The sequence below is a fragment of the Liolophura sinensis genome, chromosome 7, assembly GCF_032854445.1.
Source record: "Liolophura sinensis isolate JHLJ2023 chromosome 7, CUHK_Ljap_v2, whole genome shotgun sequence".
Lineage (NCBI taxonomy): Eukaryota > Metazoa > Mollusca > Polyplacophora > Chitonida > Chitonidae > Liolophura > Liolophura sinensis.
In genome coordinates, this window is record NC_088301.1 from 5,266,122 (window position 1) to 5,338,210 (window position 72,089).

At 39.2% G+C, this 72,089-nt stretch overlaps 3 protein-coding genes across 3 annotated transcripts; all 3 read right to left on the reverse strand.

Annotated features, from left to right (window-relative positions):
• Positions 1 to 3,857: 3,857 nt before the first annotated feature.
• LOC135469878 (short-chain collagen C4-like) lies at positions 3,858 to 22,689 on the reverse strand. Its single transcript, XM_064748506.1, has 8 exons — positions 22,645 to 22,689; positions 22,237 to 22,306; positions 21,682 to 21,791; positions 19,373 to 19,526; positions 10,941 to 11,059; positions 8,776 to 8,929; positions 8,096 to 8,161; positions 3,858 to 4,351 (listed from the first exon to the last, which is right to left on the reverse strand). Exons 1-8 carry the CDS (start codon positions 22,687 to 22,689, stop codon positions 3,858 to 3,860), a joined length of 1,212 nt encoding a protein of 403 aa, XP_064604576.1.
• A 3,554-nt stretch (positions 22,690 to 26,243) lies between these two features.
• LOC135469879 (short-chain collagen C4-like) lies at positions 26,244 to 33,631 on the reverse strand. The gene is made up of 6 exons (XM_064748507.1): positions 33,587 to 33,631; positions 33,249 to 33,318; positions 32,720 to 32,829; positions 30,236 to 30,389; positions 29,556 to 29,621; positions 26,244 to 26,737 (listed from the first exon to the last, which is right to left on the reverse strand). The coding sequence occupies exons 1-6, from the start codon at positions 33,629 to 33,631 to the stop codon at positions 26,244 to 26,246; spliced, it is 939 nt and encodes a 312-aa protein (XP_064604577.1).
• A 3,473-nt stretch (positions 33,632 to 37,104) lies between these two features.
• Positions 37,105 to 44,423, reverse strand: LOC135469880 (short-chain collagen C4-like). Its single transcript, XM_064748508.1, has 6 exons — positions 44,379 to 44,423; positions 43,971 to 44,040; positions 43,416 to 43,525; positions 41,110 to 41,263; positions 38,126 to 38,176; positions 37,105 to 37,580 (listed from the first exon to the last, which is right to left on the reverse strand). The coding sequence occupies exons 1-6, from the start codon at positions 44,421 to 44,423 to the stop codon at positions 37,105 to 37,107; spliced, it is 906 nt and encodes a 301-aa protein (XP_064604578.1).
• Positions 44,424 to 72,089: the final 27,666 nt, after the last annotated feature.

A 72,089-nucleotide genomic window follows, 5' to 3' on the forward strand; every position in this document is an offset into this window, starting at 1 on the left:
CCCAGATTCAGACAATGTCACTGATTTGCAACTATTTTAGGTGAATTCTTATTCGGAATATTTGATTTGAAGATAAACTGTTCACAGCTTCTGTAGGTCATGGTGGAAGCAATTGTATGTGTCAATTGTCGATGAACGCAACTATGAATGACTTTTTCCACCGTTCTATAAAAGCTTGATTTCGCCCCTGACTATTAATCAGGATTGGTGTAATCCTTTTGCATGACTGGTGGACAAATCTCAGTGCGGTGATATCAAACACTCACCTGACCATTGAGAAAGGTACACACCAACAAGACAATGATAATCATCTTGCACACACTTGTAAAGCTGCAGTGTATTGGCTGTATCTACAGAACGGTAGCAAGTTTTAGTCTGACTGGACTTTGCTGAAATCAACAGTGTGTATAAGCCAGACTGACACCAGATATCCACAAAACCAGTCCCCATGGGCGGCCTGTTCATATATCTCACTTGCAAGTCAGAAGTTGTTGATGTAAACTCATCTCATAATACTGAACATTTGTATATCTAATCGTTTGGTTGTTTATACCAAAAAATACTTCTTTCATAGTAAATTAACCTATCTTATATGGGATGTGAGACCCTTTCCACATTTACATTTGGCTATCGTGGGAATGTTCCTGATGTTGCTTGGGTTTTCTGTAACTCACTTTAAATATACATGTAGTCACACAGTTAACAGAAAGAATTTCATGCCATCCGTCAGTGGATGCTGGCACCAGAGTGTTTATCCAGGTGCAATTCATATAGGGTTCTGAGGTGAACCATATCCTGGAATATTGGACTTCCGAAAACGGAAAAAAGAGCTTGTAGATAATATTTAAACATTTACATTTAAATATTTAAACATTCTGGCAGCTACATGAAATATAAACCTATACTATTTGCTCAAGGCGAAATGATATTTATATGAGAATCTGAACTTCCAATGTCTATTGAAAGGGCCATGCTAGACTTAACTACCTGAGGACATTCGTAGATTTTGTGGTATTCTGAGCGGCTAGCCTCTCACCATTGCGTACTCAACCCAAGTCATGCTGGCCTCCTCTCCACTTGCATAGGTGGGAAGCTTTTACTGCAACCTGCAGATTGTCGTAGCTTTTTTCCATGCTTTGTCTCATTTTACTCACCATTGTTCTGGTGGCCGTCATAGAAGTGAAACATCCCCCGTACGGAGTAAAAAAACCTATCAAATGAATATTTAAATGATCAGAATGATGATGGATTAATATGGATTATCCACCACTGTTCGCTATTAGCGGCAGAATTTATAAGCAGTATTTACTTTAACAGTATTATGTGTTATTACGTGTTTTATTTTATTACTTTTCTGATGTTTGACTGATTGGTGTTTACCGCAAGAACTTTTTAACCTATATGATAGCAATCAGGTTTATAGATAGAATCGTTCATATTGTATAAGAGTTCGTCTGACAATTACAGTTTATGGTTAAACGAGATCGATCCTGTACTTCTTCTTGACATATGAGGATATTATATATCAAGGATATTTTATCTGATCATAACTGAATGAGAATGTGCCAGAATGTAGAACAACTTTTCTTTAAATATAACCTACAGGAATAGTGTTAAGACATTCATATTTTACAGATCCGAATTTTGACTGCAAATCCTGTCATATCAAAATACTCTAACATGATAGGTGTGCTCTACATGGGCTTACATCTGGATGTGAGTATAGGGCCTACTGAGAGTTAAGGAAGAGTCGAGGAGAACGATTGTGTCAGTGTAACATGACTCAGTAAGGTAACGCGTTCTGTTTGTCTTATTTGTGTAACTTCAGGTAAGTAAAACGCAAAATGCATCCTGGTAATCATTACATGTATACATATAGTTTAAAGTTACATCTCGGGGATGAGTGAAGCGGATATGTTCATGGTTACCATATTTTACACCTGGTTTAGTTTTGGTAGGATTATAAACAACAATGAGAAAGTGTTTTGCAGAGATCCATTGCTAAGGTCTATTTTATATATTCATTTGTCTGTAAAATCAGTCATACTCGCTACCAAAATTGCCTTTATTAAGCGACATGTAACAATACATGCTCTTCATATTATTGCAAAGGAAATGGAGTTAAAATAATTTATTTAATTTATAATGTTAAACTCCACAAGCTCAGTTTTGGCACCAAGAACTTGTTGCCTCAGGTGACGTCATCATTATTCAAAAGCATGTTACATGCTGGGCAATGCTGGAGAGTATTTTGTTTTACAATGGCTGCACCAATAAGCGGTTTGAGTAAACTCTGTGCAGTGGGACAACCAACGCTAGTGTCTCTACGAACTGATTACATCGCTTTAATTTCCTAACATCCATCACTAAATCTATACTGCCGTGAGATCATATACTACAAGAGATAAAATAAATTTGATTTTGTATTGTTATATTACACTAAAACGTGTCAACAATTTCAAAGATATCAGTGTCAGTAAGAGGGTTTACAGTTATGTTGATAGCAGGTACCTGATGTCGCCCTCCGTCAAACATGTTGAACTCCGCCCAGTATCCAGCATGCCAGTGATTTTTGAATAATTCTGATGTCACCGCGGACAATGGGTACTTGCCATGGAAACCGAGCTGATGGGCTTAAACATTATGAATTAGAAAAAGTGCAAGAATATGAACTTCCAACATATTTACGTGTAGAGTTTCTTTTGTTACGTGTCACTGACCAGCGCCAATTTGATAGCCAGTATGACTGATTTTACAGATAACTAAATATAGACAACTCGCTCATAGAAATAGAAAGATCCATAATGGATTCTCTCCCTGGTTGCGATGTTGGGATATGGAGCAAACACAAGGAAGAAATGTTCATTGGCAGTTCTTCCAATCTGATTGTGCCTAATCCAGTGGCACACACGATGTCATATGACATAAGTAATCCTCCTTGTTTCATGTATGTCCTCTAACGTCAACCTGCTTTGGTTATGCTGTCTGTCACCATTCCTGACCAAGTAAATGTCCACCAACCGGAAGAAGAAAGCTGGATTCGAACATTTGGATGCGATTAGTATTTCTTAACGAGTTTTTGAGTGTTGTAAAATCACCAGTCTTACCCGTCGACCAGAAGAAGATTCTCTGTGTTGCTGGTGATTCACATGTGACCAAGTAAGAAGATAAGCAGATTCATGGGTATGGAAGTTGAGTAGATTATTGCTACCCTCCTATTCACCATATCGGGAGTGGTAGATCAATCCTGTGTCGAGTCACACCTAATACCTTTAAAGTTGTAACTTCCTCGCTTGGAATTCAGCATGAAGGAGATAGTGCAACAACTAGTTGACCTGTATCAGTATAATGGCTGGGGCAGGGCAGCTTACTTGCCTTCGGTAAGGCGTCTCAGTGAAGCTGCACTAGATAAAAGAGCGATGAAAATCCGACCTGCAACAAGGAGGCACATTACATGCGTTCTAACAATTCTTTCGTCGTCATTTGACTGAAATATTGTTAAGTACGACGTTAAACCAAAAGCACCCACCCACCCAGCCTATTCAAAATAGTCACAAACATCAGGTAACTTTGTATTGTCAGCAGAAGCATTCACAAATAAACCGAAGACCGTCAAAAGGATAACAAAAGTCGATTAGCTTATAATGTGAAAACAAGGTGTATAAACGTTTATTTATTTTCACCAGAGCAATTAGGTAGAAGTATTATTCGAATTTTTCTTCTGGTCTTTTATTGTACTCATGCTTCTTCCCTACAACATCTCACTATAATGCATTTAATCGCATCAGTGTGAAAGCAAAATATTCTATAATTCAGAGACAGTGCCAGCAATTGTATTACCAAATCAACTGAAAAGATTATTTTGTGCAAACGACACAGGTAATCTCATAACCGTCCACATATGGTGGACAAGGTAGTGAGCCACACGCCGCCTCCACCACGTATAGGAGATTTCCTTCTAGGTTAGCAGCGGTGGCGGGATGAGTATCTGGATCCTGGTCCACGCACACGTACTCAGACTTGTGGAACGTGTGGGGTTGGGACACAAGAAATCCCAGGTACTCCACGGTCCATCCCGATGGACACTCGAGTCGGGCTGGGATCATCAGGTGACTCAACCTACCCGGAGTATAGCACACAGCACATTGAGCCTCTCTGTTATGTGGGACGACACCCCCCGAGTTTGTTGTGCGGAAGACATCATTGCCATAATTTAACTGAAACTCAGTTCCATACAGATACGATTTGGATTGATGTCCAGGGTAGGTTTTGTTGAACTGGGGATCCAGTGGGAGACACAACTGGTTAGGTCCGCTTCCTTTATGCTTGTAGTGAGAGCCAGCCATTATACCTAAAGATAAAGCACATTTGCAAATAATAAAAAAGACACAGCTATTTCCTGCAGTACTGAGCCCACAAAGGATGTGCATTAAAGATATGTTCATAAGAATATCCAGTGGTGGCACACAGATAAAAGCATGACGCCTCATCACTTGGTGTGTGAGGTACTACAAGGAGCTCAGTAGTACCACTGCTAAACTATTTCACAACAAAGCCGTTTATGTGTAGTACTAGTGTTCTGTTACACTGCAGCAGTTTATGTGTACAACCACCGGTGTGCTTACCACACCTAATGTGTAGTACCACAATTCTATCAATTTCCACAGTTCTGCTGCTACCGGTGTACTTAACCCCATTTAATGTGTAGTACAATAATTCTATTACACTTCATCAGTTTATGTGTACGACCACCGGTGTACTTAACCCCACTTAATGTGTAGTACAACAATTCTATTGCACTTCAGATGTTCATTTGTACATTCTCCGGTGTACTTAACCCCATTTAATGTGTGGTACAATAATATTGTACTTCAGCAGTTCGTATGTATTACCAGTAGTCTATAACATCTAAGCAGGTAAAAATCATACTTCTTACTGATTCGCTTGGCGCTCAGCACTGAAAGGTCAGAACAAGGAAACAGGACACGTTGGCCCGGTGTCAAAAGAAGACACACTATCTGTACAATGGCATAATGACTTCTCGCCGTGGTATGACTTAAAAATTTTTAAGTACAACGTTATACACTGGGCAAACCTACATACCTACATACGTACATATATACGTACAGGTATACATGCGTACATTCCTACATACCTACATACCTACATACATACGTACATACGTACATACGTACCAACGTACATACGTACCAACATACATACCAACATACATACCTACATACATACCTACATTTCTACCTACCTACCTACCTACCTACCAACCTACCTACATACCTACTTACCTACCTACCTACCCACCCACCCACCCACCCACCCACCCACCCACCTACCTACCTACCTACCTACCTACCTACCTCCCTACCTCCCTACCTCCCTACCTACCTACCTCCCTACCTACCTACCTACCTTCTTACCTACCTACCTACATACATACCTACCTACCTACATGCATGCATACATGCATACATACATACATACATACATACATACATACATACATACATACATACATACATACATACATACATACATACATACATACATACATACATACGTACGTACGTACGTACATACATACATACATAGATACATGCATACATACATGCATACATACATACGTAGAATGAGTGAGTGAGTGAAAGTTTTAACGTCGCTTTCAACAATATTTCAGTTTTATCGCGACAATAAAACGTCAAATAGTCGATCTAATACGGATAATTCATTTACTATTCAGTCAAAAAGGACACCAGAAGTCACATAACAAACACAGACGGTAGTTTAAAATTACAGCTTTCCTGCCATACCAATGGCAGAGAGAAAGTCAAAAATAGTATCACTTTCTACAGAATTGAAAAGTTCTGAAAGAGAGCTCACGTGATATCTCGTACAGGAGCAAAGTCGCCACAGTCAAGCAATATGTGCTTGACTGTGAACCGTTGATCACAAGCAAAGCAATGAGGAGCATCTTCTCCTTTTAACAAATACCCATGCGTAGCACGTGTGTGACCGATACGACACCTCCTCAAAATGCAAGAGCGGAGACGATGCCGTGAAAGGGAAGGCGCTGGACCAACAAACTGACGAATATCATGCAGTTTGTTGGTTGTCTGGCCACCCCATTGAGCCTGAAACAAGTGCTTGATATAGGAGCAAATAAGTGAACGCAAGTCCGAATATGGAACGTCAGTTTGGGTAGTAACGGAATGCAAAGCCGCCTTCGCGGCTTCATCTGCAGCAGTATTCCCAGGGATACCCATATGCCCGGGCATCCAACAAAAGACAATGATAAAATCTTCATTAAGTCGTTTAAACATCTCCCTGAAAGACAGAATGTCTGGATGTACAGGCGAACTAGCCCGAATTGCCTGGAGGCAGGAAAGGGAGTCAGAGCAGATGAGAAATCTGCTACCTCCTAGCTCTGGGATGGACCGAAGTGCGCACAAAATTGCCTTGGCTTCCGCAGTAAATACAGAACAGGAATTTGGAAACCGAGTTGAAACGGTTCTGGGCCCAAGGACAGCGGCAGAAGCCACGCCATCATCATTCTTGGAACCGTCAGTGAATATGCGGTGATAAAATGGATACTTTGAACACATATTACTAAACTCCTGCTGGTATACTAAAGGGTTGGTGAAACTTTCCTTGAGGGAGGAGAGCGAGGTATCAACCTGAGGCTCAGGACATAACCACGGTGGATCTTCCTGGATGCATACATACGTAAATACATTCATACATACATACATACATACATACATACGTACGTACGTACGTGCAAGCGTGCGTAATTTAAAATTACATAATTACATAATTACATGTCTACATACGTACAAACGTACAAACATACATATGCACAGACATAGATTAATACATCCATATATATCTACATACATACTAACGTACAAATATACCTACAAAAATACATACGTATATACCTATCTACATACATACATACATACCTATACACCTACATACCTACCTACATATATACGTACATAAGTAAATACATGTATACAAACGGGGCCTCCGTGGCTCAGATTTTTAGCGCGCTAGCGCAACGTAATGACCCAGGAGTCTCTCACCAATGCGGTCAGTGTGAGTTCAAGTCTCACCAATACGGTCACTGTGAGTTCCAGTCTAGCTCATACTGGCTTCCTCTTCGGCCGTACGTGGAAACGTCTGACAGCAACCTGCGGATGGTCGTGTGTTTCCACCCACCATAATGCTGGCCACCGTCGTATAAGTGAAATACCCTTGGGTACGGCGTAAAACACCAATCAAATAAATAAAGAAACATATATACATACATACGTACATACATTCATACGTACATATCTACATACATACATACCTACATGTGTTAAACATACATGCGTGCATACCCATATACCCAGCTACATATATACGCGCATACGTAAATACATAAATGCGTACTTACCTACATAACACACACACACACACACACACGCACACACACACACACATACACACATACATACATACACATGGAGCCTCCGTGGCTCAGTTGGTTAGCGCGCTAGCGCAGTGTAATGACCCAGGAATCTCTCACCAATTGCCTAAAGTTGTCGTATGTTTGTTTTGGGAGACAGCCACAATTTTGTGTACGCGTGTTATACGCTGACGTAAACACTCGAAAAACGCACTTGTTTGTGTACTTGTAATACCTCAAAGAGAGCGACCACACTTGTGTATGGACGTGTTAAGTGGTGAAGTCAACAGGAGAAGAAAAAACAATTTTAAAGTGATTTGAAATTTTGACTTCAGTCTATGATCGCTTTGCGATCTCATGGCCAGCTGATATATGGTGACATCAACAGGAGAGCACACCAGTAGTGTGTGCAGCAGTTATTTAGGGTCTATGCTGACGTCAGTACAGGGACGACCATCAGCAAGAGTGAATGCGGAATGAGAAAGATGCTAGTCTGTCAATCCTTAGGTAAAGTAAGCTGTTAGTTCAGTTCTAACCTCAGGTATAAATGAAACATCTAAAGGCTCTTACTAATCGTAACTCTTGAAAATTTTTGTGCAACTTAGCCGCAGCATGCTTATTTTTTACCTGAGTATAGTGTTTCCGAATGATCCGGACAGATATTTCTTCCCCAGCGGGTGTAGACAGCTCCTCCTGAAAATCGGTAAAACACACTAGAATGATTAGCTAATACTTAAATCGACAGGTAAATTTAAGCACGGTGGCTATGTCTTGGCGAAGTGAACCGTCACTTCTGATATCTTCAGTATGATGTTACAGTGAGGTATAACTATACATATGTCGACACTGTCCAGATCTACTACCAGTAGTTCTCAGACGTGATATATAATATAAGGATATAAACGACGCACAACACAAAGTCAGGAAAAAAAATACGGAGGATTTTTACTTATTCGCTAGGTACAACCGATCGCTTATTAATATCATATACTTGGTCATTTGGTTTAGAAATCCCTATTTTACTGCAAGCATATTTAAATTTTATTTAACTTCATAACCCGGCTTAATCTTCAAGATCAGTATATAGCTATTAAATAAAAGATAGAGAAAAATTAAACTGAACACGACAACGACAAATTGGTGATTAGTGATAAAATGTATCTGTTTTTATATTACAACAGAAAAACCAACTAGTGTTTTATTGCCCGTTGACTACAAATGTCAAAATCCCGTTTCAAAATAATGATATGAACACTATATTCATGTCTTCCCGTTTTCTCATATTTTTATATACATTGATTTCTTACCATGACTTATGGAGTTTGTGTCTTCCTCTGATCCCGTTGTACCGTCTCCGGTTCTCACACCTGAACGGCCGAAGTTGGCACCAGTCAATCGTTCTACGAGAGTCTGGAACATCTTGTCCAATTGATTGTCCAGATTTATCACACTCTGAGGTCCCTAGGAGGGACAAACGATAGCAAGTACATGTAAATTATTGTGATTTAAATGCTTGCATGAGTTACAAATTTCTTTTATGTTAATGTTATGGATAAAAAGATTTTTTTTTTTTTTGATTGGTGTTTTACGCCGTACTCAAGAATATTTCACTTATACGACGGCGGCCAGCATTATGGTGGGTGGAAACCGGGCACAGCCCGGGGGAAACCCACGACCATCCGCAGGTTGCTGGCAGACCTTCCCACTTACGGCCGGAGAGTGGATAAAAAGAGGCCGTGAAAAAAGCAAATTTCTATTTGGTATTCGTACTTTTAATATACTATCGATTATTGCATCAAACGCCTTCACTGTAAGTGTTTAGGTATTAGAATGATTATATATTTCAATTCTTTTGTAAGTAAATATGCATAGAATGTTCAAAATAAGTGACACTCTGCTCCATAATTGTGTCTTGTTCCTCTTATCCCGGGGCTGAGGACTGTATATTTATGGTCATGAATTCTATGGCCACGCTGGACAGGTACAATTGCGCAATTAAAGCGTACATGGGACACATATTTTCAAATATTATTAAAAATTTATGCAATAGAGTCCATTTCTTTTAGCCCTCGGCCTATATATAGCTGTTTGTAAAATCAGCCATGCTCGCTACTAAAGTGGATTTTAGTCAGTGACACGTTGCAACCTAAGCTGTACACATGGATGTTGGAAATTGATATTCTTGCACAGAAAATGAAGCTAGAATGCTTTTTACTAATTCAGGACACTAACTGGATAAGCTTGATTTTGACAGCAAGAACGCATTGTCGCGATCGGGTAAAGTCATAATTATTCAAAATCCAGTGACATGCTGGATAATGGAAGGAATTGAATATGTGTTGACGAGAGGCAGTTTTGGAAAACGAATAAGACTGAATGTACAGACCGTTGCGATTGGCTAAAAGAAATAAACTATAGCATGGTTTACGATTTGAATACTGATTTCACTTATTCGCCTGGAACATTCCTTGGGTCTTTCCAACATCACCGAAATCTCTTTGCATGCCTCCTTCCTAATTTCATATTTTTTTTTATACTTTCTTAATTCTTTGGTGGTTGGTCTGAACCATCGTTTTGGAAATTTGCGTTGTCAATATTCACCTGCCACGTTTAATTTCGTTGTCGGCCAGTATACAAATGACTGTTTCGACGCAAAGATTCTATGTATTTTAAGTATTAGATTTGTTTACGCTGCAGTGAAATCGCAATGTTTGAATAGCCGAGTTATATCCCGTACCTTCCGCTACGACTTATGAGAAGATAAGGCTTCTGAATTGATCTTTTAAGAGTATTTCTTACTTTTGGAAGAAGAATATGGGAATGGAATATGTTAGGCTCACTCTTCACCAGAATTCAGTTAAGCCCTGCTTCACAAATTATGATGTACTAAGTCCCCTCCACCCTCACAAACCCTGCTGTCTTGATCTCCAAATTTTAGAGAGTACATACGTGTGCCAGTAAACCCCCAACTCCACAAGAGCTACAGAAAGACCAGAGTGCGGTATGATGAGTGCACATCTTCTTGACAATAGTTTTATGTACTGCAGACATGTTCAGCACGTGCAGACATATTTGGCACGTGCAGACATATTTATCGCGTATTATTCAGAGGGTAGACATAAATGCATTTTTTTTAACATGCTAGAAACGAAGAGGCAATTTTCACTGATACAAGTCTCGTCTATAATTTGGGATTTATATATACCTAAGTGCTAGTATTTCTCATTGCCCTTCGTGGTTATATTTAGATGTCTCCATTTGTGTGGAACAAAATCAATTGAAGGACTGCCGTCAGACGGAAACTAGTACACATCATAATGACAACTGCAATTATAACATAATTCATGTTGTTAATACACACAGCCGATGTCAGATATCTTGGCAGGAAGCCAAAGTACTGTTGTTTCGTCATAGTAATTGATATGTTCAATAAATATTATAGGGATTGGCGATTAGTTTCATAATTACTTACTGGAGGCCCTTTCTCTCCCGCGGGTCCGGGCGGCCCATAAGGCCCCTGGATTCCGTCTCGTCCGTCCCGACCATCCCGACCATCCCGACCCGGAAGTCCACAACAATCAGCGGGAGCAGCTATAAGCCAAGGTGAAAAACTCGTATGTTGCCCATTTTTGAAATTTTACAAATTAACGGCAAAGCTATAAGAAAATCTAAAAACTAATCATACCGTGACGCTGTGATGGTCCTTATCCAGTGTAGAGGTTAACAGCAACGTGTTTAGGAGTAAGTGGAGGTGTATATGAGTAACCAGTATTGCCAGACAAAGATTAATGCAAACTGTAGTTTAGTGTATTTAGAGAACATGTCGTGAACTGGTGAATAATTTGAATGGGCACATTGTTCAACGGAAACAGAGCTGTTGGACAGCATAAAGAAAACTTTCATGGTGCAATGAAGAGAAACGCTATCCGATCATTTATTCTTGGCAAATTTAGTGGTTCAGTGTTAAGTTTTATCATCGACATCAGAATGGCAATAGTTCAGAAATATGATAATGTTAAAGTCTCTTGCCTGAAGCTGATCTTTCCACTCTACTCTCTTCTTGAGTGACATCTTTACTTCTCCCGTCCGCTGATAGACCCTGATATATAAATAGTAGATGAAGTATATTTCTGCCTCCCCGAGTTTTAATGAACAAGGAAATAAGACCTACACCCAGATTCCAAGTCACTGATTTGCACCTATTTCAACTATTTTAGTTCTTATTCGGAAAATCGATTTGAAAAGAAACTGTTCGCAGCTGCTGTAGATTATGTTGTAGGCAATTGTAGGTGTCAATCGTCGATCAATGCAACCATAAATCACTTTTTTCCACCGCTATATAAAAGCTTGATTTCGCTCCTGACTGTTAATCAGGATTGGTGTAAGCTATTTGCATGGCTGGTGGACACATTTCAGCGCGGTGATATCAATCACTTACCTGACCAATCAGAAAGGTGCACAACAAGAAGACAATGATAATCATCTTGCACACACTTGTAAAGCTGCAGTATATTGGCTGTATACACAGGAAGATAGCAAGTTTTAGTCTGGCTAGGTGAAATCAACAGAGTGTATTTTTAAGGCAGACTGACACCAGATATCTACACAACCAGTCCACATGGACGGTCTGTTTCTATATCTTACTTACAAGTCGAAAGTTGTTTATGTAAACTCATCTCATAATACTGAGCGTTTGTATATTTACACTTTTGGTTGTTTATGACAAGAAATACTTTTCCTAGTAAATTAAACTATTGTATATGGCAAGTGAGATCCTTTCCAGATTAACATGTGGCTAGCGTGGGAATGTTCCTAATGTTGCTTGGGTTTTCTGTAACTCACTTTAAATATACATGTAGTCACACAGTTAACAGATGGAATTTCATGCCATCCGTCGGTGGATGCTGGCACCAGAGTGTTGATCAGGGTGAAATTCATATAGGGGTTCTAGGTTCTGAGGTGAACCATATCCTGGAATATTGGACTTCCGAAAACGGAAAAAAGAGCTTGTAGATAATATTTAAACATTTACATTTAAATATTTAAACATTCTGGCACCTACATGAAATATAAACCTATACTATTTGCTCAAGGCGAAATGATATTTATATGAGAATCTGAACTTCCAATGTCTATTGAAAGGGCCATGCTAGACCTAACTACCTGGTGACATTCGTACATCTTCTGGTATTCTGAGCGGCTAGCCTTTCACCATTGCGAGCTCAACCCAAGTCATGCCGGCCTCCTCTCCACTTGCATAGGTGGGAAGCTTTTACTGCAACCTGCAGATTGTCGTAGCTTTTTTCCAGGCTTTGTCTCATTTTACTCAACATTGTTATGGTGCCCGTCATACAAGTGAAACATCCTCCGTACGGAGTAAAAAATCCTATCAAATGAATAATTAAATGATCAGAATGGTGATGGATTAATATGGATTATCCACCACTGTTCGCTATTAGCGGCAGTTTTTATAAGCAGTATATACTTTAACAGTATTATGTGTTATTACGTGTTTTATTTTATTACTTTTCTGATGTTTGACTGATTGGTTTTTACCGCAAGAACTTTTTAACCTATATGACAGCAGTCAGGTTTATGGATAGATGAGTTTATATTTTATGAGAGTTCGTCTGACAATTACAGTTTGTGGTTAAACGAGATGGATCCTGTACTTCTTCTTGACATATGAGGATATTATATATCAAGGATATTTTATCTGATCATAACTGAATGAGAATGTGCCAGAGTGTAGAACAATTTTTCTTTAAATATAACCTACAGGAATAGTGTTAAGACATTCATATTATACAGATCCGAATTTTGACTGAAAATCCTGTCATATCAAAATACTCTAACATGATAGGTGTGCTCTACATGGGCTTACACCTGGATGTGAGTATAGGGCCTACCGAGAGTTAAGGAAGAGTCGAGGAGAACGATTGTGTCAGTGTAACATGACTCAGTAAGGTAACGCGCTCTGTTTGTCTTTTTAGTGGAACTTCGGGTAAGTAAAACGCAAAATGCATCCTGGTAATCATTACATATAGTTTAAAGTTACATCTCGGGGATGAGTGAAGCGGATATGTTCACGGTTACCATTTTTTACACCTGGTTTAGTTTTGGTAGGATGATAAACAACAATGAGAAAGTGTTTTGCAGAGATCCATTGCTAAGGTCTATTTTATATATTGAGTTGTCTTTAAAATCAGTCATACTCGCTACCAAAATTGCCTTTATTAAGCAACACGTAACAATACATGCTCTTCATATTATTGCAAAGAAAATGGAGTTTAAAATAAATTTTTTAATTTATAATGTTAAACTCCACAAGCTCAGTTTTTGAACCAAGAACTTGTTGCCTCAGGTGACGTCATCATTATTCAAAAGCATGTTACATGCTGGGCAATGCTGGAGAGTATTTTGTTTTACAATGGCTGCACCAATAAGCGGTTTGAATAAACTCTGTGCAGTGGGACAACCAACGCTATTGTCTCTACGAAGTGATTACATCGCTTTAATTTCCTAACATCCATCACTAAATCTATACTGCCGTGAGATCATATACTACAAGAAATAAAATAAATTTGATTTTGTAGGGTTATATTACACTAAAACGTGTCAACAATTTCAAAGATATCAGTGTCAGTAAGAGGGTTTACAGTTATGTTGATAGCAGGTACCTGATGTCGCCCTCCGTCAAACATGTTGAACTCCGCCAGTGATTTTTGAATAATTCTGATGTCACCGCGGACAATGGGTACTTGCCATGGAAACCGAGCTGATGGGGCTTAAACATTATGAATTAGAAAAAGTGCAAGAATATGAACTTCCAACATATTTACGTGTAGAGTTTCTGTTGTTACGTGTCACTGACCAGCGCCAATTTGATAGCCAGTATGACTGATTTTACAGATAACTAAATATAGACAACTCGCTCATAGAAATAGAAAGATCCATAATGGATTCTCTCCCTGGTTGCGATGTTGGGATATGGAGCAAACACAAGGAAGAAATGTTCATTGGCAGGTCTTCCAATCTAATAGTGTCAAATACAGTGGCACACACGATGTCATATGACATAAGTAATCCCCCCTTGTTTCATGTATATCTCTATACGCCAACCTGCTGTGGTTATGCTGTCTGTCACCATTCCTGACCAAGTAAATGTCCACCAACCGGAAGAAGAAAGCTGGATTCGAACATTTGAATGCGATTAGTATTTCTTAACGAGTTTTTGAGTGTTGTAAAATCACCAGTCGTACCCGTCGACCAGAAGAAGATTCTCTGTGTTGCTGGTGATTCACATGTGACCAAGTAAGAAGATAAGCAGATTCATGGGTATGGAAGTTGAGTAGATTATTGCTACCCTCCTATTCACCATATCGGGAGTGGTAGATCAATCCTGTGTCGAGTCACACCTAATACCTTTAAAGTTGTAACTTCCTCGCTTGGAATTCAGCATGAAGGAGATAGTGCAACAACTAGTGGACCTGTATCAGCATAATGGCTCGGGCAGGGCAGCTTACTTGCCTTCGGTAAGGCCTCTCAGTGAAGCTGCACTAGATAAAAGAGCGATGGAAATCCGACCTGCAACAAGGAGGCACATTAGATGCGTTTTAACAATTCTTTCGTTGTCATTTGACTGAAATATTGTTAAGCACGACGTTTAACCAAAAGCACCCACCCACCCAGCCTATTCAAAATAGTCACAAACATCAGGTAACTTTGTATTGTCAGCAGAAGCATCCACAAATAAACCGAAGACCGTCAAAAGGATAACAAAAGTCGATTAGCTTATAATGTGAAAACAAGGTGTATAAACGTTTATTTATTTTCATCAGAGCAATTAGGTAGAAGTATTATTCGAATTTTTTCTTCTGGTCTTTTATTGTACTCATGCTTCTTCCCTACAACATCTCACTATAATGCATTTAATCGCATCAGTGTAAAAGCAAAATATTCTATAATTCAGAGACAGTACCAGCAATTGTATTACCAAATCAACTGAAAAGATTATTTTGTGCAAACGACACAGGTAATCTCATAACCGTCCACATATGGTGGGGCAAGGTAGTGAGCCACACGCCGCCTCCACCACGTACTGGAGATTTCCATTTAGGTCGGGAGCGGTGGCGGGATGAGTATCTGGATCCTGGTCCACGCACACGTACTCAGACTTGTGGTACGTGTGGTGTTGGGACATAAGAAATCCCAGGTACTCCACGGTCCATCCCGATGGACATTCGAGTCGGACTGGGATCATCAGATGACTCAACCTTCCCGGAGTATAACACACAGCACACTGAGCCTCTCTGTTATGAGGAAGGACTCCCCCCGAGTTTGTTGTGCGGAAGACATCATTCCCAGAACTTATCTCAAACTCAGTTCCCATACAGATACGATTTGGATTGATGTCCAGGGTAGGTTTTGTTGAACTGGGATCCAGTGGGAGACACAACTGTATGCTTGTAGTAAGAGCCAGCCTTTATACCTAAAGATAAAAGCACATTTGCAAATAATAAAAAAGACACAGCTATTTCCTGCAGTACTGAGCCCACAAAGGATGTGCATAAGAATATCCAGTGGTGGCACACAGATAAAAGCGTGACACCTCATCACTTGATGTGTGAGGTACTACCAGCAGCTCAGTAGTACCACTGCTAAACTATTTCACAACAAAGCCGTTTATGTGTAGTACTAGTGTTCTGTTACACTGCAGCAGTTCATGTGTACAACCACCGGTGTACTTACCACACCTAATGTGTAGCACGACAATTCTATCAATTTCCACAGTTCATGAGTACTGCTACCGGTGTACTTAACCCCATTAAATGTGTAGTACAATAATTCTATTACACTTCATCAGTTTATGTGTACGACCACCGGTGTACTTAACCCCACTTAATGTGTAGTACAACAATTCTATTGCACTTTAGAAGTTCATGTGTACAATCTCCGGTGTACTTAACCCCATTTAATGTGTGGTACAATAATATTGTACTTCAACAGTTCGTATGTATTACCAGTAGTCTATTACATCTAAGCAGGTAAAATCATACTTCTTACTGATTCGCTTGGCGCTCAGCACTGAAAGGTCAGAACAAGGAAACAGGACACGTTGGCCCAGTGTCAAAAGAAGACACACTATCTGTACAATGACATAATGACTTCTCGCCGTGGTATGACTTAAAAATTTTTAAGTACGACGTTATACACTGAACAAACCTATATACCTACATACGTACATATATACATACAGGTATACATGCGTACATTCCTACATACCTACATACCTACATACATACGTACATACGTACATACGTACCAACATACATACCAACATACATACCTACATACATACCTACATTTATACCTACCTATCTACCTATATTACCTACCTACCTACCTACCAACCTACCTACATTTATACCTACCTACCTACCTACCTACCTACCTACCTACCTACATACCTACCTACCTACCTACCTACCTACCTACCTACCTACCTGCCTACCTACCTACCTACCTACCTACCTACCTACCACCCAACCACCCAAACCACCTACCCACCCACCTACCTACCTACCTACCTACCTACCTACCTACCTACCTACCTACCTACCTACCTACCTACCTACCTCCCTACCTACCTACCTACCTACCTACCTACCTACCTACCTTCATGCATGTATACATACATGCATGTATACATACATAAATACATACATACATACATACATACATACATACATACATACATACATACATACATACATACATACATACATACATACATACATACATACATACATACATACATACATACATACATACACACATACGTACGTACGTACGTACATAGATACATACATACATACATACATACATACATACATACATACATACATTACATACATACATACATACATACATACATACATACATACATACATACATACATACATACATACATACATACATACATACATACATACATGCATACGTACGTACGTACGTACGTAGGTGCAAGCGTGCGTAATTTAAAATTACATAATTACATAATTACATGTCTACATACATACAAACGTACAAACATACACATGCACAGACATAGATTAATACATCCATATATATCTACATACATACTAACGTACAAACATACCTACAAAAATACATACGTACATACCTATCTACATACATACATACATACATACATACCTATACACCTACATATATACGTACATAAGTAAATACATGTATACATACGGGGCCTCCGTGGCTCAGATTTTTAGTGCGCTAGCGCAACGTAATGACCCAGGAGTCTCTCACCAATGCGGTCAATGTGAGTTCAAGTCTCACCAATACGGTCACTGTGAGTTCCAGTCTAGCTCATGCTGGCTTCCTCTCCGGCCGTACGTGGAAAGGTCTGACAGCAACCTGCGGATGGTCGTGTGTTTCCACCCACCATAATGCAGGCCGCCGTCGTATAAGTGAAATACCCTTGGGTCGGGCGTAAAACACCAACCAATAAATAAAGAAACATATATACATACATACGTACATACATTTATACGTACATATCTACATACATACATACCTACATGTGTTAACGTACAAGCGTTCAAACCCATATACCCAGCTACATATATACGCGCATACGTAAATACAGAAATGCGTACATACTACATACCATACACACACATACACACACACATACACACACACATACACACACACACACACACACACACACACACACACACACACATACACACACACACACACACACACACACACACACACACACATACATACGTACACATGGGGCCTCCGTGGCTCAGTTTGGTTAGCGCGCTAGCGCAGTGTAATGGCCCAGGAATCTCTCACCAATTGCCTAAGGTTGTCGTATGTTTGTTTTGGGAGACAGCCACAATTTTGTGTGCGCGTGTTATACGCTGACGTAAACACTCGAAAAACACACTTGTTTGTGTACTTGCAATACCTCAAAGAGAGCGACCACACTTGTGTATGGACGTGTTAAGTGGTGAAGTCAACAGGAGAAGAAAAAACAATTTTAAAGTGATTTGAAATTTTGACTTCAGTCTATGATCGCTTTGCGATCTCATGGCCAGCTGATATATGGTGACGTCAACAGGAGAGCACACCAGTAGTGTGTGCAGCAGTTATTTAGGGTCTATGCTGACGTCAGTACAGGGACGACAATAAGCAAAAAAGAATGCGGAATGAGCAAGATGCTAGCCTGTCAATCTTTAGGGCACGTAACAGCTCCTCCTGAAAATCGGTAAATCACAATAGAATGACTAGCTAATACTAAAATCGACAGGTAAATTCAAGCACGGTGGATATGTTTTAGCGAAGTGAACCGTCACTTCTGATATCTTCAGTATGATGTTACAGTGAGGCATAACTGCACATATGTCGACACTGTCCAGATCTACTACCAGTAGATCTCAGACGTGATATATAATATAAGGATATAAATGACGCACAACACAAAGTCAGGAAAAAAATACGGAGGATTTTTACTTATTCGCTAGGTACAACCGGTCGCTTATTAATATCATATACTTGGTCATTTGGTTTAGAAATCCCTATTTTGCTGCAAGCATATTTAAATTTTATTTATTTTCATAACCCGGCTTAACCTTCAGATCAGTATATAGCTATTAAATAAAAGATAGAGAAAAATCAAACTGGACACGACAACGACAAATTGGTGATTAGTGATAAAATGTATCTGTTTTTATATTACAACAGAAAAACCAACTAGTCTTTTATTGCCCGTTGACTACAAATGTCAAAATCCTGTTTTAAAATAATGATATGAACACCATATTCATGTCTTCCCGTTTTCTCATATTTTTATATACATTGATTTCTTACCATGACTTATGGATTTTGTGTCTTCCTCTGTTCCCGTTGTACCGTCTCCGGTGTTCACACCAGAACGGCCGAAGTTGGCACCAACCAATCGTTCTACGAGAGTCTGGAAAATCTTGTCCAATTGATTGTCCAGATTTATCACACTCTGAGGTCCCTAGGAGGGACAAACGATAGCAAGTACATGTAAATTATTGTGATTTAAATGCTTGCATGAGTTACAAATTTCTTTTATGTTTATGTTATGGATAAAAAGAGGCCGTGAAAAAGGCAAATTTCTATTTGGTATTCGTACTTTTAATATACTGTCGATTATTGCATCAAACGCCTTCACTGTAAGTGTTTAGGTATTAGAATGAGTATATAATTCAACTCTTTTGTAAGTAAATATGCATAGAATGTTCAGAGTAAGTGACACTCTGCTCCATAATTGTGTCTTGTTCCTCTTATCCCGGGGCTGAGGACTGTATATTTATGGTGTTGAATTCGGTGGCCAGGTTGGGGAGGAACAGTTGCGCAATTAAAGCGTACATGGGACACATATTTTCAAATATTATTAACAATTTATGCACTAGAGTCCATTTCTTTTAGCCATTGGCCTATATTTAACTGTTTATAAAATCAGCCATGCTCGCCACTAAAATGGAATTTAGTCAGTGACACGTTGCAACCTAAGCTGTACACATGGATGTTGGAAATTGATATTCTTGCACAGAAAATGAAGCTAGAACACTTTTTACTAATTCAGGACACTAACTGGATAAGCTTGATTTCGAGAGCAAGAACGCATTGTCGCGATCGGGCGCCGCCATTATTCAAAATCCAGTGACATGCTGGATAATGGGAGGAATTGAATATGTTTTGACAAAGGGCGACACTAGTTACTTAAAGAGATATGGAATTTCATCTAAACCCTGTATTTGACACTGGCATATTTGAGATTGTTTGCACGTTTTAGTATAATTTGACCTCCAATTAATGCTTTTTATATTAGATGTTGTAGTATATGATCTCACAGGAGTATGGTATTAGAGTTGGATGTTAGAAAATTGAAGAATTGGAAGACTCCTTCCAAATTTCACATTTTTCATACTTTCTTAATTCTTTGGTGGTTAGTCTGAACCATCGTTTTGGAAATTTGCGTTGTCAATATTCACCTGCGACGTACAATTTGGTTGTCGGCTAGTACACGAATGCCTGTTTCGACGCAAAGATTCTATGTATATTAAGTATTAGATTTGTTTACGCTGCAATGAAATCGCAATGTTTGAATAGCTGAGTTATATCCCGTACCTTCCGCTACGAATTATGAAAAGACAAGCCTTCTGAATTGATCTTTTAAGAGTATTTCTTACTTTTGCAAGAAGAATATGGGAATGGAATATGTTAGGCTCATTGTTCACCAGAATTCACTTAAGCCCTGCTTCACAGATTATGACGTAGTGAGTCCCCCCCCCCCCCCCCTCACAAACCCTGCCATCTTGATCTCCAAATTTTAGAGAGTACATACGTGTTTCATGTAATGCAGACATGTTTAGCACATGCATACATATTTTGAGCGTATTATTCACATGCTAACCATAAATGCAATTTTTTGATATGCTAGGAAACGAAGAGACAGTTTTCGCTGAGACAAGCCTCGTCTATTATTTGGGATATATATATACCTAAGTGCTAGTATTTCTCATTTGCGTTCGTGGTTATATTTCGATGTCCCCATTTGTGTGGAACAAAGACAACCAAAAGACTGCCGTCAGAAGGAAACCAGTACACATCATCATGACAACTGCAGTTTTCACATAATTTAGGTTGTAAATACACACAGCCGATGTTAGACATCATTTTAATGTGTTTTTAACTCCCTACAATGCATTTGTACTTTAACCGATGTCATGGATTTTTAGATTGCTTACAACTGCTTATTTATTCATTTATTTGATTGGTGTTTTACGCAGTACTCAAGAATATTTCACTTATACGACGGCGACAAGTATTATGGTGGGAGGAAACCGGGCACAGATAGGGGGAAACCCACGACCATCGGCAGGTTGTTGAAAGACCTCCCCACATACGGCCTATGCCTGATTAACTTCCTATGTCAGTCTTTTTAGTACTAAAATAGGATGAAAAAGTTTACACAGAATCAATGAAATAATTCGGCCCTAGGAAGCTAACTTCTGGACTGCGACATAGTACTGGATGAAATAAGAAATGTTAACCGCTGGAACTTATATATGCACTTGGCAGGAAGCCAAAGTACTGTTGCTCAGTTAATATTATGGGGACGGGCTATTAGCTTCATGGTTACTTACTGGAGGCCCTTTCTGCCCAGGTGGTCCGGGCGGCCCATAAGGCCCCTGGATTCCGTCTCGTCCGTCCCGACCATCCCGACCCGGAAGTCCACAACAATCTGTTGGAGCACCTATAAACCAAAGAGAAAAAACTCGTATGTTGCCTATTTTTGAAATTTTACAAATTAACGGCAAAGCTATAAGAAAATCTAAAAACTAATCATACCGTGACGTTGTGTTGGTCCTTGTCCATTGTAGAGGTTAACAGCAAGGTGTTTAAGAGTAAGTGGAGTTGTATATGAGTAACCAGTATTGCCAGACAAGGATTAATGCAAAATGTAATTTGTTGTATTTAAGAACATATTGTGAAGAGGAGAATAATTTGTATGGGTGTATTGTTAAACGGAAACAGAGCTGTTTGACAGCATTAGAAAAACTCCCATGGTGCACTGAAGAGAAACGCTATCCGATCATTTATTCTTGGCAAATTCAGCCAAGTTAAGTTAAGTATTAAGTTTTATCATTGACATCAGAATGGAAATACTTCAGAAATATGATAATGTTAAACTCTCTTACCTGAAGCTGATCTTTCCACTGTACTCCCTTCTTGAGTGACATCTTTACTTCTCCCGTCAGTTGATAGCCCCTGATATATAAACAGTAGATGAAGTATGTTTCTACCTCACCTAGTATGACTGAACAGGAAGATAAGACCTACACCCAGATTCAGACAATGTCACTGATTTGCAACTATTTTAGGTGAATTCTTATTCGGAATATTGATTTGAAGATAAACTGTTCACAGATGTTGTAGGTCATTGTGGAGGCAATTGTATGTGTCAATTGTCCATGAACGCAACTATGAATGACTTTTTCCACCGTTCTATAAAAGCTTGATTTCGCCCCTGACTATTAATCAGGATTGGTGTAATCCTTTTGCATGACTGGTGGACAAATCTCAGCGCGGTGATATCAAACACTCACCTGACCATTGAGAAAGGTACACACCAACAAGACAATGATAATCATCTTGCACACACTTGTAAAGCTGCAGTGTATTGGCTGTATCTACAGAACGGTAGCAAGTTTTAGTCTGACTGGGCTTTGGTGAAATCAACATTGTGTATAAGCCAGACTGACACCAGATATCCACAAAACCAGTCCACATGGACGGCCTGTTCATATATCTCACTTGCAAGTCAGGAGTTGTTGATGTAAACTCATCTCATAATACTGAACATTTGTATATCTAAACGTTTGGTTGTTTATACCAAGAAATACTTCTTTCATAGTAACTTAACCTATCCTATATGGCACTTGAGACCCTTTCCACATTTACATGTGGCTATCTTGGGAATGTTCCTGATGTTGCTTGGGTTTTCTGTAACTCACTTTAAATATACATGTAGTCACACAGTTAACAGAAGGAATATCATGCCATCCGTCAGTGGATGCTGGCACCAGAGTGTTGATCAGGGTGAAATTCATATAGGGGTTCTAGGTTCTGAGGTGAACCATATCCTGGAATATTGGACTTCCGAAAACGGGAAAAAGAGCTTGTAGATAATATTTAAACATTTACATTTAAATATTTAAACATTCTGGCACCTACATGAAATATAAACCTATACTATTTGCTCAAGGCGAAATGATATTTATATGAGAATCTGAACTTCCAATGTCTATCGAAAGGGCCATGCTAAACTTAACTACCTGGTGACATTTGTAGATTTTCTGGTATTCTGAGCGGCTAGCCTCTCACCATTGCGAGCTCAACCCAAGTCATGTCGGCCTCCTGTCCACTTGCATAGGTGGAAAGCTTTTACTGCAACCTGCAGATTGTCGTAGCTTTTTTCCATGCTTTGTCTCATTTTACTCACCATTGTTCTGGTGCCTGTCATACAAGTGAAACATCCTCCGTACGGAATAAAAAAACCTATCAAATGAATAATTAAATGATCAGAATGGTGATGGATTAATATGGATTATCCACCACTGTTCGCTATTAGCGGCAGAATTTATAATCAGTATTTACTTTAACAGTATTATGTTTTATTACATGTTTTATTTTATTACTTTTCTGATGTTTGACTGATTGGTTTTTACCGCAAGAACTTTTTAACCTATATGACAGCAGTCAGGTTTATGGATAGATGAGTTTATATTGTATGAGAGTTCGTCTGACAATTACATTTTGTGGTTAAACGAGATCGATCCTGTACTTCTTCTTGACATATGAGGATATTATATATCAAGGCTATTTTATCTGATCATAACTGAATGAGAATGTGCCAGAGTGTAGAACAATTTTTCTTTAAATATAACCTACAGGAATAGTGTTAAGACATTCATATTTTACAGATCCGAATTTTGACTGAAAATCCTGTCATATCAAAATACTCTAACATGATAGGTGTGCTCTACATGGGCTTACACCTGGATGTGAGTATAGGGCCTACCGAGAGTTAAGGAAGAGTCGAGGAGAACGATTGTGTCAGTGTAACATGACTCAGTAAGGTAACGCGTTCTGTTTGTCTTATTTGTGTAACTTCGGGTAAGTGAAACGCAAAATGCATCCTGGTAATCATTACATGTATACATATAGTTTAAAGTTACATCTCGGGGATGAGTGAAGCGGACATGTTCATGGTTACCATATTTGACACCTGGTTTAGTTTTGGTAGGATTATAAACAACAATGAGAAAGTGTTTTGCAGAGATCCATTGCTAAGGTCTATTTTATATATTCATTTGTCTGTAAAATCAGTCATACTCGCTACCAAAATTGCCTTTATTAAGCGACATGTAACAATACATGCTCTTCATATTATTGCAAAGGAAATGGAGTTAAAATAATTTATTTAATTTATAATGTTAAACTCCACAAGCTCAGTTTTGGCACCAAGAACTTGTTGCCTCAGGTGACGTCATCATTATTCAAAAGCATGTTACATGCTGGGCAATGCTGGAGAGTATTTTGTTTTACAATGGCTGCACCAATAAGCGGTTTGAATAAACTCTGTGCAGTGGGACAACCAACGCTAGTGTCTCTACAAACTGATTACATGGCTTTAATTTCCTAACATCCATCACTAAATCTATACTGCCGTGAGATCATATACTACAAGAGATAAAATAAATTTGATTTTGTATTGTTATATTACACTAAAACGTGTCAACAATTTCAAAGATATCAGTGTCAGTAAGAGGGTTTACAGTTATGTTGATAGCAGGTACCTGATGTCGCCCTCCGTCAAACATGTTGAACTCCGCCCAGTATCCAGCATGCCAGTGATTTTTGAATAATTCTGATGTCACCGCGGACAATGGGTACTTGCCATGGAAACCGAGCTGATGGGCTTAAACATTATGAATTAGAAAAAGTGCAAGAATATGAACTTCCAACATATTTACGTGTAGAGTTTCTTTTGTTACGTGTCACTGACCAGCGCCAATTTGATAGCCAGTATGACTGATTTTACAGATAACTAAATATAGACAACTCGCTCATAGAAATAGAAAGATCCATAATGGATTCTCTCCCTGGTTGCGATGTTGGGATAAGGAGCAAACACAAGGAAGAAATGTTCATTGGCAGTTCTTCCAATCTGATTGTGCCTAATCCAGTGGCACACACGATGTCATATGACATAAGTAATCCTCCTTGTTTCATGTATGTCCTCTAACGTCAACCTGCTTTGGTTATGCTGTCTGTCACCATTCCTGACCAAGTAAATGTCCACCAACCGGAAGAAGAAAGCTGGATTCGAACATTTGGATGCGATTAGTATTTCTTAACGAGTTTTTGAGTGTTGTAAAATCACCAGTCGTACCCGTCGACCAGAAGAAGATTCTCTGTGTTGCTGGTGATTCACATGTGACCAAGTAAGAAGATAAGCAGATTCATGGGTATGGAAGTTGAGTAGATTATTGCTACCCTCCTATTCACCATATCGGGAGTGGTAGATCAATCCTGTGTCGAGTCACACCTAATACCTTTAAAGTTGTAACTTCCTCGCTTGGAATTCAGCATGAAGGAGATAGTGCAACAACTAGTTGACCTGTATCAGTATAATGGCTGGGGCAGGGCACCTTACTTGCCTTCGGTAAGGCGTCTCAGTGAAGCTGCACTAGATAAAAGAGCGATGGAAATCCGACCTGCAACAAGGAGGCACATTACATGCGTTCTAACAATTCTTTCGTCGTCATTTGACTGAAATATTGTTAAGTACGACGTTAAACCAAAAGCACCCACCCACCCAGCCTATTCAAAATAGTCACAAACATCAGGTAACTTTGTATTGTCAGCAGAAGCATTCACAAATAAACCGAAGACCGTCAAAAAGATAACAAAAGTCGATTAGCTTATAATGTGAAAACAAGGTGTATAAACGTTTATTTATTTTCACCAGAGCAATTAGGTAGAAGTATTATTCGAATTTTTCTTCTGGTCTTTTATTGTACTCATGCTTCTTCCCTACAACATCTCACTATAATGCATTTAATCGCATCAGTGTGAAAGCAAAATATTCTATAATTCAGAGACAGTGCCAGCAATTGTATTACCAAATCAACTGAAAAGATTATTTTGTGCAAACGACACAGGTAATCTCATAACCGTCCACATATGGTGGACAAGGTAGTGAGCCACACGCCGCCTCCACCACGTATAGGAGATTTCCGTCTAGGTTAGCAGCGGTGGCGGGATGAGTATCTGGATCCTGGTCCACGCACACGTACTCAGACTTGTGGAACGTGTGGTGTTGGGACATAAGAAATCCCAGGTACTCCACGGTCCATCCCGATGGACACTCGAGTCGGGCTGGGATCATCAGATGACTCAACCTTCCCGGAGTATAACACACAGCACATTGAGCCTCTCTGTCATGAGGAAAGACTCCCCCCGAGTTTGTTGTGCGGAAGACATCATTCCCAGAACTTATCTGAAACTCAGTTCCATACAGATACGATTTGGATTGATGTCCAGGGTAGGTTTTGTTGAACTGGGGATCCAGTGGGAGACACAACTGGTTAGCTCCGCTTCCTTTATGCGAGTAGAGAGAGCCAGCCATTATACCTAAAGATAAAGGACATTTGCAAATAATAAAAAAGACACAGCTATTTCCTGCAGTACTGAGCCCACAAAGGATGTGCATTAAAGATATGTTCATAAGAATATCCAGTGGTGGCACACAGATAAAAGCATGACGCCTCATCACTTGGTGTGTGAGGTACTACCAGCAGCTCAGTAGTACCACTGCTAAACTATTTCACAACAAAGCCGTTTATGTGTAGTACTAGTGTTCTGTTACACTGCAGCAGTTCATGTGTACGACCACCGGTGTACTTACCACACCTAATGTGTAGTACGACAATTCTATCAATTTCCACAGTTCATGAATACTGCTACCTGTGTACTTAACCCCATTTAATGTGTAGTACAATAAGTCTATTACACTTCATCAGTTTATGTGTACGACCACCGGTGTACTTAACCCCACTTAAGGTGTGGTACAATAATATTGTTCTTCAGCAGTTCGTATGTATTACCAGTAGTCTATTACATCTAAGCAGGTAAAAACATACTTCTTACTGATTCGCTTGGCGCTCAGCACTGAAAGGTCAGAACAAGGAAACAGGACACGTTGGCCCGGTGTCAAAAGAAGACACACTATTTGTACAATGACATAATGACTTCTCGCCGTGGTATGACTTAAACATTTTTAAGTACGACGTTATACACTGAACAGACCTATATACCTACATACGTACATATATACGTAAAGGTATACATGCGTACATTCCTACATACCTACATACCTACGTACATACGTACCAACGTCCATACGTACCAACATACATACCAACATACATACCTACATACATACCTACATTTATACCTACCTACCTCCCTACATTTATACCTATCTACCTACCTACCTACCTACTTACCTACCTACCTACCTACCTACCTACATACATACATACATACATACATACATACATACATACGTACGTAGGTACATACGTACGTATGTACGTGCGTGCGTGCGTGCGTAATTTAAAATTACATAATTACATAATTACGTACGTAAGTAAATATATGTATACACACGGGGCCTCCGTGGCTCAGATTTTTAGCGCGCTAGCGCAACGTAATGACTCAGGAGTCTCTCAACAATGTGGTCAATGTGAGTTGAAGTTTCACCAATACGGTCACTGTGAGTTCCAGTCTAGCTCATGCTGGCTTCCTCTCCGGCCGTACGTGGAAAGGTCTGACAGCAACCTGCGGATGGTCTTGTGTTTCCACCCACCATAATGCTGGCCGCCGTCGTATAAGTGAAATACCCTTGGGTCGGGCGTAAAACACCAATCAAATAAATTAAGAAACATATGTACATACGTAGATACATTTATACGTACATATGTACATACATACACATGCATTAAACATACATGCGTGCATACCCATATACCCAGCTACATATATACGCGCATACATAAATACATAAATGCGTACATACCTACATACTTACATAAACACACAGACACACGTAAATACATAAATGCGTACATACCTGAATACATACCTAAATTAATACCTACATACACACACACACACACACACACACACACACACACACACACACACACACACACATACACACACACACACACACAGACATACACGCATACATACATACATGGAGGCCTCTCTGGCTCAGTTGGTTTGCGCGCTAGCGCAGCGTAATGACCCAGGAATCTCACCAATGCGGTCGCTGTGAGTTCAAGTCCAGTTCATGCTGGCTTCCTCTCCGGCCGTACGTGGAAAGGTCCGGCAGCAACCTGCGGATGGTCGTGGGTTTCTTCCGGGCTGTTTCCTCCCACCATAATGCTGGCCGCCGTCGTATAAGTGAAATATTCTTGAGTACGACGTAAAACACCAATCAAATAAATGAATAAATAAAACATACATAAGTACATACATATGTACATATCGAGAGTTTTATACGTACCACCACTAGTCTTTTACATCACACTACTTTTTAATGTGTACTACAATTGGTCTATGATGCTTGACTACTTTATGTGTGCTGGTTTATGGGTTTATTACAGGACAGCAGGGGATGTGCATTACAACCATTCTATTGTACTTCAGTAGCTTGTGAACACAATAGTTGGTTATTACACCTTGTTAGTGTACGTTTACTGGTCTATTTCATCTCAGCAACTTGTTGCTGTCTCGCTTGGCGCTCGGCTCTGAGATGTTAGAGCAAGGAAACATGACTGGTTGGCTTGGTGTCAGTATAATGTGACTGGCTGGGGTGTGGTGTCAAGTCTGGTGTCTTTGCCATGACACAACCTGATGAGGGCGAAGAGTTGTTTTGGGAAAAAAACTGATGACTAAAGAAGGGCCTAAGCCTTAGGTTGTCGTATGTTTGTTTTGTGTGAGCGTGTTATACGCTGACGTAAACACTCGAAAAACGCACTTGTTTGTGTACTTGCAATACCTCAAAGAGAGCGACCACACTTGTGTATGGACGTGTTAAGTGGTGAAGTCAACAGGAGAAGAAAAAACAATTTTAAAGTGATTTGAAATTTTGACTTCAGTCTATGATGGCTTTGCGATCTCATGGCCAGCTGTTATATGGTGACGTCAACAGGAGAGCACACCAGTAGTGTGTGCAGCAGTTATTTAGGGTCTATGCTGTTGTCAATACAGGGACGACCATAAGCAAAAGTGAATGCGGAATGAGAAAGATGCTAGTCTGTCAATCTTTAGGGCACGTAAGCTGTTAGTTCAGTTCTAATCTCAGAAAATATCTAAAGGCTCAGAGTAAATGTAACTCTTGAAAATTTTTGTGCAACTTAGCCGCAACATGCTTATTTTTTACCTGAGTATAGTCTTTCCGAATGATCCGGACAGATATTTCTTCCCCAGCGGGTGTAGACAGCTCCTCCTGAAAATCGGTAAAACACACTAGAATGATTAGTTAATACTAAAATCAACAGGTAAATTTAAGCACGGTGGCTATGTTTTAGCGAAGTGAACCGTCACTTCTGATATCTTCAGTATGATGTTACAGTGAGGCATAACTATACATATGTCGACACTGTCCAGATCTACTACCAGTAGTTCTCAGACGTGATATATAATATAAGGATATAAACGACGCACAACACAAAGTCAGGAAAAAAAATACGGAGGATTTTTACTTATTCGCTAGGTACAACCGGTCGCTTATTAATATCATATACTTGGTCATTTGGTTTAGAAATCCCTATTTTACTGCAAGCATATTTAAATTTTATTTAACTTCATAACCCGGCTTAACCTTCAAGATCAGTATATAGCTACTATATAAAAGATAGAGAAAAATCAAACTGGACACGACAACGACAAATTGGTGATTAGTGATAAAATGTATCTGTTCTTATATTACAACAGAAAAACCAACTAGTCTTTTATTGCCCGTTGACTACAAATGTCAAAATCCCGTTTCAAAATAATGATATGAACACCATATTCATGTCTTCCCGTTTTCTCATATTTTTATATACATTGATTTCTTACCATGACTTATGGAGTTTGTGTCTTCCTCTGTTCTCGTTGTACCGTCTCCGGTGTTCACACCAGAACGGCCGATGTTGGCACCAGCCAATCGTTGTACGAGAGTCTGGAAAATCTTGTCCAATTGATTGTCCAGATTTATCACACTCTGAGGTCCCTAGGAGGGACAAACGATAGCAAGTACATGTAAATTATTGTGATTATTGTGGGTTACAAATTTCTTTTATGTTTATGTTATGGATAAAAAGATTTTTTTTTTTTTTTTTTTTTGATTAGTGTTTTACGCCGTACTGAAGAATATTTCACTTATACGACGGCGGCCAGCAGGCCAGCATTATGGTGGGTGGAAACCGGGCACAGCCCTGGGAAAACCCACGACCATCCGCAGGTTGCTGGCAGACCTTCCCACTTACGGCCGGAGAGTGGATAAAAGGAGGCCGTGAAAAAAGCAAATTTCCATTTGGTATTCGTACTTTTAATATACTGTCGATTATTGCATCAAACGCCTGCACTGTAAGTGTTTAGGTATTAGAATGAGTATATAATTCAGATCTTTTGTAAGTAAATATGCACAGAATGTTCAGAATAAGTGACACTCTGCTCCATAATTGTGTCTTGTTCCTCTTATCCCGGGGCTGAGGACTGTATATTTATGGCGTTGAGTTCGGTGGCCTGGTTGGGGAGGAACAGTTGCGCAATTAAAGCGTACATGGGACACATATTTTCAAATATTATTAACAATTTATCCATTTCTTTTAGCCATTGACCTATATTTAGCTGTTTGTAAAATCAGCCATGCTCGCCACTAAAATGGATTTTAGTCAGTGACACGTTGCAACCTAAGCTGTACACATGGATGTTGGAAATTGATATTCTTGCACAGAAAATGAAGCTAGAATACTTTTTACTAATTCAGGACACTAACTGGATAAGCTTGATTTTGAGAGCAGGAACGCATTGTCGGGATCAGGTGCCGTCATAATTATTCAAAATCCAGTGACATGCTGGATAATGGGAGGAATTGAATATGTGTTGACAAAGGGCGACACTAGTTACTTAGTGTCGTACTAAGAGATATGGAATTTCATCTAAACCCTGTATTTGACACTGGCATATTTGAGATTGTTTGCACGTTTTAGTATAATTTGACCTCCATCAATGCTTTTTATATTAGATGTTGTAGTAAATGATCTCACAGGAGTATGGTATTAGAGCTGGATGTTAGAAAATTGAAGAATTGGAAGACTCCTTCCAAATTTCACATTTTTCATACTTTCTTAATTCTTTGGTGGTTAGTCTGAACCATCGTTTTGGAAATTTGAGTTGTCAATATTCACCTGCGACGTACAATTTGGTTGTCGGCTAGTACACGAATGCCTGTTTCGACGCAAAGATTCTATGCATATTAAGTATTAGATTTGTTTACGCTGCAATGGAATCGCAATGTTTGAATAGCTGAGTTATATCCCGTACCTTCAGCTACGAATTTTAAAAAGACAGGCCTTCTGAATTGATCTTTTAAGAGTATTTTTTACTTTTGTAAGAATAGTATGGGAATGGAATGTGTTAGGCTCATTGTTCACCAGAATTCACTTAAACCCTGCTTCAAAGATTATGACGTACTGAGTCCCCCCCCCCCCTCCCTCACAAACCCTGCCATCTTGATCTCCAAATTTTAGAGAGTACATACGTGTTTCATGTAATGCAGACATGTTTAGCACATGCATACATATTTAGCGCGTATTATTCACATGCTAACCATAAATGCAATTTTTTGATATGCTAGGAAACGAAGAGACAGTTCTCGCTGAGACAAGTCTCGTCTATTATTTGGGATTTATATATACCTAAGTGCTAGTATTTCACATTTGCGTTCGTGGTTATATTTCGATGTCCCCATTTGTGTGGAACAAAGACAACCAAAAGACTGCCGTCAGAAGGAAACCAGTACACATTATCATGACAACTGCAGTTGTCACATAGTTTAGGTTGTAAATACACACAGCCGATGATAGATATCATTTTAATGTGTTTTTAACTTCCTACAATGCATATGTACTTTAACCGATGTCATGGATTTTTACATTGCTTACGCCTGCTTATTTATTCATTTATTTGATTGGTGTTTTATTCTGTACTGAAGAATATTTCACCTAAACGACGGCAGCAAGTATTATGGTGGGAGGAAACCGGGCACAGATAGGGGGAAACCCACAACCATCGGCAGGTTGTTAAAAAACCTCCCCACATACGGCCTATGCCTGATTAACTTCCTATGTCAGTCTTTTTAGTACTAAAGTAGGATGAAAAAGTTTACACAGAATCAATGAAATAATTCGGCCCTAGGAAGCTAACTTCTGCGACATAATACTGGATAAAATAAGAAATGTTAACCGCTGGAACTTATATATGCACTTGGCAGGAAGCCAAAGTACTGTTGCTCAATTAATATTATGGGGACGGGCTATTCGCTTCATGGTTACTTACTGGAGGCCCTTTCTGCCCCGGTGGTCCGGGCGGCCCATAAGGCCCCTGGATTCCGTCTCTTCCGTCCCGACCATCCCGACCCGGAAGTCCACAACAATCAGCGGGAGCACCTATAACCAAGGAGAAAAAACTCGTATGTTGCCCACTTTTGAAATGTTACAAATTAACGGCAAAGCTATAAGAAAATCTAAAAACTAATCATACCGTACGCTGTGTTGGTCCTTATCCAGTGTAGAGGTTAACAGCAACGTGTTTAAGAGAAGGTGGAGTTGTATATGAGTAACCAGTATTGCCAGACAATTATTAATGCAAAATGTAGTTTGTTGTGAGAAGGAGAATAATTTGTATGGGTGTATTGTTAAACGGAAACAGAGCTGTTTGACAGCATTAGAAAAACTCCCATGGTGCACTGAAGAGAAACGCTATCCGATCATTTATTCTTGGCAAATTTAGCGGTTAAGTATTAAGTTTTATCATTGACATCAGAATGGTAATACTTCAGAAATATAATAATGTTAAAGTCTCTTACCTGAAGCTGATCTTTCCACTGTACTCCCTTCTTGAGTGACATCTTTACTTCTCCCGTCAGTTGATAGCCCCTGATATATAAACAGTAGAAGAAGTATGTTTCTACCTCACCTAGTATGACTGAACAGGGAAATAAGACCTACACCCAGATTCAGACAATGTCACTGATTTGCAACTATTTGCAATTGTATGTGTCAATTGTCGATGAACGCAACTATGAATGACTTTTTCCACCACTCTATAAAAGCTTGATTTCGCCCCTGACTGTTAATCAGATTTGGTGTAATCCTTTTGCATGACTGGTGGACAAATCTCAGCGCGGTGATATCAAACACTCACCTGACCATTGAGAAAGGTACACACCAACAAGACAATGATAATCATCTTGCACACACTTGTAAAGCTGCAGTGTATTGGCTGTATCTACAGAACGGTAGCAAGTTTTAGTCTGACTGGACTTTGGTGAAATCAACAGTGTGTATAAGCCAGACTGACACCAGATATCCACAAAACCAGTCCACATGGACGGCCTGTTCATATATCTCACTTGCAAGTCAGAAGTTGTTGATGTAAACTCATCTCATAATACTGAACATTTGTATATCTAATCGTTTGGTTGTTTATACCAAAAAATACTTCTTTCATAGTAAATTAACCTATCCTATATGGGATGTGAGACCCTTTCCACATTTACATTTGGCTATCGTGGGAATGTTCCTGATGTTGCTTGGGTTTTCTGTAACTCACTTTAAATATACATGTAGTCACACAGTTAACAGAAGGAATATCATGCCATCCGTCAGTGGATGCTGGCACCAGAGTGTTTATCCAGGTGCAATTCTTATAGGGTTCTGAGGTGAACCATATCCTGGAATATTGGACTTCCGAAAAGAGAAAAAAGAGCTTGTAGATAATATTTAAACATTTACATTTAAATATTTAAACATCCTGGCAGCTACATGAAATATAAACCTATACAATTTGCTCAAGGCGAAATGATATCTATGTGAGAATCTGAACCTCCAATGAACTTGTGGTATTCTGAGCGGCTAGCCTCTCACCATTGCGAGCTCAACCCAAGTCATGCCGGCCTCCTCTCCACTTGCATAGGCGGGAAGCTTTTACTGCAACCTGCAGATTGTCGTAGCTTTTTTCCATGCTTTGCCTCATTTTACTCACCATTGTTCTGGTGCCTGTCATACAAGTGAAACATCCTCCGTACGGAGTAAAAAAACCTATGAAATAAATAATTAAATGATCAGAATGATGATGGATTAATATGGATTATCCACCACTGTTCGCTATTAGCGGCAGAATTTATAATCAGTATTTACTTTAACAGTATTTGGTGTTATTACGTGTTTTTTTTATTACTTAACTGATGTTTGACTGATTGGTGTTTACCGCTAGAACTTTTTAACCTATATGATAGCAATCAGGTTTATAGATAGAATCGTTCATATTGTATGAGAGTTCGTCTGACAATTACAGTTTATGGTTAAACGAGATTGATCCTGTACTTCTTCTTGACATATGAGGATATTATATATCAAGGATATTTTATCTGATCATAACTGAATGAGAATGTGCCAGAATGTAGAACAATTTTTCTTTAAATATAACCTACAGGAATAGTGTTAAGACATTCATATTATACAGATCCGAATTTTGACTGAAAATCCTGTCATATCAAAATACTCTAACATGATAGGTGTGCTCTACATGGGCTTACATCTGGATGTGAGTATAGGGCCTACCGAGAGTTAAGGAAGAGTCGAGGAGAACGATTGTGTCAGTGTAACATGACTCAGTAAGGTAACGCGCTCTGTTTGTCTTATTTGTGTAACTTCGGGTAAGTAAAACGCAAAATGCATCCTGGTAATCATTACATATAGTTTAAAGTTACATCTCGGGGATGAGTGAAGCGGATATGTTCACGGTTACCATTTTTTACACCTGGTTTAGTTTTGGTAGGATGATAAACAACAATGAGAAAGTGTTTTGCAGAGATCCATTGCTAAGGTCTATTTTATATATTCATTTGTCTGTAAAATCAGTCATACTCGCTACCAAAATTGCCTTTATTAAGCAACACGTAACAATACATGCTCTTCATATTATTGCAAAGAAAATGGAGTTAAAATAAATTTTTTAATTGATAATGTTAAACTCCACAAGCTCAGTTTTTGAACCAAGAACTTGTTGCCTCAGGTGACGTCATCATTATTCAAAAGCATGTTACATGCTGGGCAATGCTGGAGAGTATTTTGTTTTACAATGGCTGCACCAGTAAGCGGTTTGAATAAACTCTGTGCAGTGGGACAACCAACGCTATTGTCTCTACGAAGTGATTACATCGCTTTAATTTCCTAACATCCATCACTAAATCTATACTGCCGTGAGATCATATACTACAAGAAATAAAATAAATTTGATTTTGTATTGTTATATTACACTAAAACGTGTCAGCAATTTCAAAGATATCAGTGTCAGTAAGAGGGTTTACAGTTATGTTGATAGCAGGTACCTGATGTCGCCCTCCGTCAAACATGTTGAACTCCGCCAGTGATTTTTGAATAATTCTGATGTCACCGCGGACAATGGGTACTTGCCATGGAAACCGAGCTGATGGGCTTAAACATTATGAATTAGAAAAAGTGCAAGAATATGAACTTCCAACATATTTACGTGTAGAGTTTCTGTTGTTACGTGTCACTGACCAGCGCCAATTTGATAGCCAGTATGACTGATTTTACAGATAACTAAATATAGACAACTCGCTCATAGAAATAGAAAGATCCATAATGGATTCTCTCCCTGGTTGCGATGTTGGGATATGGAGCAAACACAAGGAAGAAATGTTCATTGGCAGTTCTTCCAATCTAATAGTGTCAAATACAGTGGCACACACGATGTCATATGACATAAGTAATCCCCCTTGTTTCATGTATATCTCTATACGCCAACCTGCTGTGGTTATGCTGTCTGTCACCATTCCTGACCAAGTAAATGTCCACCAACCGGAAGAAGAAAGCTGGATTCGAACATTTGAATGCGATTAGTATTTCTTAACGAGTTTTTGAGTGTTGTAAAATCACCAGTCGTACCCGTCGACCAGAAGAAGATTCTCTGTGTTGCTGGTGATTCACATGTGACCAAGTAAGAAGATAAGCAGATTCATGGGTATGGAAGTTGAGTAGATTATTGCTACCCTCCTATTCACCATATCGGGAGTGGTAGATCAATCCTGTGTCGAGTCACACCTAATACCTTTAAAGTTGTAACTTCCTCGCTTGGAATTCAGCATGAAGGGGATAGTGCAACAACTAGTGGACCTGTATCAGCATAATGGCTCGGGCAGGGCAGCTTACTTGCCTTCGGTAAGGCCTCTCAGTGAAGCTGCACTAGATAAAAGAGCGATGGAAATCCGACCTGCAACAAGGAGGCACATTAGATGCGTTTTAACAATTCTTTCGTTGTCATTTGACTGAAATATTGTTAAGCACGACGTTTAACCAAAAGCACCCACCCACCCAGCCTATTCAAAATAGTCACAAACATCAGGTAACTTTGTATTGTCAGCAGAAGCATCCACAAATAAACCGAAGACCGTCAAAAGGATAACAAATGTCGATTAGCTTATAATGTGAAAACAAGGTGTATAAACGTTTATTTATTTTCACCAGAGCAATTAGGTAGAAGTATTATTCGAATTTTTCTTCTGGTCTTTTATTGTACTCATGCTTCTTCCCTACAACATCTCACTATAATGCATTTAATCGCATCAGTGTAAAAGCAAAATATTCTATAATTCAGAGACAGTACCAGCAATTGTATTACCAAATCAACTGAAAAGATTATTTTGTGCAAACGACACAGGTAATCTCATAACCGTCCACATATGGTGGGCAAGGTAGTGAGCCACACGCCGCCTCCACCACGTACTGGAGATTTCCATTTAGGTCGGGAGCGGTGGCGGGATGAGTATCTGGATCCTGGTCCACGCACACGTACTCAGACTTGTGGTACGTGTGGTGTTGGGACATAAGAAATCCCAGGTACTCCACGGTCCATCCCGATGGACACTCGAGTCGGGCTGGGATCATCAGATGACTCAACCTTCCCGGAGTATAACACACAGCACACTGAGCCTCTCTGTTATGAGGAAGGACTCCCCCCGAGTTTGTTGTGCGGAAGACATCATTCCCAGAACTTATCTCAAACTCAGTTCCATACAGATACGATTTGGATTGATGTCCAGGGTAGGTTTTGTTGAACTGGGATCCAGTGGGAGACACAACTGTATGCTTGTAGTAAGAGCCAGCCTTTATACCTAAAGATAAAGCACATTTGCAAATAATAAAAAAGACACAGCTATTTCCTGCAGTACTGAGCCCACAAAGGATGTGCATAAGAATATCCAGTGGTGGCACACAGATAAAAGCGTGACACCTCATCACTTGATGTGTGAGGTACTACAAGCAGCTCACTAGTACCACTACTAAACTATTTAACAACAAAGCCGTTTATGTGTAGTACTAGTGTTCTGTTACACTGCAGCAGTTCATGTGTACAACCACCAGTGTACTTACCACACCTAATGTGTAGCACGACAATTCTATCAATTTCCACAGTTCATGAGTACTGCTACCGGTGTACTTAACCCCATTAAATGTGAAGTACAATAATTCTATTACACTTCATCAGTTTATGTGTACGACCACCGGTGTACTTAACCCCACTTAATGTGTAGTACAACAATTCTATTGCACTTCAGAAGTTCATGTGTACAATCTCCGGTGTACTTAACCCCATTTAATGTGTGGTACAATAATATTGTACTTCAACAGTTCGTATGTATTACCAGTAGTCTATTACATCTAAGCAGGTAAAAATCATACTTCTTACTGATTCGCTTGGCGCTCAGCACTGAAAGGTCAGAACAAGGAAACAGGACACGTTGGCCCAGTGTCAAAAGAAGACACACTATCTGTACAATGACATAATGACTTCTCGCCGTGGTATGACTTAAAAATTTTTAAGTACGACGTTATACACTGAACAAACCTATATACCTACATACGTACATATATACATACAGGTATACATGCGTACATTCCTACATACCTACATACCTACATACATACGTACATACGTACATACGTACCAACATACATACCAACATACATACCAACATACATACCTACATACATACCTACATTTATACCTACCTATCTACCTATATACCTACCTACCTACCAACCTACCTACATTTATACCTACCTACCTACCTACCTACCTACCTACCTACCTACCTACATACCTACCTACCTACCTACCTACCTACCTACCTACCTACCTACCTACCTACCTACCTACCTACCTACCTACCTACCTACCTACCTACCCACCCAACCACCCAAACCACCTACCCACCCACCTACCTACCTACCTACCTACCTACCTACCTACCTACCTACCTACCTACCTACCTCCCTACCTACCTACCTACCTACCTACCTACCTTCATGCATGTATACATACATGCATGTATACATACATACATACATACATACATACATACATACATACATACATACATACATACATACATACATACATACATACATACATACATACATACATACATACATACATACATACATACATACACACATACGTACGTACGTACATAGATACATAGATACATACATACATACATACATACATACATACATACATACATACATACATACATACATACATACATACATACATACATACATACATACATACATACATACATACATACATACATACATACATACACACATACGTACGTACGTACGTACATAGATACATAGATACATAGATACATAGATACATACATACATACATACATACATACATACATACATACATACATACATACATACATACATACATACATACATACATGTATACGTACGTACGTACGTACGTAGGTGCAAGCGTGCGTAATTTAAAATTACATAATTACATAATTACTTGTCTACATACATACAAACGTACAAACATACACATGCACAGACATAGATTAATACATCCATATATATCTACATACATACTAACGTACAAACATACCTACAAAAATACATACGTACATACCTATCTACATACATACATACATACATACATACCTATACACCTACATATATACGTACATAAGTAAATACATGTATACATACGGCGCCTTTGTGGCTCAGATTTTTAGTGCGCTAGCGCAACGTAATGACCCAGGAGTCTCTCACCAATGCGGTCAATGTGAGTTCAAGTCTCACCAATACGGTCACTGTGAGTTCCAGTCTAGCTCATGCTGGCTTCCTCTCCGGCCGTACGTGGAAAGGTCTGACAGCAACCTGCGGATGGTCGTGTGTTTCCACCCACCATAATGCAGGCCGCCGTCGTATAAGTGAAATACCCTTGGGTCGGGCGTAAAACACCAACCAAATAAATAAAGAAACATATATACATACATACGTACATACATTTATACGTACATATCTACATACATACATACCTACATGTGTTAAACGTACAAGCGTTCAAACCCATATACCCAGCTACATATATACGCGCATACGTAAATACAGAAATGCGTACATACCTACATACCATACACACACATACACACACACATACACACACACATACACACACACACACACACACACACAAACACACACACACACACACACACACACACACACACACACACACACACACATACATACGTACACATGGGGCCTCCGTGGCTCAGTTGGTTAGCGCGCTAGCGCAGTGTAATGGCCCAGGAATCTCTCACCAATTGCCTAAGGTTGTCGTATGTTTGTTTTGGGAGACAGCCACAATTTTGTGTGCGCGTGTTATACGCTGACGTAAACACTCGAAAAACACACTTGTTTGTGTACTTGCAATACCTCAAAGAGAGCGACCACACTTGTGTATGGACGTGTTAAGTGGTGAAGTCAACAGGAGAAGAAAAAACAATTTTAAAGTGATTTGAAATTTTGACTTCAGTCTATGATCGCTTTGCGATCTCATGGCCAGCTGATATATGGTGACGTCAACAGGAGAGCACACCAGTAGTGTGTGCAGCAGTTATTTAGGGTCTATGCTGACGTCAGTACAGGGACGACAATAAGCAAAAAAGAATGCGGAATGAGCAAGATGCTAGCCTGTCAATCTTTAGGGCACGTAACAGCTCCTCCTGAAAATCGGTAAATCACAATAGAATGACTAGCTAATACTAAAATCGACAGGTAAATTCAAGCACGGTGGATATGTTTTAGCGAAGTGAACCGTCACTTCTGATATCTTCAGTATGATGTTACAGTGAGGCATAACTGCACATATGTCGACACTGTCCAGATCTACTACCAGTAGTTCTCAGACGTGATATATAATATAAGGATATAAATGACGCACAACACAAAGTCAGGAAAAAAATACGGAGGATTTTTACTTATTCGCTAGGTACAACCGGTCGCTTATTAATATCATATACTTGGTCATTTGGTTTAGAAATCCCTATTTTGCTGCAAGCATATTTAAATTTTATTTATTTTCATAACCCGGCTTAACCTTCAAGATCAGTATATAGCTACTAAATAAAAGATAGAGAAAAATCAAACTGGACACGACAACGACAAATTGGTGATTAGTGATAAAATGTATCTGTTTTTATATTACAACAGAAAAACCAACTAGTCTTTTATTGCCCGTTGACTACAAATGTCAAAATCCTGTTTTAAAATAATGATATGAACACCATATTCATGCCTTCCCGTTTTCTCATATTTTTATATACATTGATTTCTTACCATGACTTATGGATTTTGTGTCTTCCTCTGTTCCCGTTGTACCGTCTCCGGTGTTCACACCAGAACGGCCGAAGTTGGCACCAACCAATCGTTCTACGAGAGTCTGGAAAATCTTGTCCAACTGATTGTCCAGATTTATCACACTCTGAGGTCCCTAGGAGGGACAAACGATAGCAAGTACATGTAAATTATTGTGATTTAAATGCTTGCATGAGTTACAAATTTCTTTTATGTTTATGTTATGGATAAAAAGAGGCCGTGAAAAAGGCAAATTTCTATTTGGTATTCGTACTTTTAATATACTGTCGATTATTGCATCAAACGCCTTCACTGTAAGTGTTTAGGTATTAGAATGAGTATATAATTCAACTCTTTTGTAAGTAAATATGCATAGAATGTTCAGAATAAGTGACACTCTGCTCCATAATTGTGTCTTGTTCCTCTTATCCCGGGGCTGAGGACTGTATATTTATGGTGTTGAATTCGGTGGCCAGGTTGGGGAGGAACAGTTGCGCAATTAAAGCGTACATGGGACACATATTTTCAAATATTATTAACAATTTATGCACTAGAGTCCATTTCTTTTAGCCATTGGCCTATATTTAACTGTTTATAAAATCAGCCATGCTCGCCACTAAAATGGAATTTAGTCAGTGACACGTTGCAACCTAAGCTGTACACATGGATGTTGGAAATTGATATTCTTGCACAGAAAATGAAGCTAGAACACTTTTTACTAATTCAGGACACTAACTGGATAAGCTTGATTTCGAGAGCAAGAACGCATTGTCGCGATCGGGCGCCGCCATTATTCAAAATCCAGTGACATGCTGGATAATGGGAGGAATTGAATATGTTTTGACAAAGGGCGACACTAGTTACTTAAAGAGATATGGAATTTCATCTAAACCCTGTATTTGACACTGGCATATTTGAGATTGTTTGCACGTTTTAGTATAATTTGACCTCTATCAATGCTTTTTATATTAGATGTTGTAGTATATGATCTCACAGGAGTATGGTATTAGAGTTGGATGTTAGAAAATTGAAGAATTGGAAGACTCCTTCCAAATTTCACATTTTTCATACTTTCTTAATTCTTTGGTGGTTAGTCTGAACCGTCGTTTTGGAAATTTGCGTTGTCAATATTCACCTGCGACGTACAATTTGGTTGTCGGCTAGTACACGAATGCCTGTTTCGACGCAAAGATTCTATGTATATTAAGTATTAGATTTGTTTACGCTGCAATGAAATCGCAATGTTTGAATAGCTGAGTTATATCCCGTACCTTCCGCTACGAATTATGAAAAGACAAGCCTTCTGAATTGATCTTTTAAGAGTATTTCTTACTTTTGCAAGAAGAATATGGGAATGGAATATGTTAGGCTCATTGTTCACCAGAATTCACTTAAGCCCTGCTTCACAGATTATGACGTAGTGAGTCCCCCCCCCCCCCCTCACAAACCCTGCCATCTTGATCTCCAAATTTTAGAGAGTACATACGTGTTTCATGTAATGCAGACATGTTTAGCACATGCATACATATTTTGAGCGTATTATTCACATGCTAACCATAAATGCAATTTTTTGATATGCTAGGAAACGAAGAGACAGTTTTCGCTGAGACAAGCCTCGTCTATTATTTGGGATATATATATACCTAAGTGCTAGTATTTCTCATTTGCGTTCGTGGTTATATTTCGATGTCCCCATTTGTGTGGAACAAAGACAACCAAAAGACTGCCGTCAGAAGGAAACCAGTACACATCATCATGACAACTGCAGTTTTCACATAATTTAGGTTGTAAATACACACAGCCGATGTTAGACATCATTTTAATGTGTTTTTAACTCCCTACAATGCATTTTTACTTTAACCGATGTCATGGATTTTTAGATTGCTTACAACTGCTTATTTATTCATTTATTTGATTGGTGTTTTACGCAGTACTCAAGAATATTTCACTTATACGACGGCGACAAGTATTATGGTGGGAGGAAACCGGGCACAGATAGGGGGAAACCCACGACCATCGGCAGGTTGTTGAAAGACCTCCCCACATACGGCCTATGCCTGATTAACTTCCTATGTCAGTCTTTTTAGTACTAAAATAGGATGAAAATGTTTACACAGAATCAATGAAATAATTCGGCCCTAGGAAGCTAACTTCTGGACTGCGACATAGTACTGGATGAAATAAGAAATGTTAACCGCTGGAACTTATATATGCACTTGGCAGGAAGCCAAAGTACTGTTGCTCAGTTAATATTATGGGGACGGGCTATTCGCTTCATGGTTACTTACTGGAGGCCCTTTCTGCCCAGGTGGTCCGGGCGGCCCATAAGGCCCCTGGATTCCGTCTCGTCCGTCCCGACCATCCCGACCCGGAAGTCCACAACAATCTGCGGGAGCACCTATAAACCAAAGAGAAAAAACTCGTATGTTGCCTATTTTTGAAATTTTACAAATTAACGGCAAAGCTATAAGAAAATCTAAAAACTAATCATACCGTGACGTTGTGTTGGTCCTTGTCCATTGTAGAGGTTAACAGCAAGGTGTTTAAGAGTAAGTGGAGTTGTATATGAGTAACCAGTATTGCCAGACAAGGATTAATGCAAAATGTAGTTTGTTGTATTTAAGAACATGTTGTGAAGAGGAGAATAATTTGTATGGGTGTATTGTTAAACGGAAACAGAGCTGTTTGACAGCATTAGAAAAACTCCCATGGTGCACTGAAGAGAAACGCTATCCGATCATTTATTCTTGGCAAATTCAGCCAAGTTAAGTTAAGTATTAAGTTTTATCATTGACATCAGAATGGAAATACTTCAGAAATATGATAATGTTAAACTCTCTTACCTGAAGCTGATCTTTCCACTGTACTCCCTTCTTGAGTGACATCTTTACTTCTCCCGTCAGTTGATAGCCCCTGATATATAAACAGTAGATGAAGTATGTTTCTACCTCACCTAGTATGACTGAACAGGAAGATAAGACCTACACCCAGATTCAGACAATGTCACTGATTTGCAACTATTTTAGGTGAATTCTTATTCGGAATATTGATTTGAAGATAAACTGTTCACAGATGTTGTAGGTCATTGTGGAGGCAATTGTATGTGTCAATTGTCCATGAACGCAACTATGAATGACTTTTTCCACCGTTCTATAAAAGCTTGATTTCGCCCCTGACTATTAATCAGGATTGGTGTAATCCTTTTGCATGACTGGTGGACAAATCTCAGCGCGGTGATATCAAACACTCACCTGACCATTGAGAAAGGTACACACCAACAAGACAATGATAATCATCTTGCACACACTTGTAAAGCTGCAGTGTATTGGCTGTATCTACAGAACGGTAGCAAGTTTTAGTCTGACTGGGCTTTGGTGAAATCAACAGTGTGTATAAGCCAGACTGACACCAGATATCCACAAAACCAGTCCACATGGACGGCCTGTTCATATATCTCACTTGCAAGTCAGGAGTTGTTGATGTAAACTCATCTCATAATACTGAACATTTGTATATCTAAACGTTTGGTTGTTTATACCAAGAAATACTTCTTTCATAGTAACTTAACCTATCCTATATGGCACTTGAGACCCTTTCCACATTTACATGTGGCTATCTTGGGAATGTTCCTGATGTTGCTTGGGTTTTCTGTAACTCACTTTAAATATACATGTAGTCACACAGTTAACAGAAGGAATAACATGCCATCCGTCAGTGGATGCTGGCACCAGAGTGTTGATCAGGGTGAAATTCATATAGGGGTTCTAGGTTCTGAGGTGAACCATATCCTGGAATATTGGACTTCCGAAAACGGGAAAAAGAGCTTGTAGATAATATTTAAACATTTACATTTAAATATTTAAACATTCTGGCACCTACATGAAATATAAACCTATACTATTTGCTCAAGGCGAAATGATATTTATATGAGAATCTGAACTTCCAATGTCTATCGAAAGGGCCATGCTAAACTTAACTACTTGGTGACATTCGTAGATTTTCTGGTATTCTGAGCGGCTAGCCTCTCACCATTGCGAGCTCAACCCAAGTCATGTCGGCCTCCTGTCCACTTGCATAGGTGGAAAGCTTTTACTGCAACCTGCAGATTGTCGTAGCTTTTTTCCATGCTTTGTCTCATTTTACTCACCATTGTTCTAGTGCCTGTCATACAAGTGAAACATCCTCCGTACGGAATAAAAAAACCTATCAAATGAATAATTAAATGATCAGAATGGTGATGGATTAATATGGATTATCCACCACTGTTCGCTATTAGCGGCAGAATTTATAATCAGTATTTACTTTAACAGTATTATGTTTTATTACATGTTTTATTTTATTACTTTTCTGATGTTTGACTGATTGGTTTTTACCGCAAGAACTTTTTAACCTATATGACAGCAGTCAGGTTTATGGATAGATGAGTTTATATTGTATGAGAGTTCGTCTGACAATTACATTTTGTGGTTAAACGAGATCGATCCTGTACTTCTTCTTGACATATGAGGATATTATATATCAAGGATATTTTATCTGATCATAACTGAATGAGAATGTGCCAGAGTGTAGAACAATTTTTCTTTAAATATAACCTACAGGAATATGTTAAGACATTCATATTATACAGATCCGAATTTTGACTGAAAATCCTGTCATATCAAAATACTCTAACATGATAGGTGTGCTCTACATGGGCTTACACCTGGATGTGAGTATAGGGCCTACCGAGAGTTAAGGAAGAGTCGAGGAGAACGATTGTGTCAGTGTAACATGACTCAGTAAGGTAACGCGTTCTGTTTGTCTTATTTGTGTAACTTCGGGTAAGTGAAACGCAAAATGCATCCTGGTAATCATTACATGTATACATATAGTTTAAAGTTACATCTCGGGGATGAGTGAAGCCGATATGTTCATGGTTACCATTTTTTACACCTGGTTTAGTTTTGGTAGGATTTTAAACAACAATGAGAAAGTGTTTTGCAGAGATCCATTGCTAAGGTCTATTTTATATATTCATTTGTCTGTAAAATCAGTCATACTCGCTACCAAAATTGCCTTTATTAAGCGACATGTAACAATACATGCTCTTCATATTATTGCAAAGGAAATGGAGTTAAAATAATTTATTTAATTTATAATGTTAAACTCCACAAGCTCAGTTTTGGCACCAAGAACTTGTTGCCTCAGGTGACGTCATCATTATTCAAAAGCATGTTACATGCTGGGCAATGCTGGAGAGTATTTTGTTTTACAATGGCTGCACCAATAAGCGGTTTGAATAAACTCTGTGCAGTGGGACAACCAACGCTAGTGTCTCTACGAACTGATTACATCGCTTTAATTTCCTAACATCCATCACTAAATCTATACTGCCGTGAGATCATATACTACAAGAGATAAAATAAATTTGATTTTGTATTGTTATATTACACTAAAACGTGTCAACAATTTCAAAGATATCAGTGTCAGTAAGAGGGTTTACAGTTATGTTGATAGCAGGTACCTGATGTCGCCCTCCGTCAAACATGTTGAACTCCGCCCAGTATCCAGCATGCCAGTGATTTTTGAATAATTCTGATGTCACCGCGGACAATGGGTACTTGCCATGGAAACCGAGCTGATGGGCTTAAACATTATGAATTAGAAAAAGTGCAAGAATATGAACTTCCAACATATTTACGTGTAGAGTTTCTGTTGTTCCGTGTCACTGACCAGCGCCAATTTGATAGCCAGTATGACTGATTTTACAGATAACTAAATATAGACAACTCGCTCATAGAAATAGAAAGATCCATAATGGATTCTCTCCCTGGTTGCGATGTTGGGATATGGAGCAAACACAAGGAAGAAATGTTCATTGGCAGTTCTTCCAATCTGATTGTGCCTAATCCAGTGGCACACACGATGTCATATGACATAAGTAATCCCCCTTGTTTCATGTATGTCCTCTAACGTCAACCTGCTTTGGTTATGCTGTCTGTCACCATTCCTGACCAAGTAAATGTCCACCAACCGGAAGAAGAAAGCTGGATTCGAACATTTGGATGCGATTAGTATTTCTTAACGAGTTTTTGAGTGTTGTAAAATCACCAGTCGTACCCGTCGACCAGAAGAAGATTCTCTGTGTTGCTGGTGATTCACATGTGACCAAGTAAGAAGATAAGCAGATTCATGGGTATGGACGTTGAGTAGATTATTGCTACCCTCCTATTCACCATATCGGGAGTGGTAGATCAATCCTGTGTCGAGTCACACCTAATACCTTTAAAGTTGTAACTTCCTCGCTTGGAATTCAGCATGAAGGAGATAGTGCAACAACTAGTTGACCTGTATCAGTATAATGGCTGGGGCAGGGCACCTTACTTGCCTTCGGTAAGGCGTCTCAGTGAAGCTGCACTAGATAAAAGAGCGATGAAAATCCGACCTGCAACAAGGAGGCACATTACATGCTTTCTAACAATTCTTTCGTCGTCATTTGACTGACATATTGTTAAGTACGACGTTAAACCAAAAGCACCCACCCACCCAGCCTATTCAAAATAGTCACAAACATCAGGTAACTTTGTATTGTCAGCAGAAGCATCCACAAATAAACCGAAGACCGTCAAAAGGATAACAAAAGTCGATTAGCTTATAATGTGAAAACAAGGTGTATAAACATTTATTTATTTTCATCAGAGCAATTAGGTAGAAGTATTATTCGAATTTTTCTTCTGGTCTTTTATTGTACTCATGCTTCTTCCCTACAACATCTCACTATAATGCATTTAATCGCATCAGTGTGAAAGCAAAATATTCTATAATTCAGAGACAGTGCCAGCAATTGTATTACCAAATCAACTGAAAAGATTATTTTGTGCAAACGACACAGGTAATCTCATAACCGTCCACATATGGTGGACAAGGTAGTGAGCCACACGCCGCCTCCACCACGTACAGGAGATTTCCATTTAGGTCGGGAGCGGTGGCGGGATGAGTATCTGGATCCTGGTCCACGCACACGTACTCAGACTTGTGGTACGTGTGGTGTTGGGACATAAGAAATCCCAGGTACTCCACGGTCCATCCCGATGGACACTCGAGTCGGGCTGGGATCATCAGGTGACTCAACCTTCCCGGAGTATAGCACACAGCACATTGAGCCTCTCTGTTATGAGGAAAGACTCCCCCCGAGTTTGTTGTGCGGAAGACATCATTCCCAGAACTTATCTCAAACTCAGTTCCATACAGATACGATTTGGATTGATGTCCAGGGTAGGTTTTGTTGAACTGGGGATCCAGTCGGAGACACAACTGGTTAGCTCCGCTTCCTTTATGCGTGTAGTGAGAGCCAGCCATTATACCTAAAGATAAAGCACATTTGCAAATAATAAAAAAGACACAGCTATTTCCTGCAGTACTGAGCCCACAAAGGATGTGCATTAAAGATATGTTCATAAGAATATCCAGTGGTGTCACACAGATAAAAGCATGACGCCTCATCACTTGGTGTGTGAGGTACTACAAGCAGCTCAGTAGTACCACTGCTAAACTATTTCACAACAAAGCCGTTTATGTGTAGTACTAGTGTTCTGTTACACTGCAGCAGTTCATGTGTACAACCACCGGTGTACTTACCACACCTAATGTGTAGTACGACAATTCTATCAATTTCCACAGTTCATGAGTACTGCTACCTGTGTACTTAACCCCATTTAATGTGTAGTACAATAAGTCTATTACACTTCATCAGTTTATGTGTACGACCACCGGTGTACTTAACCGCACTTAAGGTGTGGTACAATAATATTGTACTTCAGCAGTTCGTATGTATTACCAGTAGTCTATTACATCTAAGCAGGTAAAAATCATACTTCTTACTGATTTGCTTGGCGCTCAGCACTGAAAGGTCAGAACAAGGAAACAGGACACGTTGGCCCGGTGTCAAAAGAAGACACACTATTTGTACAATGACATAATGACTTCTCGCCGTGGTATGACTTAAAAATTTTTAAGTACGACGTTATACACTGAACAGACCTATATACCTACATACGTACATATATACGTAAAGGTATACATGCGTACATTCCTACATACCTACATACCTACGTACATACGTACCAACGTCCATACGTACCAACATACATACCAACATACATACCTACATACATACCTACATTTATACCTACCTACCTCCCTACATTTATACCTACCTACCTCCCTACATTTATACCTACCTACCTACCTACCTAGCTACCTACTTACCTACCTACCTACCTACCTACAGACATACATACATATATACATACATACATACATACATACGTACGTATGTACGTGCGTGCGTGCGTGCGTAATTTAAAATTACATAATTACATAATTACGTACGTAAGTAAATATATGTATACACACGGGGCCTCCGTGGCTCAGATTTTTAGCGCGCTAGCGCAACGTAATGACTCAGGAGTCTCTCACCAATGTGGTCAATGTGAGTTCAAGTTTCACCAATACGGTCACTGTGAGTTCCAGTCTAGCTCATGCTGGCTTCCTCTCCGGCCGTACGTGGAAAGGTCTGACAGCAACCTGCGGATGGTCTTGTGTTTCCACCCACCATAATGCTGGCCGCCGTCGTATAAGTGAAATACCCTTGTGTCGGGCGTAAAACACCAACCAAATAAATAAAGAAACATATATACATACGTAGATACATTTATACGTACATATCTACATACATACACATGCATTAAACATACATGCGTGCATACCCATATACCCAGCTACATATATACGCGCATACATAAATACATAAATGCGTACATACCTACATACTTACATAAACACACAGACACACGTAAATACATAAATGCGTACATACCTGAATACATACCTAAATTAATACCTACATACACACACACACACACACACACACACACACATACACACACACACACACACACACACACATACACACATACATACATACATGGGGGCCTCTCTGGCTCAGTTGGTTTGCGCGCTAGCGCAGCGTAATGACCCAGGAATCTCACCAATGCGGTCGCTGTGAGTTCAAGTCCAGTTCATGCTGGCTTCCTCTCCGGCCGTACGTGGAAAGGTCCGGCAGCAACCTGCGGATGGTCGTGGGTTTCTTCTGGGCTGTTTCCTCCCACCATAATGCTGGCCGCCGTCGTATAAGTGAAATATTCTTGAGTACGACGTAAAACACCAATCAAATAAATGAATAAATAAAACATACATAAGTACATACATATGTACATATTGAGAGTTTTATACGTACCACCACTAGTCTTTTACATCACACTACTTTTTAATGTGTACTACAATTGGTCTATGATGCTTGACTACTTTATGTGTGCTGGTTTATGGGTTTATTACAGGACAGCAGGGGATGTGCATTACAACCATTCTATTGTACTTCAGTAGCTTGTGAACACAATAGTTGGTTATTACACCTTGTTAGTGTACGTTTACTGGTCTATTTCATCTCAGCAACTTGTTGCTGTCTCGCTTGGCGCTCGGCTCTGAGATGTTAGAGCAAGGAAACATGACTGGTTGGCTTGGTGTCAGTATAATGTGACTGGCTGGGGTGTGGTGTCAAGTCTGGTGTCTTTGCCATGACACAACCTGATGAGGGCGAAGAGTTGTTTTGGGAAAAAAACTGATGACTAAAGAAGGGCCTAAGCCTTAGGTTGTCGTATGTTTGTTTTGTGTGAGCGTGTTATACGCTGACGTAAACACTCGAAAAACGCACTTGTTTGTGTACTTGCAATACCTCATAGAGAGCGACCACACTTGTGTATGGACGTGTTAAGTGGTGAAGTCAACAGGAGAAGAAAAAACAATTTTAAAGTGATTTGAAATTTTGACTTCAGTCTATGATGGCTTTGCGATCTCATGGCCAGCTGTTATATGGTGACGTCAACAGGAGAGCACACCAGTAGTGTGTGCAGCAGTTATTTAGGGTCTATGCTGTTGTCAATACAGGGACGACCATAAGCAAAAGTGAATGCGGAATGAGAAAGATGCTAGTCTGTCAATCTTTAGGGCACGTAAGCTGTTAGTTCAGTTCTAATCTCAGAAAATATCTAAAGGCTCAGAGTAAATGTAACTCTTGAAAATTTTTGTGCAACTTAGCTGCAACATGCTTATTTTTTACCTGAGTATAGTCTTTCCGAATGATCCGGACAGATATTTCTTCCCCAGCGGGTGTAGACAGCTCCTCCTGAAAATCGGTAAAACACACTAGAATGATTAGTTAATACTAAAATCAACAGGTAAATTTAAGCACGGTGGCTATGTTTTAGCGAAGTGAACCGTCACTTCTGATATCTTCAGTATGATGTTACAGTGAGGCATAACTATACATATGTCGACACTGTCCAGATCTACTACCAGTAGTTCTCAGACGTGATATATAATATAAGGATATAAACGACGCACAACACAAAGTCAGGAAAAAAATACGGAGGATTTTTACTTATTCGCTAGGTACATCTGGTCGCTTATTAATATCATATACTTGGTCATTTGGTTTAGAAATCCCTATTTTACTGCAAGCATATTTAAATTTTATTTAACTTCATAACCCGGCTTAACCTTCAAGATCAGTATATAGCTACTAAATAAAAGATAGAGAAATATCAAACTGGACACGACAACGACAAATTGGTGATTAGTGATAAAATGTATCTGTTCTTATATTACAACAGAAAAACCAACTAGTCTTTTATTGCCCGTTGACTACAAATGTCAAAATCCCGTTTCAAAATAATGATATGAACACCATATTCATGTCTTCCCGTTTTCTCATATTTTTATATACATTGATTTCTTACCATGACTTATGGAGTTTGTGTCTTCCTCTGTTCTCGTTGTACCGTCTCCGGTGTTCACACCAGGACGGCCGATGTTGGCACCAGCCAATCGTTGTACGAGAGTCTGGAAAATCTTGTCCAATTGATTGTCCAGATTTATCACACTCTGAGGTCCCTAGGAGGGACAAACGATAGCAAGTACATGTAAATTATTGTGGTTATTGTGGGTTACAAATTTCTTTTATGTTTATGTTATGGATAAAAAGATTTTTTTTTTTTTTTTTTTTGATTAGTGTTTTACGCCGTACTGAAGAATATTTCACTTATACGACGGCGGCCAGCAGGCCAGCATTATGGTGGGTGGAAACCGGGCACAGCCCTGGGGAAACCCACGGCCATCCGCAGGTTGCTGGCAGACCTTCCCACTTACGGCCGGAGAGTGGATAAAAGGAGGCCGTGAAAAAAGCAAATTTCCATTTGGTATTCGTAGTTTTAATATACTGTCGATTATTGCATCAAACGCCTGCACTGTAAGTGTTTAGGTATTAGAATGAGTATATAATTCAGATCTTTTGTAAGTAAATATGCACAGAATGTTCAGAATAAGTGACACTCTGCTCCATAATTGTGTCTTGTTCCTCTTATACCGGGGCTGAGGACTGTATATTTATGGCGTTGAGTTCGGTGGCCTGGTTGGGGAGGAACAGTTGCGCAATTAAAGCGTACGTGGGACACATATTTTCAAATATTATTAACAATTTATCCATTTCTTTTAGCCATTGACCTATATTTAGCTGTTTGTAAAATCAGCCATGCTCGCCACTAAAATGGATTTTAGTCAGTGACACGTTGCAACCTAAGCTGTACACATGGATGTTGGAAATTGATATTCTTGCACAGAAAATGAAGCTAGAATACTTTTTACTAATTCAGGACACTAACTGGATAAGCTTGATTTTGAGAGCAGGAACGCATTGTCGGGATCAGGTGCCGTCATAATTATTCAAAATCCAGTGACATGCTGGATAATGGGAGGAATTGAATATGTGTTGACAAAGGGCGACACTAGTTACTTAGTGTCGTACTAAGAGATATGGAATTTCATCTAAACCCTGTATTTGACACTGGCATATTTGAGATTGTTTGCACGTTTTAGTATAATTTGACCTCCATCAATGCTTTTTATATTAGATGTTGTAGTAAATGATCTCACAGGAGTATGGTATTAGAGTTGGATGTTAGAAAATTGAAGAATTGGAAGACTCCTTCCAAATTTCACATTTTTCATACTTTCTTAATTCTTTGGTGGTTAGTCTGAACCATCGTTTTGGAAATTTGAGTTGTCAATATTCACCTGCGACGTACAATTTGGTTGTCGGCTAGTACACGAATGCCTGTTTCGACGCAAAGATTCTATGCATATTAAGCATTAGATTTGTTTACGCTGCAATGGAATCGCAATGTTTGAATAGCTGAGTTATATCCCGTACCTTCAGCTACGAATTTTAAAAAGACAGGCCTTCTGAATTGATCTTTTAAGAGTATTTTTTACTTTTGTAAGAATAGTATGGGAATGGAATGTGTTAGGCTCATTGTTCACCAGAATTCACTTAAACCCTGCTTCAAAGATTATGACGTACTGAGTCCCCCCCCCCCCCTCCCTCACAAACCCTGCCATCTTGATCTCCAAATTTTAGAGAGTACATACGTGTTTCATGTAATGCAGACATGTTTAGCACATGCATACATATTTAGCGCGTATTATTCACATGCTAACCATAAATGCAATTTTTTGATATGCTAGGAAACGAAGAGACAGTTCTCGCTGAGACAAGTCTCGTCTATTATTTGGGATTTATATATACCTAAGTGCTAGTATTTCACATTTGCGTTCGTGGTTATATTTCGATGTCCCCATTTGTGTGGAACAAAGACAACCAAAAGACTGCCGTCAGAAGGAAACCAGTACACATTATCATGACAACTGCAGTTGTCACATAGTTTAGGTTGTAAATACACACAGCCGATGATACATATCATTTTAATGTGTTTTTAACTTCCTACAATGCATATGTACTTTAACCGATGTCATGGATTTTTACATTGCTTACGCCTGCTTATTTATTCATTTATTTGATTGGTGTTTTATTCTGTACTGAAGAATATTTCACCTATACGACGGCAGCAAGTATTATGGTGGGAGGAAACCGGGCACAGATAGGGGGAAACCCACAACCATCGGCAGGTTGTTAAAAAACCTCCCCACATACGGCCTATGCCTGATTAACTTCCTATGTCAGTCTTTTTAGTACTAAAGTAGGATGAAAAAGTTTACACAGAATCAATGAAATAATTCGGCCCTAGGAAGCTAACTTCTGCGACATAATACTGGATGAAATAAGAAATGTTAACCGCTGGAACTTATATATGCACTTGGCAGGAAGCCAAAGTACTGTTGCTCAATTAATATTATGGGGACGGGCTATTCGCTTCATGGTTACTTACTGGAGGCCCTTTCTGCCCCGGTGGTCCGGGCGGCCCCATAAGGCCCCTGGATTCCGTCTCTTCCGTCCCGACCATCCCGACCCGGAAGTCCCACAACAATCAGCGGGAGCACCTATAACCAAGGAGAAAAAACTCGTATGTTGCCCACTTTTGAAATGTTACAAATTAAACGGCAAAGCTATAAGAAAATCTAAAAAATAATCATACCGTACGCTGTGTTGGTCCTTATCCAGTGTAGAGGTTAACAACAAGGTGTTTAAGAGTAAGTGGAGTTGTATATGAGTAACCAGTATTGCCAGACAATTATTAATGCAAAATGTAGTTTGTTGTATTTAAGAAAAATGTTGTGAAGAGGAGAATAATTTGTATGGGTGTATTGTTAAACGGAAACAGAGCTGTTTGGCAGCATTAGAAAAACTCCCATGGTGCACTGAAGAGAAACGCTATCCGATCATTTATTCTTGGCAAAATTTAGCGGTTAAGTATTTATCATTGACATCAGAAATGGAAATACTTCAGAAATATGATAATGTTAAAACTCTCTTACCTGAAGCTGATCTTTCCACTGTACTCCCTTCTTGAGTGACATGTTTATTCTCCCGTCAGTTGATAGCCCCTGATATATAAACAGTAGAAGAAGTATGTTTCTACCTCACCTAGTATGACTGAACAGGGTAATAAGACCTACACCCAGATTCAGACAATGTCCACTGATTTGCAACTATTTTAGGTGAATTCTTATTCGGAATATTTGATTTGAAGATAAACTGTTCACAGCTGCTGTAGGTCATGGTGGAAGCAATTGTATGTGTCAATTGTCGATGAACGCAACTATGACTGACTTTTTTCCACCACTCTATAAAAGCTTGGATTTCGCCCCTGACTATTAATCAAGATTGGTGTAATCCTTTTGCATGACTGGTGGACAAATCTCAGTGCGGTGATATCAAACACTCACCTGACCATTGAGAAAGGTACACACCAACAAGACAATGATAATCATCTTGCACACACTTGTAAAGCTGCAGTGTATTGGCTGTATCTACAGAACGGGTAGCAAGTTTTAGTCTGACTGGACTTTGGTGAAATCAACAGTGTGTATAAGCCAGACTGACACCAGATATCCACAAAACCAGTCCCCATGGGCGGCCTGTTCATATATCTCACTTGCAAGTCAGAAGTTGTTGATGTAAACTGATCTCATAATAATGAACATTTGTATATCTAAACGTTTGGTTGTTTATACCAAAAAATACTTCTTTCATAGTAAATTAACCTATCCTATATGGGATGTGAGACCCTTTCCACATTTACATGTGGCTATCGTGGGAATGTTCTTGATGTTGCTTGGGTTTTCTGTAACTCACTTTAAATATAGATGTAGTCACACAGTTTAACAGAAAGAATTTCATGCCATCCGTCAGTGGATGCTGGCCACCAGAGTGTTTATCCAGGTGCAATTCATATAGGGTTCTGAGGTGAACCATATCCTGGAATATTGGACTTCCGAAAAGAGAAAAAAGAGCTTGTAGATAATATTTAAACATTTACATTTAAATATTTAAACATTCTGGCAGCTACATGAAATATAAACCTATACAATTTGCTTAAGGCGAAATGATATTTATGTGAGAATCTGAACTTCCAATGAACTTGTGGGTATTCTGAGCGGCTAGCCTCTCACCATTGCGAGCTCAACCCAAGTCATGTCGGCCTCCTCTCCACTTGCATAGGCGGGAAGCTTCTACGTGCAACCTGCAGATTGTCGTAGCTTTTTCCCATGCTTTGTCTCATTTTACTCACCATTGTTCTGGTGCCTGTCCATACAAGTGAAACATCCTCCGTACGGAGTAAAAAAACCTATGAAATAAATAATTAAATGATCAGAATGATGATGGATTAATATGGATTATCCACCACTGTTCGCTATTAGCCGCAGAATTTATAATTAGTATTTACTTTAACAGTATTATGTGTTATTACGTGTTTTATTTTATTACTTTTCTGATGTTTGACTGATTGGTTTTTACCGCTAGAACTTTTTAACCTATATGATAGCAATCAGGTTTATAGATAGAATCGTTCATATTATATGAGAGTTCGTCTGACAATTACAGTTTATGGTTAAACGAGATCGATCCTGTACTTCTTCTTGACATATGAGGATATTATATATCAAGGATATTTTATCTGATCATAACTGAATGAGAATGTGCCAGAATGTAGAACAACTTTTCTTTAATATAACCTACAGGAATAGTCTTAAGACATTTATATTATACAGATCCGAATTTTGACTGCAAATCAGGTCATATCAAAATACTCTAACATGATAGGTGTGCTCTTACATGGGCTTACACCTGGATGTGAGTATAGGGCCTACCGAGAGTTAAGGAAGAGTGGAGGAGAACGATTGTGTCAGTGTAACATGACTCAGTAAGGTAACGCGTTCTGTTTGTCTTATTTGTGTAACTTCGGGTAAGTAAAACGCAAAATGCATCCTGGTAATCATTACATGTATACATATAGTTTAAAGTTACATCTCAGGGGTGAGTGAAAGCGGATATGTTCATGGTTACCATATTTTACACCTGGTTTAGTTTTGGTAGGATTATAAACAACAATGAGAAAGTGTTTTGCAGAGATCCATTGCTATGGTCTATTCTTTTATATATTCATTTGTCTGTAAAATCAGTCATACTCTCTACCAAAATTGCCTTTATTAAGCGACACGTAACAATACATGCTCTTCATATTATTGCAAAGGAAATGGAGTTAAAATAATTTATTTAATTTATAATGTTAAACTCCACAAGCTCAGTTTTGGCACCAAGAACTTGTTGCCTCAGGTGACGTCATCATTATTCAAAAGCATGTTACATGCTGGACAATGCTGGAGAGTATTTTGTTTTACAATGGCTGCACCAACAAACTGTTTGAAATAAACTCTATGCAGTGTGACAACGAACACTTTTGTCTCTACGAACTGACTACATCGCTTTAATTTCGTAACATCCATCACTAAATCTATACTGCCGTCAGATCATATACTACAAGAGATAAAATAAATTTTTATTTTGTAGGGTTATATTACACCTAAAACGTGTCAACAATTTCAAAGATATCAGTGTCAGTAAGAGGGTTTACAGTTATGTTGATAGCAGGTACCTGATGTCGCCCTCCGTCAAACATGTTGAACTCCGCCAGTGATTTTTGAATAATCCTGATGTCACCGCGGACAATGGGTACTTGCCATGGAAACCGAGCTGATGGGCTTAAACATTATGAATTAGAAAAAGTGCAAGAATATGAACTTCCAACATATTTACGTGTAGAGTTTCTGTTGTTCCGTTTCACTGACCAGCGCCAATTTGATAGCCAGTATGACTGATTTTACAGATAGCTAAATATAGGCAACTCGCTTAAAGAAATAGAAAGATCCATAATGGATTCTGTCCCCGGTTGCAATGTTGGGATATGGAGCAAACACAAGGAAGAAATGTTCATTGGCAGTTCTTCCAATCTGATTGTGCCTAATACAGTGGCACACACGATGTCAAATGGCATAAGTAATCCCCCTTGTTTCATGTATGTCCTCTAACGTCAACCTGCTGTGTTTATGCTGTCTGTCACCATTCCTGACCAAGTAAATGTCCACCAACCGGAAGAAGAAAGCTGGATTCGAACATTTGGATGCGATTAGTATTGCTTAACGAGATTTTGAGTGTTGTAAAATCACCAGTCGTACCCGTCGACCAGAAGAAGATTCTCTGTGTTGCTGGTGATTCACATGTGACCAAGTAAGAAGATAAGCAGATTCATGGGTATGGAAGTTGAGTAGATTATTGCTACCCTCCTATTCACCATATCGGGAGTGGTACATCAATCCTGTGTCGAGTCACATCTAATATCTTTAAAGTTGTAACTGCTTCGAATTCCTTGGAATTCAGCATGAAGGGGATAGTGCAACAACTAGTTGACCTGTATCAGCGTAATGGCTCGGGCAGGGCGCCTTACTTGCCTTCGGTAAGGCGTCTCAGTGAAGCTGCACTAGATAAAAGAGCGATGAAAATCCGACCTGCAACAAGGAGGCACATTACATGCTTTCTAACAATTCTTTCGTCGTCATTTGACTGACATATTGTTAAGTACGACGTTAAACCAAAAGCACCCACCCACCCAGCCTATTCAAAATAGTCACAAACATCAGGTAACTTTGTATTGTCAGCAGAAGCATCCACAAATAAACCGAAGACCGTCAAAAGGATAACAAAAGTCGATTAGCTTATAATGTGAAAACAAGGTGTATAAACGTTTATTTATTTTCATCAGAGCAATTTGGTAGAAGTATTATTCGAATTTTTCTTCTGGCCTTTTATTGTACTCATGCTTCTTCCCTACAACATCTCACTATAATGCATTTAATCGCATTAGTGTGAAAGCAAAATATTCTATAATTCAGAGACAGTGCCAGCAATTGTATTACCAAATCAACTGAAAAGATTATTTTGTGCAAACGACACAGGTAATCTCATAACCGTCCCACATATGGTGGACAAGGTAGTGAGCTACAAACAGCTTCTACCACGTACAGGAGATTTCCATTGACGTCGGGAGCGGTGGCGGGATGAGTATCTGGATCCTGGTCCACGCATACGTACTCAGACCTGTGGTACGTGTGGTGTTGGGACATAAGAAATCCCAGGTACTCCACGGTCCATCCCGATGGACATTCGAGTCGGGCTGGGATCATCAGGTGACTCAACCTACCCGGAGTATAGCACACAGCACACTGGGCCTCTCTGTTATGAGGAAGGACTCCCCCCGAGTTTTTTGTGCGGAAGACATTATTCCCAGAACTTATCTCAAACTCAGTTCCAAACAGATACGATTTGGATTGAAGTCCAGGGTAGGTTTTGTTGAACTGGGGATCGAGTGGGAGACACAACTGGTTAGCTCCGCTTCCTGTGTGCTTGTAGTAAGAGCCAGCCATTATACCTAAAGATAAAGCACATTTGCAAATAATAAAGAAGACACAGCTATTTCCTGCAGTACTGAGCCCACAAAGGATGTGCATTAAAGATATGTTCATAAGAATATCCAGTGGTGAAACACAGATAAAAGCGTGACACCTCATCACTTGATGTGTGAGGTACTACAAGGAGCTCAGTAGTACCAGTACTAAACTATTTAACAACAAAGCCGTTTATGTGTAGTGCTAGTGTTCTGTTACACTGCAGCAGTTCATGTGTACAACCACCAGTGTACTTACCACACCTAATGTGTAGTACCACAATTCTATCAATTTCCACAGTTCATGAGTACTGCTACCGGTGTACTTAACCCCATTTAATGTGTAGTACAATAATTCTATTACACTTCATCAGTTTATGTGTACGACCACCGGTGTACTTAACCCCACTTAATGTGTAGTACAACAATTCTATTGCACTTCAGAAGTTCATGTGTACAATCTCCGGTGTACTTAACCCCATTTAATGTGTGGTACAATAATATTGTACTTCAGCAGTTCGTATGTATTACGAACTACTGTAATAGTAGTCTATTACATCTAAGCAGGTAAAAATCATACTTCTTACTGATTCGCTTGGCGCTCAGGACTGAAAGGTCAGAACAAGGAAACAGGACACGTTGGCCCAGTGTCAAAAGAAGACACACTATCTGTACAATGACATAATGACTTCTCGCCGTGGTATGACTTAAAAATTTTTAAGTACGACGTTATACACGGAACAAACCTATATACCTACATACGTACATATATACGTACAGGTATACATGCGTACATTCCTACATACCTACATACCTACGTACATACGTACCAACGTACATACGTACCAACATACATACCAACATACATACCTACATACATACCTACATTTATACCTACCTACCTACATTTATACCTACCTACCTACATTTATACCTACCTACATACCTACTTACCTACCTACCTACCTACCTGCGACTTTGCTCCTGTACGAGAATCCTTTTATCACGTGAGCTGTCTTTTAGAACTTTTCAATTCTGTAGAAAGTGATACTACATGTATTTTTGATTTTCTCTCTACCATTGGTATGGCAGGAAAGCTGTGATTTTAAACTAACGTCTGTGTTTGTTATGTGACTTCTGGTGTCCTTTTTTGACTGAATAGTAAATAAATTATCCGTAGTAGATCGACTACTTGACGTTTTATTGTCGCGATAAAACTGAAATATTGTTGAAAGCGACGTTAAAACTTTCACTCACTCACTCACTCACTCACCTACCTACCCACCCACCCACCACCTACCTACTTACCTACCTACCTACCTACCTACCTACATGCATGCATACATACATACGTACGTACGTACGTACGTATATACATACATACATACGTACGTACGTACGTACGTGGAAGCGTGCGTAATTTAAAATTACATAATTACATAATTACATGTCTACACACGTACAAACGTACAAACATACATATGCACAGACATAGAGTAATACATCCATACACAGACATAAATTAATACATCCATATATATCTACATACATACTAACGTACAAACATACCTACAAAAATACATACGTATATACCTATCTACATACATACATACATACCTATACACCTACATACCTACCTACCTATAAACGTACATAAGTAAATACATGTATACATACGGGGTCTCCGTGGCTCAGATTTTTAGCGCTCTAGCGCAACGTAATGACCCAGGAGTCTCTCACCAATGCGGTCAATGTGAGTTCAAGTCTCACCAATACGGTCACTGTGAGTTCCAGTCTAGCTCATACTGGCTTCCTCTCCGGCCGTACGTGGAAACGTCTGACAGCAACCTGCGGATGGTCGTGTGTTTCCACCCACCATAATGCTGGCCGCCGTCGTATAAGTGAAATACCCTTGGGTACGGCGTAAAACACCAACCAAATAAATAAAGAAACATATATACATACATACGTACATACATTCATACGTACATATCTACATACATACATACCTACATGTGTTAAACATACATGCGTGCAAACCCATATACCCATCTACATATATACGCGCATACGTAAATACATAAATGCGTACATACCTACATACCACACACACACACACACACACACGCACACACATACAGACGTACACATGGGGCCTCCATGGCTCAGTTGGGTAGCGCGCTAGCGCAGTGTAATGACCCAGAAATCTCTCACCAATTGCCTAAGGTTGTCGTATGTTTGCTTTGGGAGACACCCACAATTTTGTTCGCGCGTGTTATACGCTGACGTAAACACTCGAAAAACGCACTTGTTTGTGTACTTGCAATACCTCAAAGAGAGCGACCACACTTGTGTATGGACGTGTTAAGTGGTGAAGTCAACAGGAGAAGAAAAAACAATTTTAAAGTGATTTGAAATTTTGACTTCAGTCTATGATGGCTTTGCGATCTCATGGCCAGCTGATATATGGTGACGTTAACAGGAGAGCACACCAGTAGTGTGTGTAGCAGTTATTTAGGGTCTATGCTGACGTCAGTACAGGGACGACCATAAGCAAAAGTGAATGCGGAATGAGCAAGATGCTAGTCTGTCAATCTTTAGGGCACGTAAGCTGTTAGCTCAGTTCTAATCTCAGAAAATATCTAAAGGCTCAGAGTAAATGTAACTCTTGAAAATTTTTGTGCAGCTTAGCCGCAACATGCTTATTTTTTACCTGAGTATAGTCTTTCCGAATGATCCGGACAGATATTTCTTCCCCAGCGGGTGTAGACAGCTCCTCCTGAAAATCGGTAAAACACACTAGAATGATTAGCTAGTGCTAAAATCAACATTTAAATTTAAGCACGGTGGCTAAGTTTTAGCGAAGTGAACCGTCACTTCTGATATCTTCAGTATGATGTTACAGTGAGGCATAACTATACATATGTCGACACTGTCCAGATCTACTACCAGTAGATCTCAGACGTGATATATAATATAAGGATATAAACGACGTTAAACACAAAGTCAGGAAAAAAATACGGAGAATTTTTACTTATTCGCTAGGTACAACTGGTCGCTTATTAATATCATATACTTGGTCATTTGGTCATTTTTACTGCAAGCATATTTAAATTTTATTTAACTTCATAACCCGGCTTAACCTTCAAGATCAGTATATAGCTACTAAATAAAAGATAGAGAAAAATTAAACTGGACACGACAACGACAAATTGGTGATTAGTGATAAAATGTATCTGTTCTTATATTACAACAGAAAAACCAACTAGTCTTTTATTGCCCGTTGACTACAAATGTCAAAATCCCGTTTTAAAATAATGATATGAACACTATATTCATGTCTTCCCGTTTTCTCATATTTTCACCTACATTGCTTTCTTACCATGACTTATGGATTTTGTGTCTTCCTCTGTTCCCGTTGTACCGTCTCCGGTGTTCACACCTGAACGGCCGATGTTGGCACCAGCCAATCGTTGTACGAGAGTCTGGAAAATCTTGTCCAACTGTTTGTCCAGATTTATCACACTCTGAGGTCCCTAGGAGGGACAAACGATAACAAGTACATGTAAATTATTGTGATTTAAATGCTTGCATGAGCTACAAATTTCTTTTATGTTTATATTATGGATAAAAAGATTTTTTTTTTTTGATTGGTGTATTACGCTGTACTCAAGAATATTTCACTTATACGAAGACGGCAAGCATTATGGTGGGTGGAATATGCATAGAATGTTCAGAATAAGTGACACTCTGTTTCATAATTGTGTCTTGTTCCTCTTATCCCGTGGCTGAGGACTGTATATTTATGGCGTTGAGTTCGGTGGCCTGGTTGGGGAGGAACAGTTGCGCAATTAAAGCGTACATGGGGCACATATTTTCAAATATTATTAACAATTTATGCACCAGAGTCCATTTCTTTTAGCCATTGGCCTATATTTAGCTGTTTGTAAAATCAGCCATGCTCGCCACTAAAATGGATTTTAGTTAGTGACACGTTGCAACCTAAGCTGTACACATGGATGTTGGAAATTGATATTCTTGCACAGAAAATGAAGCTAGAATACTTTTTACTAATTCAGGACACTAACTGGATAAGCTTGATTTTGAGAGCAGGAACGCATTGTCGCGATCGGGTGCCGTCATAATTATTCAAAATCCGGTGACATGCTGGATAATGGGAGGAACTGAATATGTGTTGACAAAGGGCGACACTAGTTACTTAAAGAGATATGGAATTTCATCTAAACCCTGTATTTGACACTGGCATATTTGAGATTGTTTGCACGTTTTAGTATAATTTGACCTCCATCAATGCTTTTTATATTAGATGTTGTAGTAAATGATCTCACAGGAGTATGGTATTAGAGTTGGATGTTAGAAAATTGAAGAATTGGAAGACTCCTTCCAAATTTCACATTTTTCATACTTTCTTAATTCTTTGGTGGTTAGTCTGAACCATCGTTTTGGAAATTTGAGCTGTCAATATTCACCTGCGACGTACAATTTGGTTGTCGGCTAGTACACGAATGCCTGTTTCGACGCAAAGATTCTATGCATATTAAGTATTAGATTTGTATACGCTGCAATGGAATCGCAATGTTTGAATAGCTGAGTTATATCCCGTACCTTCCGCTACGAATTATAAAATGACAAGCCTTCTGAATTGATCTTTTAAGAGTATTTTTTACTTTTGTAAGAATAGTATGGGAATGGAATGTGTTAGGCTCATTGTTCACCAGAATTCACTTAAACCCTGCTTCACAGATTATGACGTACTGAGTCCCCCCCACCACCCTCACAAACCTTGCGACCTTGATCTCCAAATTTTAGAGTACATACGTGTTTCATGTAATGCAGACATGTTTAGCACATGCATACATATTTAGCGCGTATTATTCACATGCTAACCATTTTTTTAACTTCCTACAATGCATATGTACTTTAACCGATGTCATGGATTTTTACATTGCTTACGCCTGCTTATTTATTCATTTATTTGATTGGTGTTTTATGCTGTACTGAAGAATATTTCACCTATACGACGGCAGCAAGTATTATGGTGGGAGGAAACCGGGCACAGATAGGGGGAAACCCACAACCATCGGCAGGTTGTTAAAAAACCTCCCCACATACGGCCTATGCCTGATTAACTTCCCATGTCAGTCTTTTTAGTACTAAAGTAGGATGAAAAAGTTTACACAGAATCAATGAAATAATTCGGCCCTAGGAAGGAAACTTCTGCGACATAAAACTGGATGAAATAAGAAATGTTAACCGCTGGAACTTATATATGCACTTGGCAGGAAGCCAAAGTACTGTTGCTCAATTAATATTATGGGGACGGGCTATTCGCTTCATGGTTACTTACTGGAGGCCCTTTCTGCCCCGGTGGTCCGGGCGGCCCATAAGGCCCCTGGATTCCGTCTCTTCCGTCCCGACCATCCCGACCATTCCGACCCGGAAGTCCACAACAATCAGCGGGAGCACCTATAACCAAGGAGAAAAAACTCGTATGTTGCCCACTTTTGAAATGTTACAAATTAACGGCAAAGCTATAAGAAAATCTAAAACCTAATCATACCGTACGCTGTGTTGGTCCTTATCCAGTGTAGAGGTTAACAGCAACGTGTTTAAGAGTAAGTGGAGTTGTATATGAGTAACCAGTATTGCCAGACAAGGATTAATGCAAAATGTAGTTTGTTGTATTTAAGAACATGTTGTGAAGAGGAGAATAATTTGTATGGGTGTATTGTTAAACGGAAACAGAGCTGTTTGACAGCATTAGAAAAACTCCCATGGTGCACTGAAGAGAAACGCTATCCGATCATTTATTCTTGGCAAATTTAGCGGTTAAGTATTTATCATTGACATCAGAATTTAAATACTTCAGAAATATGATAATGTTAAACTCTCTTACCTGAAGCTGATCTTTCCACTGTACTCTCTTCTTGAGTGACATGTTTACTTCTCCCGTCAGTTGATAGCCCCTGATATATAAACAGTAGATGAAGTATGTTTCTACCTCACCTGGTATGACTGAACAGGGAAATAAGACCTACACCCAGATTCAGACAATGTCACTGATTTGCAACTATTTTAGGTGAATTCTTATTCGGAATATTTGATTTGAAGATAAACTGTTCACAGCTTCTGTAGGTCATGGTGGAAGCAATTGTATGTGTCAATTGTCGATGAACGCAACTATGAATGACTTTTTCCACCACTCTATAAAAGCTTGATTTCGCCCCTGACTATTAATCAGGATTGGTGTAATCCTTTTGCATGACTGGTGGACAAATCTCAGTGCGGTGATATCAAACACTCACCTGACCATTGAGAAAGGTACACACCAACAAGACAATGATAATCATCTTGCACACACTTGTAAAGCTGCAGTGTATTGGCTGTATCTACAGAACGGTAGCAAGTTTTAGTCTGACTGGACTTTGGTGAAATCAACAGTGTGTATAAGCCAGACTGACACCAGATATCCACAAAACCAGTCCCCATGGGCGGCCTGTTCATATATCTCACTTGCAAGTCAGAAGTTGTTGATGTAAACTCATCTCATAATACTGAACATTTGTATATCTAATCGTTTGGTTGTTTATACCAAAAAATACTTCTTTCATAGTAAATTAACCTATCTTATATGGGATGTGAGACCCTTTCCACATTTACATTTGGCTATCGTGGGAATGTTCCTGATGTTGCTTGGGTTTTCTGTAACTCACTTTAAATATACATGTAGTCACACAGTTAACAGAAAGAATTTCATGCCATCCGTCAGTGGATGCTGGCACCAGAGTGTTTATCCAGGTGCAATTCATATAGGGTTCTGAGGTGAACAATATCCTGGAATATTGGACTTCCGAAAACGGAAAAAAGAGCTTGTAGATAATATTTAAACATTTACATTTAAATATTTAAACATTCTGGCAGCTACATGAAATATAAACCTATACTATTTGCTCAAGGCGAAATGATATTTATATGAGAATCTGAACTTCCAATGTCTATTGAAAGGGCCATGCTAGACTTAACTACCTGAGGACATTCGTAGATTTTGTGGTATTCTGAGCGGCTAGCCTCTCACCATTGCGTACTCAACCCAAGTCATGCTGGCCTCCTCTCCACTTGCATAGGTGGGAAGCTTTTACTGCAACCTGCAGATTGTCGTAGCTTTTTTCCATGCTTTGTCTCATTTTACTCACCATTGTTCTGGTGGCCGTCATAGAAGTGAAACATCCTCCGTACGGAGTAAAAAAACCTATCAAATGAATATTTAAATGATCAGAATGATGATGGATTAATATGGATTATCCACCACTGTTCGCTATTAGCGGCAGAATTTATAAGCAGTATTTACTTTAACAGTATTATGTGTTATTACGTGTTTTATTTTATTACTTTTCTGATGTTTGACTGATTGGTGTTTACCGCAAGAACTTTTTAACCTATATGATAGCAATCAGGTTTATAGATAGAATCGTTCATATTGTATGAGAGTTCGTCTGACAATTACAGTTTATGGTTAAACGAGATCGATCCTGTACTTCTTCTTGACATATGAGGATATTATATATCAAGGATATTTTATCTGATCATAACTGAATGAGAATGTGCCAGAATGTAGAACAACTTTTCTTTAAATATAACCTACAGGAATAGTGTTAAGACATTCATATTTTACAGATCCGAATTTTGACTGAAAATCCTGTCATATCAAAATACTCTAACATGATAGGTGTGCTCTACATGGGCTTACATCTGGATGTGAGTATAGGGCCTACCGAGAGTTAAGGAAGAGTCGAGGAGAACGATTGTGTCAGTGTAACATGACTCAGTAAGGTAACGCGTTCTGTTTGTCTTATTTGTGTAACTTCGGGTAAGTAAAACGCAAAATGCATCCTGGTAATCATTACATGTATACATATAGTTTAAAGTTACATCTCGGGGATGAGTGAAGCGGATATGTTCATGGTTACCATATTTTACACCTGGTTTAGTTTTGGTAGGATTATAAACAACAATGAGAAAGTGTTTTGCAGAGATCCATTGCTAAGGTCTATTTTATATATTCATTTGTCTGTAAAATCAGTCATACTCGCTGCCAAAATTGCCTTTATTAAGCGACATGTAACAATACATGCTCTTCATATTATTGCAAAGGAAATGGAGTTAAAATAATTTATTTAATTTATAATGTTAAACTCCACAAGCTCAGTTTTGGCACCAAGAACTTGTTGCCTCAGGTGACGTCATCATTATTCAAAAGCATGTTACATGCTGGGCAATGCTGGAGAGTATTTTGTTTTACAATGGCTGCACCAATAAGCGGTTTGAATAAACTCTGTGCAGTGGGACAACCAACGCTAGTGTCTCTACGAACTGATTACATCGCTTTAATTTCCTAACATCCATCACTAAATCTATACTGCCGTGAGATCATATACTACAAGAGATAAAATAAATTTGATTTTGTATTGTTATATTACACTAAAACGTGTCAACAATTTCAAAGATATCAGTGTCAGTAAGAGGGTTTACAGTTATGTTGATAGCAGGTACCTGATGTCGCCCTCCGTCAAACATGTTGAACTCCGCCCAGTATCCAGCATGCCAGTGATTTTTGAATAATTCTGATGTCACCGCGGACAATGGGTACTTGCCATGGAAACCGAGCTGATGGGCTTAAACATTACGTATTAGAAAAAGTGCAAGAATATGAACTTCCAACATATTTACGTGTAGAGTTTCTTTTGTTACGTGTCACTGACCAGCGCCAATTTGATAGCCAGTATGACTGATTTTACAGATAACTAAATATAGACAACTCGCTCATAGAAATAGAAAGATCCATAATGGATTCTCTCCCTGGTTGCGATGTTGGGATATGGAGCAAACACAAGGAAGAAATGTTCATTGGCAGTTCTTCCAATCTGATTGTGCCTAATCCAGTAGCACACACGATGTCATATGACATAAGTAATCCTCCTTGTTTCATGTATGTCCTCTAACGTCAACCTGCTTTGGTTATGCTGTCTGTCACCATTCCTGACCAAGTAAATGTCCACCAACCGGAAGAAGAAAGCTGGATTCGAACATTTGGATGCGATTAGTATTTCTTAACGAGTTTTTGAGTGTTGTAAAATCACCAGTCGTACCCGTCGACCAGAAGAAGATTCTCTGTGTTGCTGGTGATTCACATGTGACCAAGTAAGAAGATAAGCAGATTCATGGGTATGGAAGTTGAGTAGATTATTGCTACCCTCCTATTCACCATATCGGGAGTGGTAGATCAATCCTGTGTCGAGTCACACCTAATACCTTTAAAGTTGTAACTTCCTCGCTTGGAATTCAGCATGAAGGAGATAGTGCAACAACTAGTTGACCTGTATCAGTATAATGGCTGGGGCAGGGCACCTTACTTGCCTTCGGTAAGGCGTCTCAGTGAAGCTGCACTAGATAAAAGAGCGATGGAAATCCGACTTGCAACAAGGAGGCACATTACATGCGTTCTAACAATTCTTTCGTCGTCATTTGACTGAAATATTGTTAAGTACGACGTTAAACCAAAAGCACCCACCCACCCAGCCTATTCAAAATAGTCACAAACATCAGGTAACTTTGTATTGTCAGCAGAAGCATTCACAAATAAACCGAAGACCGTCAAAAGGATAACAAAAGTCGATTAGCTTATAATGTGAAAACAAGGTGTATAAACGTTTATTTATTTTCACCAGAGCAATTAGGTAGAAGTATTATTCGAATTTTTCTTCTGGTCTTTTATTGTACTCATGCTTCTTCCCTACAACATCTCACTATAATGCATTTAATCGCATCAGTGTGAAAGCAAAATATTCTATAATTCAGAGACAGTGCCAGCAATTGTATTACCAAATCAACTGAAAAGATTATTTTGTGCAAACGACACAGGTAATCTCATAACCGTCCACATATGGTGGACAAGGTAGTGAGCCACACGCCGCCTCCACCACGTATAGGAGATATCCTTCTAGGTCAGCAGCGGTGGCGGGATGAGTATCTGGATCCTGGTCCACGCACACGTACTCAGACTTGTGGAACGTGTGGGGTTGGGACACAAGAAATCCCAGGTACTCCACGGTCCATCCCGATGGACACTCGAGTCGGGCTGGGATCATCAGGTGACTCAACCTTCCCGGAGTATAGCACACAGCACATTGAGCCTCTCTGTTATGTGGGACGACACCCCCGAGTTTGTTGTGCGGAAGACATCATTGCCATAATTTAACTGAAACTCAGTTCCATACAGATACGATTTGGATTGATGTCCAGGGTAGGTTTTGTTGAACTGGGGATCCAGTGGGAGACACAACTGGTTAGGTCCGCTTCCTTTATGCTTGTAGTGAGAGCCAGCCATTATACCTAAAGATAAAGCACATTTGCAAATAATAAAAAAGACACAGCTATTTCCTGCAGTACTGAGCCCACAAAGGATGTGCATTAAAGATATGTTCATAAGAATATCCAGTGGTGGCACACAGATAAAAGCATGACGCCTCATCACTTGGTGTGTGAGGTACTACAAGGAGCTCAGTAGTACCACTGCTAAACTATTTCACAAAAAAGCCGTTATTGTATAGTACTAGTGTTCTGGTACACTTCAGGACATAATGACTCCTCGTTGTGGTATAATTTGAAAATTGTTAAGTTCGACGTTAAACAATAGACAAGCCTACAAATCTATAAACGTAGATACATACGTACATGCATACATGCGTACTTACCTACATACGTATATACCTACGTACATACATACATTCATACCAATTCACCCACATACCTACGTACAAATATACGTACATAAGTATATACCTATATACATACATATATACACTCATACATACATACATTCTTACATACATACATACATACATACATACATACATACATACATACATACATACATACTTACATACATACATACATACATACATACATACGTACATACATACATACATACATACATACATACATACATACATACATACATACATACATACATACATACATACATACATACATACATACATACATACATACATGCGTACATACATAGGTATATACACACATACATACATACATACTTACATATATACATACATACAAATGTACACGCATACATACATACGTACATACGAACACGCATACGTAGATAAATACATACGTACATACCTACAAACATACATACGTACATACCTGCCTATAGACATACACACATATCTATACACCTATATACATACGTACAAATATACGTACATAAGTATATACCTATATACATACATACGTACATACGAGCATACATTCATGCGTATATATCTACACACCTACATACCTACCTACCTACATACATACGTGGATACCCGTATACCTAGCTACATATATACGTACATACGTAAATACATAAATACCTACATAAATACATATGTACATAGATATGTACATATCTAAATACATACAAACGTAATGACACACGTTGTACCTCCATACGTACATAGATACATATATACATACCCTTATACCTACATACGTACATACCCACACACCTACATACGTACAAACATACATATGTACTTACCTACATTTATACGTAAGTACCAACATACCTGGATACAGACATACATATATACCTACATATCTACACACCTACATGCCTACCTACCTACCTACCTACATACATAAATACATATGAGCTTATGAGTTTATTACAGGACAGCAGGGGATGTACACTACCATCAGTCTATTGTACTTCAGTGGCTTATGTGCACAACCGTTGGTTATTACACCTTGTTAGTTTATGTGTACGTTTATTCGTCTTTTTCATTTCAGCAACCTGCTGCTGTCTCGCTTGTCGCTCAGTTCTGAGAAGTTAGAGCAAGGGGAGATGACTGGTTAGCTTTGTTTCAATATAATGTGACTGGCAAGGGTGGGTTGTCATGTTTGGTGTCTTCGGCGTGATAGAAACTGAGGAGGGCAAAGATTTGTTTTGAAAAACAAATTGATGACAAAAGACGGACCTAAGCCTAAGGTCGTCGTATGTTTGTTTGGAGACACAGCCACTGTTTTGTGTGCACGTGTTATATGGTGACGTAAGCGCTTGGACAAACGCATTTGTTTGTGTACTTGTTATACCTTAAAGAGAGAACGACCACACTTGTGTGTGGTGAAGTCAACAGGAGAAGAAATAACAATCTAAAAGAGATTTGAAATTTTAACTTCAGTCTATGATCGCTTTGCAAAGCCGTTTATGTGTAGTACTAGTGTTCTGTTACACTGCAGCAGTTTATGTGTACAACCACCGGTGTGCTTACCACACCTAATGTGTAGTACCACAATTCTATCAATTTCCACAGTTCTGCTGCTACCGGTGTACTTAACCCCATTTAATGTGTAGTACAATAATTCTATTACACTTCATCAGTTTATGTGTACGACCACCGGTGTACTTAACCCCACTTAATGTGTAGTACAACAATTCTATTGCACTTCAGATGTTCATTTGTACATTCTCCGGTGTACTTAACCCCATTTAATGTGTGGTACAATAATATTGTACTTCAGCAGTTCGTATGTATTACCAGTAGT

Bases quoted from the DNA above. Each gene is read 5' to 3' on its own strand.
- LOC135469878 (XM_064748506.1), bottom strand. From the start codon at position 22,689: ATGATTATCATTGTCTTGTTGGTGTGTACCTTTCTCAATGGTCAG. The intron at 11,060-19,372 runs GTAAGAAATCAA...CTTGGCTTATAG, and splicing joins CACAAAATCCATAAGTCATG to CTGCTCCCGCTGATTGTTGT. The intron at 4,352-8,095 runs GTAAAAAATAAG...CTTTATCTTTAG, and splicing joins TTCGGAAACACTATACTCAG to GTATAATGGCTGGCTCTCAC.
- LOC135469879 (XM_064748507.1), bottom strand. From the start codon at position 33,631: ATGATTATCATTGTCTTGTTGGTGTGTACCTTTCTCAATGGTCAG. The intron at 32,830-33,248 runs GTAAGAGACTTT...CCTTGGTTATAG, and splicing joins AGTGGAAAGATCAGCTTCAG to GTGCTCCCGCTGATTGTTGT. The intron at 26,738-29,555 runs GTAAAAAATAAG...CTTTATCTTTAG, and splicing joins TTCGGAAAGACTATACTCAG to GTATAATGGCTGGCTCTCTC.
- LOC135469880 (XM_064748508.1), bottom strand. From the start codon at position 44,423: ATGATTATCATTGTCTTGTTGGTGTGTACCTTTCTCAATGGTCAG. The intron at 44,041-44,378 runs GTGAGTGTTTGA...TTTATATATCAG, and splicing joins GTACCTTTCTCAATGGTCAG to GGGCTATCAACTGACGGGAG. The intron at 38,177-41,109 runs GTAAGAAATCAA...CTGACCTTTCAG, and splicing joins CACAAAATCCATAAGTCATG to TGCTGAGCGCCAAGCGAATC.